This window comes from Polypterus senegalus, chromosome 8 (assembly GCF_016835505.1).
Source record: "Polypterus senegalus isolate Bchr_013 chromosome 8, ASM1683550v1, whole genome shotgun sequence".
Lineage (NCBI taxonomy): Eukaryota > Metazoa > Chordata > Cladistia > Polypteriformes > Polypteridae > Polypterus > Polypterus senegalus.
The window spans coordinates 93,274,730-93,346,818 of record NC_053161.1 but is presented as its reverse complement, the minus strand read 5'-3'; positions in this window follow the sequence as shown (position 1 = coordinate 93,346,818).

Sequence of the window (72,089 nt, the reverse complement as noted above, 5' to 3'; positions counted from 1 at the left end):
TTAAAATTGAATGGACTTTTACATACTGTACAATCCAATATTTCAATTAATAAACACACAACAAAAATATTTAGAAATTAGATCTTTATCACAAGTCCTCTACAGGTGACCTTTCAAAGTACAGTGCTATATATGAACACGCAACATCAGGGAAAAAAAAAAGCAAACCGGAAGAATTATTTTCTGAATTATTTCTCATGTTTGTGCATCAGAAACTAAATGAACAAGATTGGTCATTAAGGATCTGGTGACCTGCTGTTCAAAAACATATAATTTTAGAATTGCTGCTGAAAAACATGTCTTCTGGCTCTAGCTATAGTGCAGATTGGGAAACTTCAAAATGCACTGGATTTGCATTTTTCTTCACAGAATAGTATGTCATGTCATTTTCTAGCCCACTTAATACAGACTAGGCTCAAGTGATGTTAGGTTTGTAGAGCCTATCCCAGCCAGCATAGGGTGCAAGGCAGGAACAAACCATAGACAAGGTCAGCAGTTCATCGCCGGGCGAACACACATACACACCCACCCACACAAGGGCCAATTTAGTGTCGCCAATTCACCTAACCAGCATGGGCAGTGGGAGAAAACCAGAGCATCAAGAAGAAACCTACACAGACAGAAGAACATGCTGACTCCATGCAGGAAGGACCCGAGACACAAACCCTGGTCTTCTTACTGTAAGGCAACAGTATTTTCACTTGCCACCATGCCACCATTACAGAAAAACTGGAAATCACAAATTTAAATATAAACCGTACAAGGATGCAGAACATCCTCAACCCAGTGACACATTGTAACAATTAATAAAAATAAAACCCTCTCTGAAGGGATCACCATTTTTTCCAAAAACCATAATCTTCTGGGTTTTTTTTTACCATCAGCAGTTTTAACTGTTAAGCCAAGTTAAGGTTGACAAAACATTTTTCACACCACAATAGATGTGCTTCTTTCACAATTCAAAAGGTTGGCATAATTAACAAAGTTGTAAGTGAGTGAGGTCTCAAACTTCCACTTGGCAAATCAAAGTGAGACTGTGCTAGAGGCATTTCTTTTAGATATCAGCTTTACATAAATTCCTTACTACCACATCTAAAAACTGTGTATCCTACTTTAATTAATTCCATCTGTTTTCCTCTTTTGTAGTAGGTGCAGACAAATTTCCTGATACTACACCTTTCAGAAAATATAGCTCTTAGTCTTAGTAGTGGTCATATTATTACTTTGTGAAAATCTCATTTAGAAATACACCATCACAGTCAACTCATCTTTAATAACCTCTGACATCTCTTCAGTTATGATGGTGGCTGCAGTCCAGCTTCAGTTTCAATAACACATTCTCGGTTTCAATAAGCTTCTGTAATTTATCTCCTCTCTGATCAAACACAGTACAAACGTCTTTCAAAGAAGTGGCAAAAAGGTGATGCCTGTCCAAACCCATAATAGCCCAAATTAAAGGTAGTGCCAAATGGGACTCTGTGGGTTTCTGCATAAAAACGATCTCCTGCAAGCACAACGAAAGAATGACAATGCTGAGAGACCTATCTGCAAAAATAATTTACACACTTTATTTATACTTTTCACATCGATTTTCACTTTTGTAAAGTACAGTTGGACATTTTACATCACAACATTAAATTCAGTCTTATTAGGTATAAGGGCTAATGGCTTTCAGTATCTATACTAATAAAAGGCAAAGCCCTCACTCACTGACTGACTGACTGACTGACTGACTGACTGACTCACTCACTCACTCACTCACTCACTCACTCACTCACTCTCCAACTTCCCGTGTAGGTAGAAGGCTGAAATCTGACAGGCTTATTCCTTACAGCTTACTTACAAAAGTTAAGCAGGTTTCATTTCGAAATTCTACACGTAACGGTCATAACGGTCGACAACGTCCGCCATGTTGAACTTTCTAACGTCACTAATTTTCCAACTTCCTGTGTAGGTAGAAGGCTAGCCCCATCTTCACGAAATTTGGTAGGTGGCTTCCCTGCGCTAACCAAAACCGATGTACGTACTTATTTCGGTGGTATGACGCCACTGTCGACCGCCATATTTAATTTTCCAAACGTCACTAATTCTCCAACTTCCCGTGTAGGTAGAAGGCTGAAATTTGGCAGGCTCATTCCTTACAGCTTACTTACAAAAGTTAAGCAGGTTTCATTTCGAAATTCAACGCGTAACAGTTATAACGGTCAACAACGTCCCCCATGTTGAACTTTCTTAATTATAGCCCCATCTTCACGAAATTTGGTAGGCGGCTTCTCTGCGCTAACCGAAACCAATGTACGTACTTTTTTCAGTGGTATGACGCCACTGTCAGCCACTATATTGAATTTTCCAATGTCACTAATTCTCCAACTTCCCATGTAGGTAGAAGGCTGAAATTTGGTACTTAGTTCGGTGGTATGATGCCACTGTCGGCCGCCATATTAAACTTTTCAACAGTCTTTGTTACTTATGGGCCCATCTTCAAGAAATTTGGTACGCGGGTTCCCAACGATAACTGAATCCTACTTACGTACATATATACGTCACGTTGTTGGCTGCCTTCCTATATAAGGCCGTCCGTCGTTCCAGTCTCTACATTCCCTTCCTTGCTTCGCCACGGGATTCACGTCTCCCTGCTGATAACTACAGCCTTTTTATTTAATCCACGGCTTCTCCGCTGTTTTATTGTTCATTTATTACGATTATAGTTATTGTGTAGGTATTTTAGACTTACTGTACATTGTTCAGATACCCATTTACTTTATCATTACAACCGTACCCGCATCAACATGTCTATCGAGGTGATCACCATTGATCAAACAACTGTCACTTACCTAGTGGTTTCCATGCCCGGAGATGGCACCTACCTTTTCCATTCTCTTTGGTACATATTGCACGGCCATATCAGGCTCACTCTTGATATCCGGAGGAACATTGTGTCTTATGTATTGAATGACTGTGACAGGTTCAAGGTGTGGACTGATGACAGCACAGGAGATAATTATACTGCACAGGAGTACTATAAGAGTGAAATGCTTAAGCCCTTCACCTATGAATCTGCATGTGAGTTGATGGCTGCCGCTGAATTGTTCGGTTATCGCTTTCATTGGACAACCGCCAATGCCTCTTAAACATCTTAGATTCACAGGTGACAATTTCAGTAGTGGACACTTTGATGTTTATGAATGTTTAAACTCTCAAAAGCTGGATGTGAAGTTATCGATGAAACTGGTTGTATACTTACAATGCTTGACAGATGCTGAATGTCACTTCAACACAAGTCCTACAAATACTGTCATAATTGAAACAAACCATGAAACTCAAACCGATTATGACAGCAGCAATCCAAGCTGTGAGATTTGAGACAAGATTGATTTTCACATGGCCAACTGTACATTGCATGCTTAAGAGTAAGCTCAACACACAGCTTGGTCATATTACAACCGGAGGGCCGAACTCAAAATGTGGTATACAAAGAGATCCTTAACAAATAATTATTGGTATATTTTCCCTCAGTTTAAAAAGGTTTAATTTTCTTCTTAATAGAACTTTTAGGGCAGTACTTCACCGCTGCGAAGTGCGGGTATTTTGCTAGTCTATTTAAATAATTCACTAAGGCAAGACAACCATGGAAAGCACGCCGGAAGGGGCGTGGATTCAATGAGCCGCCAACAAGTTAGACACCTATGGCGCATGCAGGAAGGAGCCACGCCCACCAACTCCTGGCACCTCCGAGCCACGTTGACTGTTCATATAGGCATGTTTCTCGCGGAGGTGAATCGCCATATGCAGCGTGTAAAACGGTTTGCGAGGGGTATGCCATGGGATCCTTAAAACAATCCTTTACAACTGAGGTTAAAACACAATGAAATAAGCAGTCTTTAAAAACCGAGTTTTCGGTTACGACGCATGACCGCGTGCACTATAGCAAACTGTTTTACACGCTACATACAGCAATTCGCATTCGTGACAAACATGCATCTTCTTAGATGCTCCTGCAGGAACACGGAAAGTCTACGTGAGTCACAGGTGCATCTGGACTGTGCAAAGACGACAAAGAATCAAGTGATGAGTTGGAGGTAGGCACATGAGCGATGGTGGTTTTCCGTGCATTGTTATAATGTTGCTTTTCTTGCTGATTTATTACATTACCGATTTTTCAAATGTTAATTTTCTCCCTGTGCTTAAAAATCATTAAAAACCCGGCCTGATTATGCGGCGTATGGTACGCCGCGGGTTGGCTAGTTTAACAAAAAAGAAAAATAAATGAGATTAAAACTGGATTGAAAAGATATACCAATTTGTCATTGCTGTGGCCACTTCTCTCTTAATTTAAACTAAACCTCTTATGAGTTTTTACAGTTGCCAATTAATAATTAACCTAAACAATGAGAGAAATAAGGATTGTGCCTACACTGGTTAAACTCCACTTCTTTAAGATGTCAGTGGACCTTGCTTTCATAGCTCTTGTTAAACAGGTCTTTTTGATTCCCTGTTTCTGAATTCTCCTGACATATAACTGCAATGGTTATTTTAATATGTACTCCTCTCTTTCATTTGATTCCTTAAAAATGAATTATGTTTCTTTCATCCCCTTCTCTAACTCCTGCAGTTATTCATAAAGCAGCCAATTTCCAATAAACAGAGTACAAAGAGCAACTTTCTGGTTTTCATGAACTGCCTTTCTTTTTTAATTTTAGCAAAATTATGGCAATCAAGTCTGTTGAGACAATAAAGATTGATTTTCCTTTGCAAAGTAAAATGTGCTATGATCTCACATACAATAAAATGTGCATTTATATTTTAGACAAAATCAAATACTTGCAGTTTATTTCACATGCAAGCAAAGGTAAACACTGTGTAAAATTAAACAATAGACTCTTTGCAGGCATAAATTAGGTAATAAAAGAAAAGTAGTGTGTGCCTTTTAAATACAGAATTAATACCTCACATCTTGGTTCAATGGAAACAAGTCTGCCACATACAACCTTACTAAATGCAACTGGATAGTCATTCTGTCCTACCTGCTAAAGCTTTACATGCATATTTCTGATTTCCCTTCAAGCAAACATTCTCTGTGTATTGAATGGATCAGGAAATAATTTGGATCAAACTAAGATATAAATTTAAATAAATGTATAAACAAAATAATATTTATCCCATGTAACTTGCAGCTGTAAAATCTAAATGTAAAGCTAAATCAACATGTGCAAGATACCAGACAGTACAATACATAGTTCAAAATGTTTTCTGTTCAACATTTTCTTAAATCCCTTTATTGTGTTGATAAGAACTATTTAGGAATGCTTTGAAATCATCTTAAGTTTTATTTGTCCAGAACCTCCTGACACACCAGTACGACAAAAACCCCACATACAGTATATTATACCGTTCAATGCACAATGACATCTAGCCATCCTAGATCCATTCCCAGAAGGTTACAGATGACAATTTTCAACTAAGCATGTGGGGATCCCTTTTTAGACTATTTTAAGGTCAATGAATTATGAATATTGCTATTGTTGATCTTTTAGTAGAGATCTAGTCCTCTATGGACCCTTAGTAGAGGGTGAAAAAATGACAAATTTCTATTGTAATCGAGAATATTTAGACATTAAACATTTAAATGGAAGCACACATAATATTATACATATTTGACACAACTGTTCTGGTTCATTAAGTACCAAAATAGTCTTGCTGGACACTTCTTAGGAGTTGCTGGAGAGTCTTCGTGCAAAGTTCTGGGATCTGAAATACCATTTACAATATTAGTATACAGAGGAAGACCGAAATCCCTGCTTCTCCATCTGTTAAGGTCCATGGTCCTGAGTGCACCATAGCCAGTAGAGTTTTGGGCTCATGAAGCTGGGAAAAGCTGTGGCCGACTGAGTTGACACTGACCCCAGGTGAACAGTATAAAGCATGGCCAGTTGTACAACTGCAAAGGCTAAAGATGAGGCAGATTGTAGAGACATTACAGAGAAGAAATGGTGTCTCAAATCTGAGATTTGGGCCTGGAACACCATTGGCAGTGCCAATTAAATGAAATAAAACAGACAATAGGCCTACAGCTCCAGACAAAGTGTCTTGCCTTCCCATGTATAATGGACTGATTAACACACAGAAGTGCAGTGTTAAAACACCTTTTCTGCACTTCATGACAGCGTAGCTCTCAACATCCATGCTGTGCCATCTAATAATTAAGGGCACAACACACCTGCTGATGTGTCTTGCATCACCGATTCCATGTCTGTAATGGAAATGACCACCCCACCAGTTTGTAGAGTTTGTGTGCTGTTATAAGTGGTTGGAAGTGGGTGGAAGTTTGAAGGTAGGGCTATGTAAGGGCACTGACAAGTTGCCTCAGCCTGGGCATGAGTTACTATCACTATGAGCGGACATTTCATTATGTAAATTAGCAACTTCAAAGAATTCCAACTAGTGTGGCAACAGTCAGGTGTCAAAGAATTCACTGGACCTTATATATAAAAGATGGTGGCACAGTGGTAGCGCTGCTGCCTCGCAGTAAGGAGACCTGAGTTCACTTCCCGGGTCCTCCCTGTGCGGAGTTTGCATGTTCTCCCCGTGTCTGTGTGGGTTTCCTCAGGGTGCTCCAGTTTCCTCCCACAGTCCAAAGACATGCAGGTTAGGTGAATTGGTGATCCTAAATTGTCCCTAGTGTGTGCCTTGCGGTGGGCTGGTGCCCTGCCCAGGGTTTGTTTCCTGCCTCGCGTCCTGTGTTGGCTGGGATTTGCTCCAGTAGACCCCCGTGACCCTGTAGTTAGGATATAGCAGGTTGGATGAAGGATGGATATATAAAAAGAATTCTTGAAAATTGCATGCACAGAAGACACACACTTCCCCAAGAAAAATACTATGATTATTTAGATTATTAAAATATATGTCCAGAGAAGAGCAAGTCAATGAAATACCAAATAGGCTCTAGCAGAAAGAATTATAAAGAAAATTTCAAAACTGAACACATATTCTCCATATCTGATGAAGTTCCAAAAGGCTCTGTTCAAACGCATATCTGCCAAAATCTGTGCAATGTCTTTGAAGTATTGCTAAAATACTGAAGCTTAGTTTATCTGCTAAGGAGTAGAACCAAACTGGGCAGTGAAAAGGGTTAACTGGAACAAAATCACACCTAAAGTGACTAATAAAAAAAAACACTTCATAAAATGCTTAATCGATTAAATAAAGATCAAAAAAAATAGTCAAAATTTATGAACAAATTAGCCTTTAGGATGAAAAAGAGATGAAGTTGTCATAATGAAAAACAAAGTGAATCAAGCCAAATGTTTTCCTCTAGAAGAAAAGCATAAACCGAGTCATCAAAATGTGCTGTATGTATAGCTGGAAAATGCTTACCTCAAGAAAACACCTCAGTTTACACACAGACAAATCAGATCCAAAGAACAAATTGGTGTTGAAGTGAATGTCTTTCTCTGACAAGCCTCGCTCATTTAATTAATTAATTCATCGATTCACTAAAACCAGTTTGCTCTAAAAATTGCTGGCAGGCTCAGAGTTCCAAAAAATCTGTTCAGACTCAACTCAGATCCATTTGGCATGGCTCAGGCCTTCTGCTATGTTGCTACATGGTAACTAACACTTTGAGAGCTTAGCATTCTTGAACAAGGAGGGGTTGTTTGAGCTCAAAAAAATGAGAGTGATTGCCAGCATTAAAGGATGGTTTTATGTACAGTAAGTAATACTGACTCCTGAAAAAAAAATAAATGTGGTGATATGTGAAAAGCATTACAAAAATAAGTTAAACACAAATAATGTATTAGTTACAGAGTACGCAATGTGTGTAGCGCTCAGCCTGGAGACATGAACTACATACTGAGTGAAACAAAAATGATGATCAGGAATCTATTTTAAAACTCCATCAAAATAATTTCATGGGACTATCAGATAGTATAATTTATCACGCAGCTAAAACTGAGAACTATGGCCAGAGACATAAATGGTAGATGCAGCCAATGCAAAATGAACGTAATCAAAGAATGTGCAAAACAGTTTGACTACAAGCATGGCCTGATAATTCAACAGGGCAGCCTCAGACTCACCACATATTAGCCATTTAACAACACTGTTAGTAATGGAACATTGTCTTCACCTGTCAAGAGTGAGCATAAATACTTGTGATACTACAGAAACAAAGTTTTCTTTTTCAGTACATAGAGTACTTGCAGTATTCAGCTACCAAGTAGCAGTGCCTCCCACACTACTGATCTGAATGCCAGTCTCGCTTGCATGCTTATCCTATCTCATTCACTGCCATCTGTAAGACCAAGGCTGGTAACCCTTCTGTCTTACAAAAGACCAACAAGAAAAAAGTAAAAGAGTCTATTTCAGTCTACTAATGGGGTGTACAGAATAGCCCTGTCAACATTAAAAAAAAAAAAAAAAAATTCAAAATAGTGTATTTCCTGTAAACCTCTTATGTATTGTAGTGCAGATTTATTTATTATCTCAGACTAATAGTTTAATACATGTGTATTAGCCTGGATTACATCATGGCACCTCTCTTACAATATGCATTTTTTTTCTTTACCTCTTTTAAATTATTATCAGGGTGTTGTTCACTGTAAAAGGTAATACATACTGCTCAAAAAATTAAGAGAACACTTAATCATCACAGTCTCACAACAAGTCAGTTAAGTTTCATGGATATCAATCTGTCCAGTTAGGAAGCATGAGGGATTATGAATCAACTTTACCTGCTCTGGTGCAAATGAAATTGACAACATGTGCCCCGATAAGGCATCAGCAAGACATCCCCCGTTAAGGGAATTGTTTTGCAGGCGGTAGCCACAGACACAGACAGTTGCTCCCTCTTTATCCTTCCTGGCTGATTCTTCTCTAGTTTGGCTAGTGTCCTTGTCATTACTGGTAGCATGAGACAGTACCTGCAGCCAATTTGGGTTGCACAGGTAGTCATGCTCCTCCAGGATGGAACATCCATATTTGCCGTCATAAGGTTTGTTGTGTCCCCAAGCACAGTCTCAAGAGCATGGAGGAGATACCAGGAGTTGGTTTGTTACACGTTACATTAGGAGAGCTGGACAGGGCTGTAGAAGGGCATCCACCAGGCAGTAGGACTGGTATCTGCTCCTTTGTGTGAGGAGGAACAGGAGGAGCACTGCCAGAGCCCAACAAAATGACCTCTGTCTGGTTACTGGTGTGCATGTTTCTGACCAAATTGACTCCATGAGGTTGGCATGAGGGCCTGACATCCTCTAGGGCATCCTGTGCTCACAGCCATGCATCTTGATTGGTATTGGCCAGAGAATATGACAATTGGCAGCTCCGCCATTGTCAATCCATTCTCTTCACAGTTGACAGTAATTTCACACTGAGCATATGTGACAGACGTGAAAAAGTCTGGAGACACTGTGGTAAACATTATGCAGCCTGCAACATCATCCAGCATTACCAGTTTGGCGGTGGATCAGTGATGGTTGGGGGAGGCATATCCTTGGAGGGTTGCACAGATGCTCCATGTGCTAACCTGACTGCTGTTAGGTTTCAGGATGAAATTCTCAGAGCCATTGTCAGATCTTATGCTGGTGCAGTGGGCCCTGGGCTTCTCTTGGTACAGGACAATGCCATGCCTCATATGGCCGGAGTATATAGGCAGTTCCTGGATGATTAAGGCATTGATGCCATTGAATGGCCCACATGTTCTACAAACTGGAATCCAATTGAAAACCTGTAGAACATTATGTATCAGTTCATCCAAGTAGCACCACAGACTGTCCAAGAGCCCACTGATGCTCTGATCCAGATCTAGTACGAGATCCCCCAGGACACATATGCCATGTCATCAGGAACATGCCCAGACACTACTGAGTCACATTATGATTTGATGAATTTCTCATGAATTGGATCAGCTTGTGATTTCAATTTTTGACTAATTTCTGGTGTCATGATGAATCCAGTCCTTAGTGGATTGGTGATTTTGGTTTCCACTGACCATTACTACATAATATTGTTCTCACTTAATTACACAGTATTACACAGTAAAGATTTTGCACTTGAATATTTTGTTCAAAAGTGTGATTTAAGTGTTCCCTTAATTTTTTGAGCAGTATATATACATTTAATAACAGCCTTACATTTTTGTGTAAAAGCCTCACTACGCAAGACGCAAGATAATATAGACCCTAGATGTTATATTATATTTATATATATATTATATTTGAATACTAACCCTCACCTATTCTGTTTCTTTTCTCGGTACCCAAATGTGGCAATTGGTGCCACGGCCCACCTGCCAAGTTGTTTGCCTGCCTATGGTAAAGTTATCCCTGATGGAGGATCACAGGAATCATGGGAAAGAGGGTCCTTTCATCGGAGCAACGTTTCAGCCGTGGCATGGCCAAATGGGGAGGCAGCTAGATGGATGAGGTCTCCAGGACTCTAAAAATATCCAAACCTAATTATGTCATATCATCTACCGTACTTCTAAAAATTTTATTATTATGCTGTATTAAGGAATTGTTCTGTTCTGTATATTGTATTGTATTGACCCCCTACTTTTGACACCCACTGCACGCCCAACCTACCTGGAAAGGGGTCTCTCTTTGAACTGCCTTTCCCGAGGTTTCTTCCATTTTCCCTACAAGGTTTTTATTGGGAGTTTTTCCTTGTCTTCTCAGAGAGTCAAGGATGGGGGGCTGTCAAGAGGCAGGGCCTGTTAAAGCCCATTGCGGCACTTCCTGTGTGATTTTGGGCTATACAAAAATAAACTGTATTGTATTGTATTGTATGTTGTACTCTCTGATCAGGTTTTTAGGTCACCACCCGTCTGAGAAAACATGGACTTGTCTTTCCAATGACGTTTGCTTAAACTTTGATTTTAACACAATTTTTTAACTGATTGAAAATTATTTATTATTGGATGTATATCTGATACTGTGTACCTTATATTACATGGCTAAAATTAAAACTTGTCTAGTGGACTACAGTATTAACTTTTAATGGACTTTATTTAGGACGAAACATATTAACTTTGGAGTGATTAAAACTGTGAAGTGCTTTTAATTTTATTTGTTAAAAATCAATATGTCAAACAAAATATTTCATAACCTTACAAACCACAGCATATAAATGAACCTCTAATGTATTTTGCCATCAAATACGAATATAAGAACTATAAGGAAATCTGAACTGACAATGGTTATCTTTTTGGTGCACATTGACCTGTACAGTCATACACAGCATATCTGCATTGCATTTGTTCTGGATAGTATGAAGGAAAACAATTAGTATTAAACTTTCATCAGTATAATCTACATTATTTATTATTTTTGCAATAATAAGGGCAATAAAATTCTGAACAAGTTTTTAAAAAAGAAAATGTGTTAATCTTAGGATTGATTTTTATGTTGTGAATGAGAAATTATATAAATTGTGTACAGTACACTTGTATAATTTATTAAAAAAAATGGATCAAGGGAAAGTAAAAAGGTTAGTTTAGGATGAATGTGGCTGTTTTTGTAATATTAAATGAAAAAGAAGAAAGGACATTTGTTTGTGCTTATCCAGAGTTAGACTGCAAGAGAACAGAAGTTGGTTAGTTTACGCAACTTGGATGTGAAAAGAGTGTTACATAGCCAGTCATGACACCTGTTCAAGTTCTGGAAGGTGTGGTAAATCAATAAGTTTATATTCAGAACAATTTTTAGTTCTTTTTTGTGTATTTTCTGTCTTTTATGCCTTTGGATCACCCTACTTGAAAATTCATTTCATTTATTTAAACCGGACTACATTATAGTTTGCCTTATACTGCATTATGTGTGCTTGAGAATGTTAAATTAGATATGAAATTGTATTTTTTTAGATACTGTAAAAACAATCTGAGGCAACAATTGTGAAGAGTGCCACACCAAATATATCTGAATACAGCTCCACCACAGCTGTAATTCAATTTTCAGAGTTAGGCAGCATTATATGATCAAACTCAAACAGAACAGGTAACAGTTGAAGGCAAAAAACTATTTCCCTGCTGCATCTTTTTCTATACTGCAGTCATTATCATTCCTAAATAACAATAAACAGAAGAGGAGATGAGTAACATTTCTGTTTTACTTCTCATCCTATCGCTCCTGGTTTCCACAGCTTGGTAATCAGTCTGCAGTCAGCTCCAATTTACCTCACTGTGACCATCTTCTTCATCCAGTTAACACTCTCAGATGTATTTTCAGGATTCAAAAAGTATAATAAATGTTAAATTTCTAATTTTTCTCAAAATATTCCTATAGCATAAATTCTTTGTAATATTTTGGTCTAATTTGCACGACTCCAAAAATACATGACATTAAATCTCTGAACCAGCACATTCATGTTGACAAAAGAAAATACAGAAAAAAATATATTAGGTGCTCTTAACAAGAAATATTTTTACTCTTCATTTTTTACATTTACGACTTTCTCATTTAGCATCTCAATGTCTTAGTAATTAAACATTATGATAGAAAGCAATTAGAACAGTTACAGCACAGAACATTACTCATAGCATAACAAAGTTTACAAGTGTGAAAAGAAAACTCATTTCATTAGTTCATGTGGGTACGTGGATGGGCAGATTTAAGTTTCATTTCAGTTCATTGCATTACATACAGTATGTGAATATATAAAAAAGTAATTTCTTTTTGAGTATACTGTATATGATTAAATGCACAGTCATACATAATACCGAATATGTTTTATAAGCGACTCACATACAAGCAGTCAAAACTAACCATTTACAAATTAAATGCTAAACCTCTTTTCTGAGTAAGTCTACTTTCTCAAGTTTAACTGGATGTGTTGTACCACTTTTTGCAAATATGAACTTCACGCCTACCCATTTTGATCAGAGTGCAGGCTGTAGATCCATAATTCCATATTATAATTTAACACAGCAGAGTCCTAAATTTCATTGTTTTTCTTATTTTGTGTAATCTGATACTAATGTGCCACTGTTCTGCCTTTACAAAAATTCCAGAAAATACTCTCTAATGTATTTAAATGGCTAAGGCCGTTATTCAGCATTCTTCGCACAAGTGGCATCTGTGTAGTATTTGCCATTCAATTTAACATTTCAACTTTGCTGCTTAGAAAGAAATCAGCTTTTGGGTTACATAAACAAAAAACAAAGTATACTTGCTCTGAACATGATCTTGCAGAGCAAAATAAAGAGAATACTAAACCGTCATGTTACTGCAGCAGTGAATAGGACGAATGTTTTGTTTTTCTTTATGCCAAATTCCTGGAAACTCAGAATACTTGAGTAATATAATCGATTTCTTTTCACAGAACTCGAGCGCCTATCCTTTAGCACTGTTGGGGATCGTCTGGTCTCTAAACATACTACATTTTCATCATGCTGAATTCTGAATAACTTTCTTCTGTCAAGTAAACAAAGATAGAATGTTGCAGGCACTTATCTACATGGTATACGTTTCAACACAAGTAACAGCCATTTGCAAAAAAAAAATATTTTGTTTTTATGCAGGTTTAGAAAGGTCCTGGGAAGAAATATGAAGAGAAACACGATATACAACATCTGACTTTACAGAAATACCCATTTCCTGTATCACTCAATGAATATGTATAAGTGCTATTATATAGTAGAGGTCACTAAAAGCAGAAAAAAAGACTGGGAAATGGAAATCCTACTTAAAAGGGGAGATACTGTTGTGGAAAAAACTTTCCTCCATTTTTAAAGAAGGTAGTCACAGAGCCAAGATGAGAATGCAGAGTAGTTGTTTATTTGCACAGAATTATGCATGAATGTCTCTGTCCATGGAGAGAACAATCAATTAAACAGGTCATGTGCTTTTATACATTTTATGATTACATCACCTCATGTAGTACATCATGCCATCTGATTCTTAATATGTAGAAATGTATTATCTCCTCCAATGAACTAAGGTCACCAGTAATTTCTGTCTCATGTCAATCCTCCCATTATTCTTAACATTGCTTTGTTAAGAGGGGTGTTTTGTGGATTGTCCAATTGATCTTAGCACTACTTCATAGGAAGGCTATATGGGCTTTCCCAACAGTTTATCTCCACTTTCTGGAGGGGTGTTCATTACTCTTTTACCTCACTCATTCTAACCTTGAAAAATTACATTGGTTTCTTCTCAAAAATGAAGCAGAGAACTGTCACATTTTCAGCTTTAATTTATATTTAGTTAACCCTTGAGTTACATTCCATCTTTTTCCTTGTGTCTAATAATACATTCCATTATGGCTTCATATAGCCTACTGTGTATACAGGGTGGTCCAGATCTAATTATACAGATCCAGATCATCTGGATGACTTTGATTTATGTGGGGACGATTTCAGTTCAGCGCGAAGGCGATTCTTCATGTCGTCAGTTTGCGCACTTCTCAATGGTCTGGGATTTTTCGGGTGATTTTCTATGTAATAAACTTAATAAGTTATAGCGTAATGAAAATTTCATAATTAGATCTGGACCACCCTATACTTGTAATAAATTATAAAAGATTAGTATATATTAACTAAAAATTCCATAATACAAAGAGGGGTGAAAAGCTGGGTAAAAAAAAGGTAAAAGATTTGAAAAACCTTGGTTGGTGGTTGACTCCTAATTTGGGACATTGCTGGTGGCATTTTTCTCATTTTTTCTAAAGTGAGTAATACTTCAGTAGGGATCTTTTAGACTGAAGTACCATAATTTGTAGGACATCAAAATAATGTGTAATGTTCTCTTTTCCTCCTAACACAAAACATCTACACTATCAAAATGTGAGGTAGAAACAGGTGGGTGTCTATTGGCCTAATGCATGTTTATTTTTTAGCATTTAATTTTTGAATTGTTTTATGCATATAAGGTATATGTGACAATTTTAAAGTGTCCTGGTATGAGTGTGTATGGGTCGATTGTGTCCTGTGGGAGACTAGTGCCCCTTATAGGGCTGGTTCCCATTGTCAAGTGTTGTCAGATACCACTCCTGGCATAATATCTGCAGGCAACTTCTACTAAGTCACCAGTTGAGTTGATTGTGTGCTGCCTTCTTGGTGGACCTGGCAGCATTTAAGCTTAATTAATGCTTACCTTGAAATGACAGACGTAAGGGGAGAACCCAGTTTTGATTCCAGTGGTGTCAATAATGAGGATGGCCTTCACTGAGCACTAAAGACTGTAGAAGTGATTAAGAGTCAAGTCTGTTACCATTCAGTGTCAACGCCATTCCCACAGATAACAGATATTGTACCTCTCTGGAGTTAAAAGCTCCGACAATTAGTTTGCTTGTGTGTCTGGTCTTTGCCAGATCCTCAAAGGTGAGGGCTGGTTCATTAACCCAGATGGGCACTTACATTGAGTACATTGATGTACTGTAAAGCTCTTGTGTGCTTGGAACTCGTTTTAATGAGCCAAGTCAAAAATCCTGTGTTTGGTTGTAAGTGTGGGAAGTTTGGAAGAAGGAGCAGCCCTTTTATGGCAGGTGAAGACCTTTCTGGAATGAGCAAAACTTTTCTGGAAGAAGCAGACCTTATTTGTAACATTTTAGAAAAGAGTTTTACATATACACTTTATTCCTTTATGCTAAAACAGCTTTTTATGTTTCTTGGCAACTGAAAAAGGTACATTGTGTGTAAATGTATTTCCTTTGCTTATGTTTCTAAATATTTTGATAATTTGATTAATTAGAAAGTGTTAAAAGCTTTGCAGAATTGTAAGTCTTTAGTTTTAACCGCTCTGGGATGTTGCATGGCTATGCATGTTTTGCTAATAAGTGATAAGAATTGGGTTAAATTAAATGTGTAATGCATAAAAAGCTGTTTCTAAATTATATAAGCATGTCGCACTGTTGTTTCCTGTTTTTTATTTCAGAGATTTCAGAAACATGATTTTAGGGTACGAACTTCAGATAATGGAAAAGTTGCCATAGAAACACAACCATTCCTATTTATAAGATTACTAGCAGTGCTCCCCTTCTAAAAGCGTGTTGAAACCTAAGTAATCAATGCAGACCTCTTCATTAACGTTTGCCGTGCACCATGCAATGCGTATATCTCTGTTATATGCCGTTTGGTGTGGGATTCGTAAAAGCAGTGATAAATTGTGTGATGTACCATTTACTGGAATGACAAATGCAATGCCTTTTATTGCTAAAAATGTTTGTGATCTTTTTGGAATTACAGTGAAGTAGCCACTGGTGGATAAACCTAATTTTAACTATATAAGATCAGATCAGTAAAAAATCAGAGAAAAGAGGAGAGAAAAGTAAAGCCAAGAATTCTTTAAATTACGCAACTATTAAAGCAACTAAAAGACGAACACTGCCTGGACATTATCCGCTGATTTTCATATGCTTACAGATCTATAGGATAAACCAGGATGTATATTGGAATGCTACATTTCTTTTGCTTTCATTTATGGCACTAGTTGTTTAAATAAGGATTAAAGTTTCAGATTTATGAAACCTGCTTTGCTGTTTGCGTGCTTTCTCTATTCTGGTGCTGGCAGCTGGGATCTGAATTCCTTTCTCATCTAGGTTAATCAGCAAGCAAGGAAATCTACAATAGATTTCATATATTAGCCATATACAGAAAAAAGTGTGGGGTGTATAAAATTCACACGGTAGTGTAATAAAGAAGAAAGCACAGTTTAATATAACTGATATGGCATCATGGTATAGTATAAACAATGGGATGTATACCGTAAATGCTGTTAAAAGTTAGGATAAAAAAGAATTGCATTTCTTTTTAGTCATTTACTCAACCACTGGGGACATAAATTAGGTCTACAGGTATAGAAGACTCTCCAATAGAGCCGATACAGTAGCTTAATAAACATTAAAGGGTGTGCTGTATACAATTGATACAGTAGCATGAAATAGGATAAAGTGTCGTTTGTATATCCAAAATTATTTTAAAGTTCAGAGTATAAGCAAGAATCAGACATGTGGGTCCACATTAAAAAGAATCTGCACATTTGAAAGGAGGTTTACTGTCTCCCCAAAAGTCTTCTCGAAATAAAACAGTGGCTTTAAGAGATATACTAACTTCCAGATTAGATTAGCTAATCTAATCTATTTTATCTGTCTCTAGGAGGAAATTTGACTTTTTGCAGAAGCTCTTTAAGTAAATAAATACATAAATAAGTAAATAACTGCGGTGGGCTGGCACCCTGCCCGGGGTTTGTTTCCTGCCTTGCGCCCTGTGATGGCTGGGATTGGCTCCAGTAAACCCCCGTGACCCTGTAGTTAGGATAAAGCGGGTTGGATAATGGATGGATGGATAAGTAAATAACTTCAGAAACAAAAAGGAAAACAGTAAGATTTGGTTGTGGATTCTTCTGCAGCACATCTTCAATGACTTTGTGATGATTGATATTTGTTAAAAGGATCCTTATTTCATCATTCTCAGCTACCGATTTTTTTAGGGTGCAGTTAATAGTAAGCCTCCCAGTACCATATATCCATTTTTTTTTCTGAGTCTAATATTCAAAGTTAGAGAAAAGGAGAGGAGCCGAGTAGCATCAATTGCTGACATGTGATTAAGTTATAATGTTCAAATTACAGGTTATAACTAAGGAGTCTGTTAGTACAACACTGATTTCTACTAAACAATGCTGCTTTGTGCAAGGTCAGTTTGCAATGAAGATGTAATGCGTTCTTATTCATGCTACAGAAAGGTTAATAGATATACTGTTCTGTTGTTTAGTGTAAGCACTGAACATCTGAATTGCTATCATATCATTCAAGAACAAAGGAGTCTGAAATTAAATGTAAAGACTGCATATTATAAAATTTGCTTTTAATAAATAACTAAGCTGTACTAAAATATAATTACTGGTGACAATAAAACTAAATATACAGAGATACTGTATACTGTATATAGTATTTCTGCTCCTCATAGATATTACCAGAGTCTCAGTTACTAAAGCTACACTGTACCTGTGAGCTATTAAGAATACTGTATATCATTTTCTGACATATGTAACGAAATCAGCTACAATGTTAATGGACATCTTCTCTTTCTGATGCCTGCCTGGAGTGCTTTACTAGTTTTGCACTCATTTAACATTGAAGGTCATGCTACTCTCTGCTTTTACCATGTCACTGTGCTTCTAGTATTGCCGCCAGACCTAAAGCACCCCATTGCAGAAAAATGTATCACTGCGTTGGCAGTTTAAATTGTGTTGGCAGACATCTCTCCTTTCACGTCTCTTTCATGTTGACTAACCTTGACTTAGGACTCATGTTTTACAGTATATATTTAAATATTTTGGTTTCTGTACCACTTTTCTTACTCTATTAATGTCTGGCACAGTAAAGGGTTGCTAAATTACCAAAGATCATGGCAGTTTTTGCTACCATGTTTGTAACTTTTAAACTATGAACAAAATAGCTGCTGCACCTCAAGGTAGATAAGCTGCATTTATTTACACTATGCCTATCCTGGCATGAACCTAGCTACACTTTTAAATAGCTCAAGATGTCTGTGGGCTCAGTTCCATGTGCTAAGCATTCTATTTATCAGGATTTTTTAATTGAATTCAACAAGAGTTTTTTCTTTTTATACAATTGTTTGGCTCCTGGGGTTGAACCCGGCACAGACTGACACAGAGGCACATACAAAATAAACACAGGCTTTTATTTATATTCTTCAACTGTGGGACACATCTTCCCCATGCCACATGGCCCAACACAGTCCCAAAGCCCAAATACCACACAAAACACTCTCTTTGTCCACCACTCCTCCTTACCAAGCTTAGTTCTCCTCCTCCAGACTCCGGCTAATGAGTGGTGGTGGCTAGCCCCTTTTATAGCCCACCTGGAAGCGTTCCAGGTGCTTGACCACCTGGTCCTAATTGCATTTCCGGGTGGGGCTGAAGACTCGTCCAGCCGGGCTGTTGACTAGTTCCCCCTAGCAGCCATCCCAGCTCCCAACCAGACTGTGGAAGACTCCATCTCCCATGGAGCCAGGCGGGAGGCTGGGGAATCATAGTCGGCCTGGGAGGCTGCCACCAAGCGTCCCGGGGGAGGTATTGACCTGTCCATGGTTGCTCCCCTGGAACCTATGCAGTAGGGGCATCCCGGCCGGGCATGGGACCCAGCTGTCCATCACAATGTCTATAAACTGTAGCATAACAGTTTTTATTATCCAGATGTTCCAGGATGGTATGAAGAGCAAGGAATATGGCATCCTCTGTGGACTGGTTGTGACAGCTTTCTGGTATCTGGAACGTTCTGTTTAATGCGTTTCAGCACCAGTCTTTGAAAGAACTTCATCATGCTTGGACTGCCACCAGTCTGCAGTCATTGAGACATTCCATTTTTGTTTTCTTAGGCAAAGGGATATTATTAGCCTGAGTATTGCCTCTGCTACCCTGCTACAATAATCAGGGAACTTCACTCATCTTGGAGATCTTCAGCCTGTGGTCATCTTGCAACAATGAATTTTTATACTGCAGGGTCTACTCGTTCTTGTATATGAAATGTGATTCACACTGAGAAGCCTTTCTCAAAACATATATAGTCTGACTAAATACTTTTGGAAATACAGTACAACAAAACCCAAGGAAAAATAAAAAAACACCCATACTTGGCATTTACATAAGTATATGCTATAAATTCAGTTGTTATGCACCCCATGAAGAACAATGGTGGGAAGGGCAATAGAACCAAGAACTGTATTGAAAAAGTGTTTTAGCTAATCCAGAACAGAGCCACAGCAAATTGGGCAAAATAATGAATGTCCTGTGTACCTTTCATCATTGACATAGACAGTAGAAAGGGAACAACAGTGCTAAGCGCACATACGTAGCAGTGGTGATAATAGCATGGCTGTAATGAGCATGCACTGCATAGAGGATAAATAGGAAAATATTAAGAGAGTTTGGTTCTAATGGTAGATATTTACAGATTAAAAAGTAAAAAAAAAGTTTTGACAGGTTTTGTGTAATAAGCATATTTTTAAAATGATTTAATAAATCAAGCAGAGGAATTATTCAATTTCTATTATTTGCTAGTCATAAGAAAAAAAGTAGGTTGATTATTTTAAATGTCAGTATTAATTCATGTTTCCCTGCTTGTTTGAACACACTTTTCTAGCTAATATAAAATAGTTGTCAAATGCTGATTAGGTTTTTTAAACAATTTACTTTTTAAAAATATACTGCTAAGGTGTCATCTGCTGGTTTATTCCATGCTTTCTGCAAACAGACATTGCGGGGTTTAGTCTTTGTGGCTGGAATGACCCTTTTTTAGGTTAAACAAAGCCAAAGACATTAATTAATTATTTGGCTGACACATTTATTCAAGGCAGCGTACAATATGTGAGATAGAATTCATTACATTTCTTTTGTTTTTCCAATTGGATCACAGGCAGGTGAAGTAATTTGCTTATGGTCACACAATGTCAGTAGCAGGATTTCAAGCCACAACCTCAGAGCTTGAAGTCCAAAGCCTTACCCACTACACTACACTGCCTGTCTATATTTAACTAGAAGTTTTAGAGAAAAAGACATGAAAGGTGTAGTTTAGGAGTGAATACAATAATGAAGACAATGCAGAGGAATAGTCTAGCTGAACAGCAGTCAGCAAATGGGGCGAGTATAGGTCAGGTCAAGTCAGGTTATACCAGAGCAGATGTTATCGACTATGATCCACACACACTAGGCTGGCATTCAGAATAGTTGAGGGGAATTTAGCTTTGGTCAAATGCTTTGTACTAAGATACTATCACCAAATTTAGATGAAACTAATAAGTATAGTATTGGCACAAGGTCACACCCAAGTTTCAGTTCTCCATCATTGATTGTGTGAATGACAAATTGACCAAATTTAACAAATTCATAGCAAATCCACTTAATGTTTTATGTTTAAAACAAAATTAATTTCATAAAATTCCTTAAAATTCAAGCAGACAACAAGTAATCCTATTTTCCATATCAAATTCAACTCCTACACCATCCCATCATATCTACAGTTATTGAAATCAAATAGTCCATAATTTAATTGTCACACCAAGATACTGAAGCATTGTTAACAAAGGATAAAACTAATATATTCTTGCCAAATTCTAAACAGGCTAATATTGCGTATATCTTCATTACTGTCAGATAGTATAGTCTTTATCTGCAGTACGGAAGGAAGATTAAGATAACCTGGCAGGTATTTTCTGATTTACATATAATAAAAACTAAGTGTCATCTGCATTGCTGTTATGTTCTGAGCTACTGCTGAACAAGCAGATCCCTGTTTAATTGACGCTAATCAGCAGTAGTAAAACATAAATTTAAATTAAAATAACATCTCCTTTATAAAGCTAATGACGCCACTATGGGTTAATTTCTTTCCTTATCTCCCTAAACCCTCAAAATAAGTGCATTCATAACCAATTAGTAGAACTGAGAGACAGGGAGTGCCATGGTCTTCTTTGATTGAATCTATGTAGTACTGATTAATTTCATCCACAGTGTCTTTGCATTGTAACAAACATGTTTAAGTTTAATTTTTCTAAGGAAGGATTTATTAACATACATACTGTATACGAATACTCTGAAAAAGATACAAAATATTTGGAAGGAGATCCATTTTAATTATTTTAATCATATGGTTTGTGAAAGGTGAATAGAAGATGATTCTCTAGCATTTGGCTTAATACATTTTCTGCGTAACCTAGCACTTCTATGGTGTTGTGATGTGAGATTTTACATATAACTTGATAAATGTTTTGTATGTCTTTATTTGTAATTTAGGCAAAGCAATGTAATTTACAGTAGTGTTACTTTGGTGAGAGGCATTCATGTTTGCGCCCCCGTTTACGACTGTCTTTTTGTAATTTTAAGACAGGATTTGGGGGATGTGTCTTAAACCAGTTTGATGAGCATTTCTCTGCTAAAGTCTTTCAACACCTGCAAAAAAAAGCCAGGTTATGTTAACATATGGTTTGGGGGCAGGTGTTAAGATGTTCTATTTCCCCCATTGGTCTGAGGTATGGCTGTTTGGAATTGGCTTGTCTCAGAGGCCTTTAAGTACCATGATGTCCTATTGGCTGTAGGGGTTGGACAGAAAACCCATACATTTGTTTTCTCAACAGCATTCTCTCTCTTACTAACATCTGTAGAAGACCATCACATCATGAACTGACAAAAACAGCACAATGAAAAGCACAGCTTCAGCCATATTGACGAGGCTTAATGCCTGTTCTGAAGAAAGCTGAGCATAAATGATGCCTTAACTAGAGACATTAAGTAACTACAAGTCTGTGTGCCCCCTGAGCTACACATCACCATTTAATCAGGTTGTATGGATGCCAATATTCAAATGTACTTTGAATTTTGTTATTATTTACGAATATTATCAGTAATACATTATTGTATGTGTAACTGAAGTCCTGCTTGTCTTGAGGTCACTGAGGTTTTAGATATAGAAGGGAAGGTAGGGATAAGTTATATGCAATAATACCTTATAAACAGTGGTAAGTCTGTGAGATTAGGCATTCTAAAGCTACATATTAATAATACAATAGGGGAAAGTAGAGCAATATACTCTATATTACTCTACCAAGATAAAACATATGGTATTCGTCCAATAAACGTAATAAACTTTGCAATGATTTACAGTATATGGATTGGTAATATACAGGTATAGCACTTTTGGTTCGTGTCCGTCCTTTACTTTTCTTCTATATCTGCTTGTTTATTGATTTGGATAGCAAAGGCAAATAGGTTTTCTAACAAAATGCAGCCCAGCCTAGTTCCAGTTTCTGGAAAGAAATATTCAGAGTATATATTAATCACACAAACAGATGCTTCTGTGCTATAGTGTATGGTGCAATCCATATACATAAGTTGGGTCAAAACCCCAAATTGACTTTATAAAATAAAAAGATGTCCCCATTGACTCTGTCAGAGTCAAACTGCATCCAGTGATATTGAGAAGTTTTTGCTTTCTTTTACCAAATGACATTTGACTCAACCCAGCTGGGATACCCACAAAATGGAAGGATGAGGGAAGGCAGCTTCTTTAGGAAAATGCCCCTTTCCAAAATGCTAGATGGCAGCTCTTCTAGGTTGCAGCGGTGCCCCAGATTCCCACGGGGCATCATAGGACTTGGAGTTCTTTACCTTACCCCTGTTGGGTTCCGTGGGTGCCATCTGGGGCTGCTACAAGGATTGAGGAGCCTCACCTGGAAGTGCTTACAGACCATGTGGGCAGAGAAGCAGAAGCACTTCTGAGGTGGCCAACATAAAAGGAGCTGCCTGCTTCACACAGATGAGCTAGAGTCAGGCGGAGGTAGACAAAGCTTGTAAGGAGACGTGGAGGAGGCAGCAACCGAGAGATGACAAAGAGAAGATAAAGTATTTTCTAATTGTGCTTGTGGTGGGAAATGCTTTGAAGAAGAGTTTCCCATAATAAAAGAATATTGGCCCTTTTAACTTGTGCCCGTGCCTGTTGTGTTGGTTGTTTGGCGAGTTGGAGTGCCCCTAAAGTCCACACTTTGTAAAATTAAAACTCTTTCATTCTTTTTGCTATGACATTTACATAAATTCTAACAACACTTTGACATAAGACAATGTTTTCATAGGAGGCTTTGTTTTTTAGCTCATCAAATATGACTACCATTAAGGGAGTTTTTGTCTTTTTTAATAAAATTCTGCTGCTGGGCCTGTGGCTTTCCAACGGTGTAGATCATTTTGTCTTGGGGATCTGTCCAGCTTCTCTATACATGGTGCATTTCTGCTGTTGAATTCCTGTTATATCAAAAATGTCTTTGTTGAAAGCCTCACTTTTAATACATTCAGATGGGTATAAAATCTTAAAGTATACCTTATAGCAGTGTTTGTTAAATGAAAAGTTGCCACATGATGGTGTTGTGAAATTAGCTGATTTCATCCAAGGGTGAGTTCTGTAGCAAGTAATATACCACTCTTTATTTGGTCCGGTATTTATTGCAGTAGTATTCTGTGATCTGAGATGTAGCCTATAAACAACACCTGTGATATATGAGGTGCCATTCAAGACATAAATCATTCTTAACTGCATAAACTCTATACTTAAATGTGTGCACTCTATAGTGAAATGCTTACGCTACATATTGAGGTGTATACACTCTGTAGTGACACACATACACCATTTGTTGAAATGCATATGCTGTGTGGTGAAACATTTACAAGGTACACTTAAACACTTGTCGCTTGTACTATGTACTACATACTGAATTATTCTGAAATTCTCAAACATATAAATCATATCCTGAAATGCATGTAGTCCAAAGTAAAAGCCATGCAACCCACAATGAAACATTTAGAGACTATATCATTCATTTTGAATGCAAACTGAGTTTAATTACATTAAACAAATGTGTTTTCAAGGATATTATAAGTCAGTTCCTACCTTGCACGCAATACAGCAAGGACAGACTCTGCCCCACAAATGCCCCCTTGAGTGAGGAGACCAGTAATAATTAAATGGTTTGGAGAATGAAATTAAACAATAGAATAAAATTCTATTTTTTCATTGAATCTATCTGTGAAATAACAATAAACAGATTGTTGAGTGTTAAGAGGGGAGACAATATATGTTGTGGCAGTAGGGGGCGCTAGTGCTCCCTTGAACCCTCAGGTACCACGCTAGATACTGGATAAAAGTCCCAGACTTTTTATTAATGAATAATACTGTGCACAAAGCACCCTCCACACTACTCATAAATTACACAATAGTATTTTCTCCTCCTCGCCCAGACACTTCGCCCCTCTACCTCCCAGCTCAGCTCAGTGTCTGGACTGGCCCATAGTCCTTTTATAGCCCCTGACCCGGAGGTGTTCCTGCCCAATCAGACCACAGTCCCTTATTCCTTCCGGGTCAGGGTAAACAGTACTTTTCTTCAACCCGGTGGCACGTCGTTCCTTCCTGTCACGTGACCGTGACGTACTCCCGGGTTATAGGGCACACAAGAGCCCACGAGCCCCTACAGCGACTCCCGGTGGCCCCCAAGGTATCCAGCAGGGCTGTGTATAAACACTACATAGTCCATGAGGGCCTGCTGGAACTCGGGGCACGATCCTGCTGTCGGGAGAGCTCCTCCTGGCAGCCTGGGGGTGAGGGCCGGAGCACGAAGCCAGCAGTCCTCCACAATGTGCTAAGTTTTTTGGTACATCACAACATGTTAGCAATAGGAGTAACACTTGAGCATGCCTAAGATGCTGTTCCAAAAAAGCCTATAGACCAAAACACAAAATCACACTACTTCCTTGAAATTATTTCAACATCAGGGAGATTTCAAATTTTCAAAATCTACCTGAATAAAATAAATCTGCCCCAAGCAAGGATTTTTATTTGTCTCACACACACAGACCATAGCTGCAAGGTTTGTGTGTGTGTGCCACTCATTTCTGAACATAAGTTTTTCTAATAATTATCTGACCTTTATCAATTTACACCTTGGATGATATGTATCCATAAATGCTGAATCTCAGAACAGACGAGTAAACAAAGAACCCCATTAAGACCATTTTTTGGAATAGATATTTTGTTCTTGATCGGGCTGTACTTGTTTGTGCTAACCCCAAAAGAAACTGACCTAAGCTTTTCTAGTCTCATCTGATGCAAGAAATGAAGTATAAAGGTTGTACATAAAGATATAATAAGTAAGCTTTTCATTAATTTAAGTTTCTTAATTATTACAGCAAATAAGTGTCCCCGACTTAATGATTATCTGGAAAATGCAAAGTGCTTTTCCTAAAAGAATAATAAATTAATAAGCATTCCTAAGAGTTAATATATAACCATAAACAGTATGGCAGCTAATCTTGTGAGCCACTCTGCTCGCACAGAGGTCCCCCTGGAGTTTCAGAATTTCCCAAACAGACCCCGACAGTAGTATAAAAATAGATAATATAAAAAATGTTCCCAAGACAGCATCAAGCACCCCACAAACTGTGAAATTTTAAATCTGAGATTACTGACAGCAAAGATATGTACAAGAAAGGGAAGAGAGGAAGGAATGACACAGACAAGCGTGTGAGAGGAAATGTCTGCAGCGCTAGACAGGAACGTCAAATCAGAAATAACTGGTGTAGCGCAAGGATGTGACAATTTTCAGGTGCTGTACAGAATGACTGAATAGGGTGTGCGCATGTACTGTATAATGCTGTAGCAGTGTTGTATGCTAAATGTAGTTTTAATGTACATGGAAAACTGGTGTCTGCTTCTGACATAAGTTGAATCTAAATCAGTAACAGAGGTGCAAACGAGATTTCGTTTTAAGTTTAATATACCCCAGTGAAGAATTCCTACCAGTAACACTATTTTAAATGCTTAAGTTAAGTCTACTGGAAGTGTGAAGGATGTGTTTGGTTGAGCATTGAGAACAGTAACATCAGAAAATATTGAAAAGGGCAAGACAGGCCATAGAGCACAACTCTCAGCGATCAGCACAATGTCATTTGGTAACAGTCAAAATCTTCATTAAGATTAAATTATTCAGCTACACAACTCCAAAATGTTATGTAGTTTATTGAATTATTAAAAGAAAACTAGGACATGCTGAGAAATTTGCAAGCTTGTTTGTAAGAACGTATCGTTAATGGTTGAGCTCATTCGAAAAAAATAATTTTTTTAATGTTATTTAAGAAAAACTGCATTATTATTATTAAATAATTTGTTGACTGTTTCTTATCTGCTATACAACCCAGATTTCTGCAAGCAGTCACCATAAGCCCAGTGAGTAAGTTAAGTGACCATTTATACTGCTCTTTCAATAATCATCATATCCTCTTATCATAACCATTATAAAAAAGAATCTATTTCTGTCCACTTTTGTAAGCCCTTACATTGACAATGATAAAGCTCAGGAATCTACTTTCTATTTTGAATACTTATGATTGTTGTATTAACCATATGTTTGCTTTTCATTTTTATATTGTAAAATATGCACAAAAGCCGGTTTGCTTTTGCCGGTTTCTTGTTACTATATTTTGATTATGATCTTTGGATTAATGGATTTGGACTGGTTGACTATGCCATTGCCCTTTTAGGCAATTTCCCTTGCATTCCTTTTGATCGATGAGCATTCTTTTTGTTATTCTTTGTTTCATAAATAAATAAGTCTTATTTGTAAAGATTCTTGGTTGCCTTTTTGGTTACAAGGGGTTTTTGCTCAGCTTCTACCTCATGAGGGTCATTAAGTACTTTGTTTTGAACTTTGGGGTGGAGTGGTGGCTCTGAGGCTAAGGATCTGTGCTGGTATCCAGAAGGTTGCTGGTTCTAATCCCCGTTACTGCCAAAAGCGATCCTAGTCTGCTGGGCCTTTGAGCAAGACCCTTAACCTGTAATTGCTCCAGGGGCACTGTGGCTGACCCTGTGCTCTGACCCCAAGGGTATGTGAAAACTAACAAATTCCTAGGTGAAATAAAGAACAAAAAAAAAAAAAACTAGCCTAGGTTCTCCATTTTAGGGCCTAGCCAGGCTGAAGTTTACTGTCGTAGTTGAATGTAAGCCTGACTAATTTTCCTCTTGGGTTCCCATATGGTACTGTTTTTCTAATTTGGGTCCTCAGATTAAAACATTTAAGAACCCCTGTCTTATAGTATACATTAAATATATTACTTATTTTATATGTTCATTGATTTTAGCTCTAATTTAAAAGTCATTCTTATATAGTTACTAGGTCAGATTTTTATTAGCAATTTACTCACATTCACAATAAAAGTATCATGACTTAAACATTAGTTACTCTGTTTCTCATGTGGCCAATGCAAATATCACAAGTCTATTGGAAACTCCTAGTGCTGCTTAAAATTTTAACAATTTCCAGAATAAGAGGAGCAGAATAAGTAACAATGTCATCATAATGGCAAAAATTAACAGAGGGATTTTATTATTGATAAAAAAATAGTCAATTCTGTAATAACTGTGATGCACTTAAGAACAGAAAGAATATTGCCTTGAGTAAAGATTAGGAAACCTTATTGGGTTAGACATGTTATGATCCTTGAAATTATCCAGGTTGTCTTAGACACTGCAGTGAGTGACAGTTGGAGATGAGCTGTCTAAGATAGGGTTACGACACCTTTAAAATATTCCTTTACGAGGTTTCACATAACTTTAGCCATGAAGGTGTTGTTGCAATAATTTGATGCATATGCAAGCCTATATTATCCTTGTTTGAGTATTTGTTTAAGTAATTTTTCCCAACCATTACTTTTTTTATTTGTATGAAAATATGCTGTATAAATAAATGTTGTTGTTGTTGTTGTTATAACCCCACTAGAACTGTTTTCATACATAAAGTCGAAAAACTTGCCACCCCAACCCGTTTTCAGTCTAGAAATACCATCTATTCTTATATACTGTAGTTCTTATATTGTGAGGTAACAATGGAGCCTTTTGATTTTCCAATTTTAAAGTACAGTGGAACCTCAGTTCACAAACGTCTCGATACACGTACAACTCGGTTTACGACCAAAAAGTTTGCCAAACTTTTGCCTCGGTTCGCGACCACACACTCGGTATACGAACAAGCCAGTTTCCCTTTCGGTTTGTACATGTTCAGTCTCTCCCTGTGTATTTCCTGTGTAGCGAGCAAGAGAAGAGCGAGCGAGAGAGCGCGACACACACACACACACCCACACACACACAGGCAGCGTGAGAGAGACAGATGCACACACACAGGCAGCAAGAGAGCGCGACGCACAGGCAGTGCACGCACGCACACAAACACTCACACAGAGGCAGCACGAGATGCAGACAGACAGGCAGTGCGAGAGAGAGCTGGACGCATTAAGGTAGGAAGGCATTTAAAGAATGCACTGGGCTTGATTTTGTTTTCACTTGTTTCCTGCGAGTTTCGTAGCGTGCATTGTTGCAATGTTATTTTTCTTGGTGGTTTATTAAATTACGGATTTTTTCAAATGTTCATTTTTTTCCCTGTGCTTAAAACTCATTAAAAAAAGTGCTTTTAGCCAGTGGTTGGTAGTGCTATAGCGCAAACTATTGCAGTGTTAGTTTTCTCTGTTGTTCAAGGTTTTCTCAGTGTTATTCAATGTTTTTACATTTAGTTTACTATTACGCTGTGCATTCTATGGTTTAATTAACTATATTTGTGCTTAAAAACTAATATATATATATATATATATATTTACATACAGTTCGTATGGTCTGGAATGGATTAATTGTATATACATACAATCCTATGGGGGAAATTGCTTCGGTTCATGACCAAATCGGTTTACGACCAGAGTTTTGGAACGAATTATGGTCGTGAACCGAGTTTCTACTGTATAATGATTTATCTATGTTATTGTTATTTTTGTATTTTTAGAAAACTGTATTCAATGATGATAGAAGCAAGTGATTAGAAGTTTCAAATGCTGAAATTCTGCAATAGCAAATTAGAGAAATGTATAACTAGCTCTTATCCAGCATTTGCAGTGATCCTGCCTGAACTATATAATACAATGCCTTGTTTTGAACCATTATACGCTTATAACTATGGGTAAAATAAATCACAGAATGACCACCAGCTAACCACTTCACATCCCAGAGCTGAATGTGTGTTCCACGTTGATTAGCAAGTGCAAGCAGGAATTTTACTATACTCGGTAGAGTCATAGCATAAATATCTGTATTGTCACATATACAAATTTCCACTGCAAATTACTAATGAATATGAGAATTCTAAACAAAAACTTAAAAATAAAGGTGAAGTATTAATCTCACTTAAGTTTAATTGTAGTGACCTAAATATATTATTACTGGGCTTTGATAAATAAAAACATGAATAATATTTAGTAGGTTAGTTATAAATATACTAAACTGCATTAACCTTAAGATTATTCAAATTATATACCTAGGATTCCAACTAATTATAATGATAGCAAAGCAAGATATTTACCAGAAAATGAAACATTTAAAAATAAAATAAAACAAATTAGAACAATTTTTAATATTTTGAAAGATTTTTCCACCAGAATGGAAAGGTCTGTTGGCCAGTTAGGCATGACTGGGAGAGTTTTTCTTGTTATCAATAAAAATGACTATCAATTATGAATTATTAAAATTGTGATAAGAAAGCAAAAATAAAAGACAGCACAGAAGGAATGAATAAAAATAAAAACAACAGACAAAGAAAAAAGCAAATAAAAGCAAAAGTAGAATAACAGAAGCACACGTTACTTAATGTAATTACTAATAGAGCACTCAAAATCAAATACACTTTAATTATACAGTACCTCCCTTCATTTCAACAGAAGAATTTAACCTGCTTACATCTACGCTTCCATTCATGTTTTCTTTATTATATATTTTCTCATTTCCCCTTTATCAGTCATATCCAGGTTTGAAATAAATCTAGCAAAAATATTTCCAAAGCCTCCTCTGACTTTAAGTATGTCTCAAGCCAGTACTTTCAATTTAGCTGGAGAGATCAGACCAAAAGGAATATCTGACATTTACAGACACTGCTTATACTATTACTATTGTACGCATCTTTCATTAGAACCACTGCTGATGAAAATACAGAAAAAATATAGATCCAATTTTTCTCATATCGATTCTGTCTCTGGCACTACACAATACACTTTTGTACATGTGATAAGTTTTTTTGCAATAGTTCGTAAGTAAAAAAAATATATATATATATTGTTTGAAATTGTGTATTAACAGTGGTTATAGAGTATTGTTAAGAGGAAGTTTAGTAAGAAGAACCCCATGACACATTTCTTATTTAATATGAAGGAAAACAAGCAAAAATGCTGCTCAGCTTAGGTTTCATTTTGCAATACTGTGTGTAAAATGAATCCTTATCCTTAAATGTAACCTAATGATAATGAAGTACTGCTTCCTGAGCAAGTAATGGTATGAGTAACACAAAAATAAATAGATCAGGGTGGTGCACTCCATTCTGCAGAATAAATTAAGCTAAACATATTGAGGCATTAACAATGAGATGGTGATAAGAGCTCTTTGCAGAATTAGAGGACTTCATCTATGTCAGTCATTTATCCACTCTCCAGGACTTGGCCTTATTTTAGGAATATTAGGATGTTCATTATGTATTACTTGACCTATGCTTGCCAACTGACTGCATACCCTATTTGGGTGTACAGGTGTTACAAGCAGCAAAAGGAAAAGAAAATCCTTTTTTGATGGTACATTAGTAGTTAATAAATGAATAATAGAGGTTTAGAAACCTCTCTAGCAAAGACCTAGAATCCAAATCTGACAAATCAATTTTAAGCTAATGCAGCAAAATAAAGAGAACATTAAAATTCAGTTTTAGGAAAATTATCAAAACCAAGCTTTTTAAGTCTTTCTGTATTTACGTTTGTTGTTTTTATTCCTAGATTAATTCTTTTTTAAGTTTCAGGCTCTGCTTGTACTGCTTGTGGCTTAGTGGCTAAGGGAACTTGATGCCTATTGATAACCTACTGCAAATGTACAATTTATACAGAGTATACATTTATACAATTTTTCTGTATGGACGCTCAATACAGCACACTAGCCTAATAAATTTATAATGTTTAATTTATCTTTTTCAGCATTCTTTATATTGCAGATAAAATGATAACATGATCATGAATTGCTGATGTTCACATGTCTGTATTTTGATTTTATTTAATTATGTCACTCTGGCATTTTTTGGTGTTTTAATAGATGTGTGATGTATGTAATTTTCCAGGTATAAAGATTCAGTGACTGTTTAGCTTTTGTACTATGAACTAAAACATGTTCTTTAGTTGCCACATGAAAGTGTCAGTCTACATCATAATGTACAAGTAATAGTAAAATGCTGTAACGTACAAGTAAGTAATATGCTTTTGTCAGTCCAGAGAAGGGTTTGCAGTGTAAGGGTCCTCCCAAGAGTCCCTGGCCAATGGTGACATATGACGATGATCTGTACCTGCCTAAACCGATTGGTTTTCCAACAAAAACTCAAACATAACACGTTGCTTCTCTGCTCCTATTTTTGTAAATAATTCCAAAAACAATATCGCCTCTAACCATCTGCTTAGTGTCATCATGGTTGCATTCTCTCACAATCAGCTGTAGATCAGTCAGAAAAAAAAAGTTTTTCTCGATCCCTTTTTTTCTTGAAACTTGTATAGTATATGACAAATAAACAATGTATCATAGGAAAAAAGGAATTCTTTTCACCAAAAAAAGTAATTAAAAGAGCTGCAAGTAAACAGCATACATTTAATACATGTACTATGTGTAAGATACATTACATAATAATACAAAGCAAATAATCTCAAACATTTAAGAGTAGATGTACTGTACTTCATATCACTCAGCTGCACTTTAGTACTGAGTCTGATGGTGTTCTGAGTTAGGGTCAAGAGATAAGCTGAATCACTTTTTTTGTGTTCCAAGATTTGCGTGATTACTTCAAATAAGGCATTGGCATGAACACCTGGTATTGATTGTTGACCATGACTTAAAATCAGGAATCATACAGCATGTTTAAGAAATTACGCTTTTGTTTTAGCACTGATTCCAGTGTCCTGCAAATAAGAAGCACAAACTCATTATTATTAGCAATGTGGACTGGCTAAGAATAACAAATCAAGGTGGTTGGGAGAGGGTCATTCTGAAGTAATTAAGACACATGCCCTGCAATGTTTTAGGTACAAGTCCTAATAAGTTTTTTTTTTCAGGTAAACTGAACCAATTTAAAAATATATATAAATATATATAGATATAGGAGCATTCGACTCTTATCGGGAATCATCATCAGAAGAAAATGACTAAGGAGGGGAGGGGAGATTGATAAGATAGGGCCCAAAGGGTGATGGTCATAAAGTCTCTGATTTACACTTATAAAAGTTTGACCAGACGCACATTTAAATGGGACTCGGTGCAAGTAAAATTCAAGGCTAATACTAAAAGTGCCAGAGAACTGGCTGACACATAGCTATGCAATAAAAAAATAGGAGACTCTGAATCCCAGAATCAAACAAGGCTGCTCCTTTTATTAGAAGCCCGGGAGTAATTCTGGTGTCATGCCTGTCTGTCTGTCTGTCTCTACCATTGCAGCACTCATTACAATGCACAAATTAATTATTAAGCTTTAGCTACTGAATGGATAACAGCAATTTTAGCTTTTATTTTCACTTAGCATCAAGTCTTTTGTTCAGATCTTTTACTTTCTCCCTGATACCACAGTTGCAGTTTAAAATGCACGGACTGGAGGAATTGGGGGAGAGTGTTTTAGGAAGAAGCCCTGCGGGTGTAACCTTTGCAGTGCAGGATTTCGCCACTATTCACTACACACTTTTTAATGGGTTGTCCCCAGATGTGTATTCTCATTTGAGAATTACATCTGGCCCCGTGAGTCTACTATAAACTAATAGGAATTCCCTTAAATGTAATTATACAAGAAGAGCAGTTAAGTATAAATTATGCTTTTCTTATAAAAAGGTACATAAATAAAAATCAAATAAGCCATTCAAAAATTGCTTCCCTTTTAAAATGTAAAAGGAATGTGGGAATACAGTTGTTCTAAGAATGTCTGTAAAACTATATTAAATGCTGAACAGAAATACAATTTTTAGCAAATCTGTAAATTAACTTGTAAACCAAAGTCTAAACACATCATAAACTGTGAATCATCTCCCCAGTTACAACTGTCAATGAATCACAAAGAGGCAAGTTGGGACCACTTGCCTCAATGTTTACAAGCAATCAATACATAAAAAACAGAATGTTATCTCATTCAGTTATATTGTTGATCATTTGAAATGTTTAATCACAGTCACCTCATGGGTGGCACGGTGGTGCAATGGTAGTGCTGCTGCTTCACAGTAAGGAGACTTGGGTTCACTTCCTGGGTCCTTCCTGCGTGATGTTTGCACGTTCTCCCCATGTCTGTGTGGGTTTCCTCTGGGTGCTCTGATTTCCTCCCACAGTCCAAAGACATGCAGGTTAGGTGCATTGGTGATCCTGAATTGTGTGTGTGTGTGCCTTGTGGTGGGCTGGCTCCCTGCCCAAGGTTTGTTCCTGCTGTGCGCCGTGTGTTGGCTGGGATTGGCTCCAGCAGACACCCATGACCCTGTGTTAGGGTATAGCTGGTTGGGAAATGGCTGACTTACAATCACCTCATTTCTCCACCACTTTTCCTGCTGAGGATTGAGGTGGCAGTGGGGCAAACAGGTCAGCCCAGATATCCCTGCCCAAACTACAGATTCCAGCTTTTCTTGGGAAATTCCCAAGCATTCCTAAGCCAGCTAAGAGATATAATCCCTTCAGCATGCCTTGGATGAGTCACAGAGTCTCTGTCTAGTGGGATGTGCCTGAAACAGCTTTAGAGGGAGCCACCCAGGGGGGCATCCTTATGACGTGCCCAAACCAAATTAACACTAGAATTGCCAGAGCCAACGAAAAAACACGCAATTCCGTCCCACCTTTATTCCATTTGCACCTCTCCGTCAGCGTCTTTTGTCTTCTAAATGTGTCGATAAGCCCAAGCAGCAAGCAGCCTGCTATACCATCCCCCCACCGCCTCAGAATGGGCAAAAAGTTCTCCTAGTTCCCGCCTTGAATAATTTCTGGGAGTGAGCTATCCAGAATTGTAAGGGGAAATAATTTGATGTGTGTTTTGTGTCCACAACAATCTGTGTAAACACATCATTAAAACAGAAATGTTTTTCATGTTTTAGTAATAAATAACAAAATTTAGACATGAACTGTATAATATGTGAAGGCTGATGGCCAAATATCAAATAAACACTTTCACAAAAGGTGCAAGTACAATACAACAGCTTCCGTGGTGCAGCGGCAAGATCCGCTGAATTATAATCCGGAAGTCTTGAGTTCGAAACCAGCTCCCTGGCAAGTTTACCGTTTTGAGTAATGAGTTGCTATTATTGTTAATATTATACAATAAAAACATACATTTGTATTTGTGTCTGTAACAGCCAGCGTAAATGTATAGTACTTGTAAAAGTTTTTTTTTACTTTGATTCTCTCAGTCACGATCACAATACAACACCCAGCAATTCTGCGCTATATGCAATCATCAAAATGTTAACGGTTCCCACACACCCAAGGACTGTCCTTTCTATTTTTACGACATGTGTTCCTGTTGTAAAGTGCACATTTCTATCTGTGCTGTGGTTACTATTACACTGAAGGGGCTGGGGAAGCGACAGTCTTGGAACAGAAGCTTGTCGATGTTGCATCCTCTTTTGCTTTATCCATCACCTTTTCTTGTAAGAAGTGATAACGAATCTCCTCTGCAAGGTGAGCCATAAACGGTCTTCTTTTCTCAGTGGCCCCCATGCATGCCTTGTACAGTACACGTGCATTGATCGCCACCAAGTCAAGCATGTTATAGCACACAGCAACCGGCCTCCTGCATGCTCCTTCTCACACTGAATAAGCTCATGCCTTCTGGTGCACGATGTCAATGCAGCACGAGAAAAAAAAGAAAGAGACAAATATATGTGACATTTTGAAGAAATTATTTTCTGACCTGAATAGTACCAATCAGAAAACATTGTCGCACTAATGCAATATTATTTGAAAACGAACAGCGTCAGATCAGCTGTAAATGTATGGCATTTGTAAAAGTTAGGTTTTTTTCAGTTTTATTCTCTCAGTCACGTGCACGCTCTCCCTTTATCTCCCTGCTTGCTGTTTGTCTTTATCGGCACATTTACGGGACAAAAGACGCTGACGGAGAGGTGCGAAGGGATTTAAGGTGGGCCAAATTTACAAGTTTTTTCGTTGGCTCTGGTAATTCTAGTGTTAATTGGCTCCTTTCCTTTCAGAGGGAAGATGCTGAGAAAATATGTGTGTAAGGGAGGAAAGGTCTAGCAAGAAACTCATTGCAACCCATTATCATTAATCAAAGAATCAGTAAGTCAATGATCTGGATATTTTCACTGATGTGAACCAAATAATTTGAATCAGATTAATGAACCAGAATGTCTATCACTGTTACTGTATCCTAAGGATTTATTTTATCAATATGTGGTACCAAGTATAATTAAGAAGAAGATATATTTGCAAGAAATGTATAACATCCCTGAATGTGTTACTTGGAGAAAAATAGGTCAGCTATGAAATGAGAGTAATTCCAATTGTGTTTTGAAGAATTCAAGACATTATCATGCCAGAAACAAAAGTAGACATATTCATAGTGATTTTACATACAAGTAATCTATGCTGCTTATATAGACCTGCTGAGGCCAGTTTGGGCTACATCATGTTTTTCTTTCCTCTAAAACCACGAGTTCTAAGTCATTTGTGGTCATGTAGTGAGTCCTTGTTCTCCATTAGTTTCTCTCCATTGCTTCTTTGCAATTAGTTTCTCTCCATCTCCCCTCCATTATTGTGGGCTACATCAGTTTTCTCTTTTCTTCATAACCGCTGCTTCCAAGTCACTTTTAGTCAGGTATGTGACAACTTGCTCTCCATTACTTTCTGTTGGATACCATTTAGGCCATGTCTTCCTTGGCCTTCCCCTTATCCTCACACGTAGAACTTCCACTTTCATCATTCTCTTCCTGATGTACTCATCCTCTCTTCTCTGTATTTCAGAAGGTTTTGTGACATCTTATCTTATTCTGTCTTTCCCATGGACTCCATAGATCCAGTGCAATATCTGCATGTCAGTTGCATAAATCCTGTGGACTTCCATCGAATGTATTGTCCAAAAGTTTGTTTCATATATCAAGTCAACAGTTTTGTAAGCTGATTAATTTAATCTGAGAGGCATGTTTCTATTGTAATTAACTCCTTTCATTTCCTTGACTTATCCAATGCTTTCCTCTTTATTTATTTTTCTTTTTGTTTACTCATTTCACTTTCTTTCCCCCCTCAACGTGTTGCACTCTGGGACCCAAGTGAGTGAATGACGACGATCTAGTAAGTTGGTGTTTACCATCTTTAGAGGAGGTTCCTCTTCAACCCGTCCAGTAAAATTACAACAAATTAATTACATTATGCCTTTGTTGCACTTATCTTCATGTCTTTCTTGTTTAAGGTGTCATTTCACTTGTTCATATTTTTCTAATTCCTTTCCCTGATAACCACAATAACAGCCTCATATCCTGGACAATAAAGTATCTCTTCCTTTTCCTCTGCTATGATGGTGTTAAAAAACACTGCCAATAAAAATGGGTTCATTTGTGATTCCTAGTGCACTATAACACTGACACTGACCTCATCCGTTTCTTTACATTAATTTCTAATTTCTGTTTTCACATGTTTATAGAACCCTTACATGACTCTCATATACATTTCTGACATATTGTTTTTTAAGTCACCAATCCACTGTCTTGGCTGTTTATTATATGCTTTTTTTCTAGTCAATCAATAGCAGATATAGGTTTTTTCTTCTCTCTATACCTTTTTATTAGTTATCTTACTGTAATAATCTGATTAATTGTGAATTTCCTGCACACAATCCTAAACTGCATCTCATCCACCTGTAACTCTGCTTTAATTCTTTCCCACATCACATTTTATGCATATGTTATTTGGCAATTATACACAGTTCTGATTATCCCCCTTCTTCTTGTACATTGGAATTAAAACATTTGTCCTTCATAGTTCTATATCCTTTCAGGAATCTGTTAAAAGGTTCCATTAATAGTGTTATTCCCTCTCCACCAAGTGCCTTTCATGCCTCAACAATATACCATCTGGTCCCAATGTTTTGTGCCACTGCATAGTTTGCAATGTTTTGTAGGTCTCAGCAAAAGAGTTGAGCGTTTACGATAAGGCAGCTCTTCACATTTGTTTTTTTCCTTCAGTAGATGACAAAATTCCTGGTGCCTGCATCCCAAGTCAGAAGCCCTACCACATGCACTTCAGAACAGGTAATCCACCTGAAGCTAAGCATGCTTGGGCAAGGATAGCACTTAGATGGTAGGGCACATAGGAAGAGCTTGGGTTGCTGCTGAGAGTAGTGATGGTAAAGCCAATAGGGGGCGCTTACCCTGTGGTCTGTGTGTCTGTGCCAAGACAGGGACACTGTGCTGCAAAAATCACTGTGTTCTTTGGGTGAGATAGAAAACAAAGGTTCTGACAATCTGTGGCCATAAAACATCCCTTGGTATCATTCTAAAAGAGTAGGGCGTTTCCTGATGTCCTGGATGAATTGCCTATTATGGCCTGATCATTCTGAGCCCTAATTATCCCGTCTTCAATTGGCTAACTATCCCTCTGACCCCATTACCACCTAATAACTAATGTGTGGTTAGCGTACTGGCACAAAATGGCTGCTATCACATCATCCAGGTGGGTGCTGCAAATTTGTTATAGTTGAAGAGGCTTTTCCCTCACAATCTAAAGTGCTCTGAGTGTCGTGAAATGCACTGTATAAATGCAATGTCTTTTTCCCTTCAAGTTATCAATTGTCCTTCTCAGAACCACAATGTTCTCACCTTTCATACCACCCTTCACACACGTCTCTTGATCACTAGTCTGAAGTGTGAAATATACTAAAGATGCTCTTTTTGTGTTCTGGTATGGTCATCTTCTTGTACAGATTTTTAAATGCCATAGTTGGTCTTGTGGCGGGACACATTAAACAGAATATTCGGGATTGTCATGGCCAACTCAATTTTGAATAACATCACAACTAGTACACAATTGTGTTTTGAAGAATTCAAGACATTATCATGCCAGAAGCAAAATTAGACATATCCATAGTGATTTTATATACAAGTAATCTGTGCTGCTTGTATAGTCCTGTTGAGGCCAGTTTGGGCTACATCTTTTCTTTCCTCTAAAACCATGAGTTCTAAGTCATTTGTGGTCATGTAGTGAGTCCTTATTCTCCATTAGTTTTGCTCCACTGCTCCTTTGCAATTAGTTTCTCTCCATCTCTCCTCCATTATTGTGGGCTACATCATTTTTCTCTTTTCTCCACAACTGCCGGTTCCAAGTCACTTGTGATCAGGTATGTGAGAACTTGCTGTCCGTTAGTTTCAGTTGGATACCATTTTGGCCATATCTTCCTTGTCCTTCCCCTTATCCTCACACTTAGAACTTCCACTTTCATCATTTTCTTCCTGATGTACTCATCCTCTCTTCTCTGTATAAGGCAAAAATATTTCAGAAGATTTTGTGACATCTTATCTTATTCTGACTCCATAGATCCAGTGCAATATCTGCATGTCAGTTGCACAAATCCAGTGGACTTCCATTGGATGTATTGTCCAAAAGTTTGTTTGATACATCAAGTCAACACTAAGCTGTAAGCTAATTAATTTAATCTGAGAGGCATGTTTTTGTTGCAATTAACTCCTTTCATTTCCTTGATTTATCCAACACTTTCCTCTTTATTATTTTTTTTACTCATTTCACTTTCAGTACACAGAGAATACCATATACCATGCACTTCACACCATCCTGGCACATGTGTGTAATGTGAACTGTTAGGCCAGAGTCCTCTTTATAGCCTGAGGTTCAGTTGAACATTTAGCACTACTATAATTTTAAAGATGACCACCAAACCCCTTAATTTAGGTCCCAGGACCAAACTTCGCAACTGTATTTTAGACCTCAGCAAGTACACACTGGCATCATTACATTCTCCATGCAGAGGAGTGTACTGGGCTCCCTTCTGAACTCCTTGTTCAGATATGATTGTATGTGCAGATATAGCTGTGACTCAATCATAAAATTTTCAGTTGTCACCACCATCATAAGCCTGATCACCAACAATGATTAGACAGCGAGAGGGAAGAGGTGTACGTGCTGATTCAGAAGTGCCAGGACAATAAAGTATCTATCTATCTATCTATCTATCTATCTATCTATCTATCTATCTATCTATCTATCTATCTATCTATCTATCTATCTATCTATCTATCTATAATTGTTTCCTTAATATCTCCAAAACTAAAGAGCTGGACATAGATTTCAGGAAGCAGAAGGCTGACCACAATTTCATCTATATCCTACTTCAATATCTTTGCAATTACTGCCTTTCCACTTGGTTTCTTGCTTACATCTCACTTGTACCTTAATCATCTTTAAAGCTGCCTACTATGACCTTTCATTGATTTGATGTTCATGTCACCATCCTTGAATACTGTTTTCCTTTTATTTGCACTAACTTTTTTTGTCCCTCACATACTTTGGGTGAGAGTTGCTATTGCTCATCTTTTATAGGAGATGCCTTAAGCCTAATATTATATAACTTCTGTCTCTCTTTCTACTGGCTTCAAGCTGTCTTTGCTGCGGAAATAGTCCTTTTAAAAGGTGATCTGAGAATTCAATTAACCAGCAAGTGGTTCCAAGACATCTCTGATCCTTTGACAGGCATGTACCGGTGTCCCTAAAGACCAGAGGACCATATTTATGGACAAAGCACAGCTTCAGCCCCCTGCAGGGCCTGAGTAGACTGAAAGAGTAATTGCTGGCCTTCTGACCACTTTCTAGAACCTTTGCTTCTTTTAACCCCTCTCTCAAATGACTCCCTGAGTTCCAAACCAGGTAGTGATCCATAACATTTCTACAGGGCAGAAAACCTCTTGCAGTGTGGCATAACATCCATATATATAGCACAGTGTCACACAGCCACATTTAAAGCTTAGCAAAGATATGTTATCCAATTTATTTTTACTGTGTTTCTTAACAAAGGGTGAAATATAGGATGTGATATTGTCCTGGAAGTTTATTGCTGACACTAAAGCAATACAATTGGATTGCTGCCATGGAGAGTGATTGGTTTTTAAATATACCTTTAGGGTCCTTGACTTTTGGTAGCAAGCAATAGTAGACCAAAACTGGCTTAAAGCTCATAATTGCCTTTAGTGTTCTTCAAGTGAAGTAGTTAATCAATCATTGGTGTTGATATTTTTACAATCCCCATTTAAATGATCATGCACTAAAGCGTTGATTCTCAATAAAAAAACAGTGTTTATTTGCATTAAAATTAAGGTTTGTGGTAAAGCTACCTTTACAGAGTTTTCATGTAAAAGACCAATCTTTCTTGCACTTGCAGTGATCTTCTTTACTATGAATTTAAAATAAGCTTTTGAATGTTTTCAAATCCAAAAGTAAACAACTCAGTTTTAAAGGGATACTATTTCTCTGGGTTTCTTTACTTTTCCTTATACCCAAAACCATTCTGTAAAAAAATGTCAAGATCATTCACAATTCATGGAATAACATAATACCCTTCGGACTCTGATGTTTTCCTCCCCACATCCCTAAAGATATGCTGGCAAGAGAGACTGGCGACTCTAAATGCCCCCAGCGTGAGTACGGGGTTGTCCACAACTGGGCCTTGGTTCCAAATGAAACCTATTTGCTAACCTTCTGCCTTTCCCTGCACTTTATTTCTTGTTAAATCTAAAATTAAAGAACATTGAGTTATATTGAATATGTAATCATCTTTGGTAGCATTAACACATTTGCCTCTGTATTAATCCATAATACTTAACTATTTGGTTGAATGTTATCCACACCCAAATATTCTTATTTTGATACTGTGCAAATAAAAGAAAATGGCTGTGTTCCCAGCAGTTATTAAAACTGTTTATAAAGATTATGTACTGTATATGTTGGCTAACTGCACGTGTTGTTTATAAAATAAAAAAATATCTTAACGGTTTAATAAAATGGTTTGCTGATTTTAAATATATATTATACAGCCTAATTGAAGTGGTTCATAGTATTTAAAATGAACTATTCTGCATATTTCAAACATTTTTACATATATAACTATTGCAGTAACCAATATTAACAGAATAAGAAAATACAAGAAGAGATTGAGGTTTAAAGTTTATTTAGTGTAGCAATAAATGTGACAGCCTATTCTGCAAACTCTGTTGCCATCACACATCTAGCAGTTACTTATTGTCCTTAATAAATCATTTTTATATATCAACTGAAAAGGTTCTTCTAGAAAGATTCAGTAAACGCATGTGATATGATGAATGGTATCAATTTAGAAAAAGGTGTCAAGTTCACCAAGAAACTTTTACAACTAATGAACTTTACAAGGCATTGATTAGTCTACCAAATCAAAGTTTCAAAAAATCTTATTACAGCAGTGAAAATCTTTCAAAGTCTGAGGGCGATAACACTAAAAAACATATATTCAGCTTTGCCAAAGTGTTATCTTTGTATTGTCAACAATATTTAGAATTGCATAATATAACATGTTCAAGCTTGTTTAACCATTGTATGGTTACAGGGTGAAGCCTGTCCCTGCAGCATCGACAACAAGGCAACAATCAGTCTTCAACAAGACATTAGGTCAACAGAGTCCCCACTAACACTCACCCACATGTGGAACTAATTCAGTGTCATCAATTAGCCAAACAAACTTATCTTTAGAATATGTGAGGAAATCGAGAGAACCTGGAAAAAAAATCCACGCAGACACTGGCAGAAGAGGAAAACTCCACAAAGATGACATTTCTTCAGAATACAAATACACATTAATTATTATGAACAGGAGCAGCATGGTGACTGCTTCACTGATCCTATGTCCTGGATTTGAATCCTATGCCCAGTCACTGTCTATGTACAGTTTACATCCTTTCCTGTGTTTGTGCGAGTTTCCTCCAACATCCCAAATTATATGCCTAGTTGGTTTATCAGTGATTAAAATTTGCCACCATGTGGGATGTGTGTTTAGTTGAACTTGTGGTAGAGTGGCACTCCTTTAAGCATGTTTGGATATGCCATTTAGCACCTAAATAACTGGTTAATTTTTTGTTAAAAGTGAGCTTACTGAATTTTTAATGCAATAGATGTTATTACTGGAAGAAAATCTGTGTATATAAGAAGTAGTTTACCTTAAATCAATATGCTTTACCTTTAAAACTGGCTTCTTTTTACTAGCCTTAAAGTCTACTCTCTATTATTGGCCCTCAAGGCATTATAACAAAAAACTGACTATACTGGCCAGTTGTTATTGCTGTTGGTATTTATTATCATTTTGAAATTACATTGAATACTACTGTTTAAAGTAAAATAGGAAGATTTTTACTTAAAAGAACAAGGACAAAGGAAAATACACTTTACAACATTTAAAATGTAACTAATATTTTATGAACATACTGTACCTGGAAAATGACTACAGGGTTTAGAATGTAAAGCCACATATTGAGCACCAGTACAACTCATTAATGCCATATGAAAATTCTCCCTTTATTTTATTTCTCATAAGCAATTATATATGATCCATGAAATCAAGCTATAGTAATACAAGTGGAGGTAAACCTACTGTATGTGCATTTGTCTAAATTATATAACACTGCTGAAACAAATTCACTTAGGCAAGCTATCTGAGCTGTGCAACATCTCACAATCTCATCTGTGTCATAAGGAGATGACAGTCAAATTAGTCTTTGACATTCACGATAACACAAGTCTCCTGTTGCTCTTAAATCTTTTCATCCATTAATCATTAAGACACCTTGTATTATCCAATACACCTTATCAATATATGTTTACTGAGCCATGGCAGGAAGATGAAGTGTCATCCTCAACAACAAGAAACAATTTCTTTGTCACTGATCCTACATAATGCCTGCAACTCTTCTGATGTACCTGTAAATGAGCTCTGTGCTTAACTTGTTTAGAAAAGGAAATACACCATCAGCAACAAAAATATGGTTAAATAGGTCTGAACGAAAGTCAATGAATAATATGAAGATGTGAACCTGGTGACCTGCAGTATCTTTAACTTCTTTGACAAATAAGAATAAGTGAGAGAAAAAGCAGAATTCCAGGTACAGTCATTTGTACGTTTGAGTACATAAATCATTATCTATTAAAACAGAACACTAATAATCAAAGCATTGTTTTAAAACGGTAATAATATAAATATTTGAAAGTATAAAATGTAAGAGGCTTAGATAAATAATTTTCAAAACAAATGATAGACAGACAGACAGACCAATAGATAGATAGATTGATGCCCTGCGGTGGGCTGGCGCCCTGCCTAGGGTTTGTTTCCTGCCTTGCGCCCTGTGTTGGATGGGGTTCACTCCAGCAGACCCCTGTGACCCTGTAGTTAGGATATAGAGGATTGGATAGATAGATAGATAAATAGATAGATAGATAGAACTTACATGGTGTGACCAAAATACTGTATATGCAAATATCCTTAAGTTAACATCTCCAATGTGCACTTTAGTCGCATCTGAATTGTTCGATTTGTGATTTTAAAAAATGTATATACACTGCACATAAAACATACATAGCTGATAAGCAAGAGTGTTTCAGGATCTGAGCAGTTTGATTGAATAACTAGAAACCCCTTGATTAATGTCTGTAGTAGGTGCACTTAGTAGAAAATGAACGAACAGAAAAGAAATGAGTCAGGAGAATTTATTTATACTGAATGAATTGAAGGTGACAGGAGAACCAGTTTAAAGTAAAACAGTCTAGTTTAATTTATGAAGAGATTTCTCGTTTTGCTCCTATAAGACAGAAAGCAAGAGGAAGTTATGAAATAATGAATATTATACAGATTGAAACTGAGGTGTGTGAATTTGTGAATGCACCTTACTCTAATCAATTGATTTTTCTTCATCTTGTAAGAATTTACTTTGAAGGTTATTAAAAGAATTTTCTGCAACCTATTAGAGGTAAGGAGATGCAGCTCAACATCACACAGAGGTATGTGACTAAATTTCTATGCAATCCTAAAGTGTGCTAACATGAAGGTTCCTGCTGAGACCAATAAAAGAGAATCCCACTGTGAGCTGCAAAAGGAAAAGCCTGTCAAGAGCTGCAAAGAAGAAGCATGCATAGCTGAAGTGAAGCTTATGAAAATGAAAGGAAAGAAAAATCTAAAGGGATGAGGCACACTGCTAGAGTAAATTAAGACAGAAATTGCAGCCAGTATCGTGAGAACCACAAAAAATAAAATAGAAATTGAAAAAAACTACCACAAACGGACCAGGAAGTTAGGGTACTGCATCATTACTGTACTGCATCAGATTCAAAATGTGAGGTAGAAAAAATGGAAGGTAGGTAAAACTTAAAATGTTTCCCAATAGAACATACCAATAAGATGACTAATGACATGAAGAAACATAGCTAATGTGAAAGTCACTACACGAGTGCTTACCAAAATAAGCATACTATGCCTGTGTGGGACCTTTCTGTTTTGCTTGCATTTTTTTAGGTCATGGCTCATTTTCTAAAGATTTCTGAGTTAGGTTGGGTGCTGTGTTTTTTTTATGGACTGTCTTCAGAAAATTATTGCACTTTATGTTGTTTTTGTTTTTATTGGATTATGTTGCTGTTGTGTGTGTTTTGTTTAAATTCAAAAATGGCTACGCCAGCTGAATCACCCATATCAGTGCCAGTGATGGATGAATCAGAACTGTGTCAGAGTGAGTAATGGTATTCAAATTGCATAACTCAGAGAGACCACAGCTTTCATAGTTAAAGTGCAGATTTGGGGCCTCATTTATACAGTCTTGTTACTTTCTATGCTAAAATTTTGCTTACACTCAAAAGGCAAAAACGGCGTACCCACGGAAAAATAAAAATTCATACATATATAAAATTGTATATATACCACATGGCACACTGAGATCCTTTATAGATCACAAATCAACTTCAAACTATGCTTTTGTGCACGTGCCTTTCACCAGACCCCATTTTAGTAGGTTGAATTTACTATTGTTTTACTTGCACTTGTCTTAACAAGGTTATTGGCATTTAGCGGCGCGGTGAGTGCATGGAGTCAGCTGAGGTTGTTGGCACGTGATATAAAAGGTGGAGAGGGGCAAGTGAGCATTGAGAAAAAGAATCAGAAAAGAATAGAAACATAAGAAAGAAGCAGGTCAAGCACAAGGTCGAGAGAGAGGAGAGCAAAACAGTATGGTGTGAAATGTATATGAGTTTCTAATAGAGGAGAAAGAGACAGAGAGTGTGATTCAGCTACAAGGAGAGATCAATTTTATAGTAGCAGTGAAGACAGAAGAAGACAGAAGACCATACTGCATTCAAACCCCTAATAGGTTTGGCTTTGCCCATCCTCCCTCTGTATCACATATCGAAACATCTTTGAAAAGCCATTGTCCTTTGCTATGTTACACAGTACTGCTCAAGCTATCATAATGCAGCAAACATTTGTGGGACTGTGTAGCAGTATGGCACATAATGAACCCAAACACCACCATCTACCTTTTAATGAACCAGTTGTTTGTTCTATTGTTGGCAATGTGCAGGAATGCCTTTCATTTTATATTCTATCTTGTAGTGCTGTAAGACATACCTGGCATTGACAGCGCTAGCTTTTTTGCGAGGATCGCAATGATCTTTTGGCTCATGGTGATGACTGACTTATAAGCCAATTTAGACTTCTTAGAGCCATCCTCTTGTAGTTGGTTGCTGAGTTGTAGCCAACATTGCAGAGACCACTGTGCAGAAATGACATAATTCCTGTTCTGTGTCAAGGTTTATCAATTGTAGGATATTAGGCGACACTGTTCAGTGGACATCAGGGTCATGTTGCATGTGATCGTTGACTTTTTGTTAATGCTCTATTGCCAGTTATGTCATAGACATAGCATATCATTTTTATTGACAAAATAGACAGGCTGCACACTAAGGCAATTAACATATGCATTAAGCATTATTATCAACAGTGAAGACAGCTGTTTGGTGAGAAAATATCAGTTAGCTGCTCCCACACAATGCTTCTCAGGATAAAGTGGGTTTGGAAAATGAAAGGATGGATGTGTAATTAGTTCAAGAACTTCAGAAAATGACTGACATGTCATTGAAATGCACAATGAAATTAGATTTTTCTGGTTATGTCATTGTTCTATTGTTCTGCTGCCTGAAGCTGCTTAAATGCCAACAACAAAAAAGCCTGCCTAGGCCATATGGAAGGTCGAAGCTGGCTGGAATGTTAAGCCAATTTTCACAACATGTTTGTGTTACATATATCCCAACTTTTGTGTAAGAAATGGCACACACATGTTTCTCAGCATAAGTATATTTTAAGCACGAGGCCCCAGACCATATGTATAAGAACATCTAATAATCTAGAATCACAAAAAATTTCTAGGTTTGGGTATCGTATCTTGAAATGGTACAGAAATACAGACATGAGACAACATTTAATTAAAATTAATTTGACCCATTGGGGGTACTCTTAAGTGAAGGAAAGTGTTTTTTTTATCAGAATCCTACAATATTTACCTACATTCATTAATTTTACAAATGTGCTTTTTCCAGTAGAAGGTCGTGTGAAGTTCAGAGAGAGAATCTCTGCTGTACTGACTGTAGACTGAAACCCACCATGAACAACACAGATCCTCTAAGCAAGAATTAGATTTTTTCCAATTTAAAATAATATTGAATGTCAGTTACCCACTGTGTTATAAAACATGGGTTGGGATTTTTCAAGTTAAGCAAGATAAGTCTACGTGCTAGTTAGCATGGTATCAACTATAACAATCAGTTTGTCTTTATCCAGTTTAAGCCCTTCTGGGAGTACATCAGATATAGCTGTCAATGTGTTAATAATGATTGTGACACCAAGGCTTTCTGGTAAATAAAGATTTTTGTCCAAAATTATGTTCATTTATTGCATTCCAAAAACATGTGGCCCAGTGAGGCCTGAAGTAGATCGCAACATTTGCAACTTGAATCTTGTCCTGGATACATTCTGAATATTTTTTATTTAAACTTCTCTGCTTTAAAGTGTGTTCTGCATTGGTTCCATATTCTAAATGACTGGTGGATGACTGGATTATTGGTATATTGATGAAAGCTGGTATTTACTGGGCCACAATGCAGTGCTAATAAAGAAATGCAGCAAAATTTAATTTCCATTGATGACCAAGCTGTTGTAAATTCATTAATTTTCTGCTGATTTCCGGGTCTTTATAGTTTGTACATTTGCTGCCCAGTAATAAAATTATGTTTAAAGGTCTTTGTAGATTCACCTTTTGAATTTGTGGACATCTTGAATTCCAGACAAATTAGGTTATTATTGAATCTAGTTTCTTAAAGAACAATTTATTAATGTATATGGAGGTGCTTTGAAATATAAATAGAAGCTTAGGGAAGATGTTCATCTTGGTAATATTGATTCTCCCTGCTAAAGCGAGATGAAAGGTAGACTGTTTGTTAATATCTTTTTTGATTTTTCTCATGCTGTTACCAGAAAAAGATCATTATATTTGCTTGTGTTGCTTATCCCTAAATTATTAAACTGTTTTGATGTAATGAACGGACACATGTCCAGTCTACGTATGGAGTGCTAGAGAGTTCATTAAAAATGCACACTTTTATTCACATTAATCTTGAGTTGAGATGAATTTTGACATGCTGCTAATGTGTTAAGGACTAATGGTAAAGACATTTGTGGGTGTGGTAAATAAAGTACCATATGATCTGTGTATAGTGATATTTTTTGTTCAAGTCTTTCTCTGATAATCCCCTTTGTCCCCAATTTATTTTGAAAATGAATAACCAATGGCTTAATGGGTATTGCAAAAAGCAAGGGCAATAGAGGGCACCATTGTCAAGTACTAGTACAATTCATGTTGTTAATACAAACTGAGGCTTCAGGACTGTTATAAATTCATTTTACCCATGCAGATATAATAGGGCAAACCTCAATTTGTGCAATGCGGTGTACTTTTTCTGCATCCAGTGATAGTAAGACCTCTGGTATTTTAGATTTTGTGGGTTAGTATATTGCATTAAACAGAGAATGAAGGTTTGCAGCCTTTAATGAATCTGGTTTTTCTTGTGGTGTTATAGAAAGAAGCAGTTTCAGAAGTGAAATTGGTTTGTATAATGCACACTGAAGTAAGTCCTTAGTTTTCTTTGGAAAATTGGTAATTAATGCTTGGTGAGGTAGTGTTTTTGTTTTATAGGTTTCAGGTAAAATGTTATGTTCTCTTGCTTTTATGAATGTTGTTAATAATAATGGACCTAGTTTAGTTGTTTTTCTTAATTTAAGGGGTAGCCATCAAGCTCTGCTATTTTCCCACTTTGGAGTGAGTGTATAGCATTAAGTAGTTCTGACAGAATCAGAGGTTTGTCAGATTTTCTGCTCTAAGATTACTGAGCTGTGATGTTTGTATTAAATCAAAAAACTCCTTACATTGAACCTGATCTTCTTTAAACTGAGAGAAATATAAGGAGTGATAGCACTCTTTTAGTGTGTAAAATATGATTTTTTATCTTCAGGTGTGCTGTAATTGTTATTGTGTTACAAAACGTTTTGCTTGTGGATTTGTTGAGTTAAAATCTTATTAGCTTTCTTCTCATGTTCATAACACTGATGTCATGATTTAACAGTAGAATTACAGAAGCCTATGAAAAAACCTGTAATCCCAGCCCACCTTTGAATTCCTTCGCACCTCTCCATTAGTGCCTTTTGTGTTGTAAATGTGTTGATCAGCAAATGCTATCCTATTCTCCCGCCCACCGCTGCAGCTCAATTTGCTCAGTGTTTATCTTGGAGTGAAGTGCCTGGAGTTGCAGAGGGTAAATAATACATCATCATTTGGAATATATACATAAATTTGTGTGTTCCGGGTCTACAACAATCTATGTAAACACATTGTTAAAACAGAAATGTTTTCATGTTTTAGTAATAGTTGACAAAATGTAGGCATGAAGTGTATAATGTGTGAAGCCTGAAGTCCAAATATCAAAGAAACAAAAGGTACAAGTATAACAAAATAAGTGCGCTTTTATCTATACTAATAAAAGGCAAAGCCCTCACTGACAGACTGACTGACTCACTCATCACTAATTCTCCAACTTCCCGTATAGGTAGAAGGCTGAAATTTGGCAGGCTCATTCCTTACAGCTTACTTACAAAAGTTGGCCAGGTTTCATTTCAAAATTCTACGCGTAATGGTCATAACTGGAACCTATTTTTTCATCCATATACTGTAATGGACTACAGCTCGATGGCCGTGGAAGGCGGAGTTGCGTCTCGCATTGTCACACCTCCCACGTAATTGAGGCCTGCCCATATACGGTAAATATTCGCGGGTGAAGGACTGTGCTTAACATATTCATAAGTAAAAATATCTGAATCACAAACTGATGTTAATTATATTTTGTCCATGAATACTTATTAAATAATTCCAAATAGTTTGTCCGCTTCCTGTCATAGCTTTTCCGATGGTTGTGCTGCTTCCAGGCATGTATTTTCGTATTAAAGCATTTAACCAATCACCAACACAGAATAAATGTCGATTAACCTGTTGATTCAACCAATCAGATTTTAAGTTGGTGTCAGAACGGCCCTCTAGCAGGCGTACGGCATCATCACCGTATTCAGACCCATTGATTGGATAGAACCTGCAGGTTCGACTTTCAGCATTAGCTTCAATGGCGATAGAAAGCGGCTTTTTGATGGAACTGAGGCGCACGGATAATCCATATGACAGAGTGATTGAACTGTTTTTGAGGAAAGAGAGGAGGATGGATTTTGTTTACAAATAATCCGAATTTTTGGTGAGTAAAATGTTGCGGTTTTCCTAAATAATATTGCAAGTTTATGAGTTATTATTGATGTTTTTTATGTGTGTCGCGGCTGTGGCTGCAATAGAAAGGAACTTGTTCACCCCTGGTTTGTCTATTCAATAAAGACATTTATTGTCGCTACAGGAGTTATTTATCTGCGATGCAGTGGCTCTTTATACTGTATTTCTGCATATTAAGATGGTTTTTATAACCATAAATTAGTTTTTGAGGGGCAGGTTGATTCAGACGGAGCAGTACTGAAGGCCTAGGTGTGAGATGCATGGTCCGCCAATGGACCAGATGATACGTAAATTTAATGAACATTACAACCTGAAAATAAATAAAACTATAGAGAGGCCCATGATTAAATGAACGGTAAAAAAGTAAGAGCGAAGCGACGGTGACTTATTGAGGCAAGCAGGCGAGAGCACAATAGCATGGGGCTCAATGTAGTGCGCGTTATGTCGATCTAAAATGCGCGCTCAGATTCGAAAAAATATATCTTTTCAAGTTCTATTTGGATATAAGTAGGTTCTATTTAGTCAACAGAAATATCTTTGGTAGGAATGTAAGTTGAATTTAGTCTTTACATTTCTATGGTGAAGAAAAATGTAAGCAATGATGACTAAATTTAACTTACATTCCTACCAAAGATATTTCTGTCGACTAAATAAAAATTACTTATATTTAAAATTTAAATAGAACAGATATGATAGTTCATGATGCCCACGCAGCACTACGTGCATGTAAGAGCGGAAGTCATCCGTTTTAACAAGGAGCGTATTGCACTGATACGAAATAGCCTGCCCATTTAATTATTTAGGAATGGATAGATAAATTAAGATTTTGTACAAATAATGTTTTTCCTCTTACTTCTTCGATGGATTCTGGCACGCCCAGCAACAGCTGCTCACACCCTAAAGGATATATATATATATACTAGCAGAATACCCGTGCTTCGCAGCGGAGAAGTAGTGTGTTAAAGAAGGAAAGAGAAAGAAAAGGAAACATTTTGAAAATAACGTAACATGATTGGCAATGTAATTGTTTTGTCACTGTTATGAGTGTTGCTGTGATATATATATATATATATATAGCAAAATACCCGCGCTTCGCAGCGATGTCATGTGTTAAAGAAGTTATGAAAAGAAAAGGAAACATTTTAAAAATAATGTAACACGATTGTCAAAGTAATTGTTTTGTGTATTTGGCGGCTGCGTCACGAAGTTGTTTTCGGTAGCTGCATCAGAAAATGTACCACGACGTCTGACACGCCTCCTTTTTACTGTTTTCTCACAGCTTGGATTGCTGCTGTCATATATATATACACACACACACACACACACACACACATACATACATACATACATACACATATACAGTATATATATACATATATACACATACATATCTTCATATCTACATATCAACATACATATCTACATATACACATATATATATATATATACATACATACCTATCTACATCATATATACACACACATACATACATACACACACACAAATTATATATATGTGTGTGTATGTATGTATGTATGTGTGTGTGTGTGTATATATATACACATACATATACTTGTGTGTATGTTTGTATGTGTCTATATGTGTGTGTATAGGTTTGGTCACTGAGTGCAAGGGAAAAATAATAAATTATAGTCTATAAGTTATTAAACAGTAAAACATTAACGTTTTAAGAAGTACAGGTACATTGAACTTACATTTTCTATGTGAACGTTCAAATTTGTGCCTCTGGTAATGTGCCTTACCGGAAATTAAAGAAAATTATTTTTGTGTCCTCTGCAGTGATAAGAGAGAAAGGCTTTGGTTTGGGATAAAAGGAAAAAGGTGTAAAGAAAGGAAAGTTGCCTTTTTCTTTTATATAGTATAGAGATGTGTTCGCTGGCGTTATAATCGCCTTTTGGGAACAGTCGGTGGGTCTTGTGTAGACTGGTGAGGCGTCCCGCCATTAATCGGCTGTGATGGCACTGTCAGTCCTCCACTTGTGTGCGTGTCTTCATAATCCGAGCTGAGGACCTCATAATCGATATCGTGCAAAGAAAGTGTGAATCACCTTAATATTATTTTGCCGTGGTGTAGAAAAGGGGTCCCGTGTTTGCACTTGTCTGGGCTATAGCGCAGGGGGAGGAAGAAAAAAATTAAAAGTGCTCACTTTGACTTAAGGCAGAAGCGCAGTCAGCGTCTCAAAGGCCGGCACAGCTATGCACGCTCTGGCTGCTCGACTTTTGCTGGGCAGGAGACCCCAGTTTTGCAGACACGTTCATGATATCAAAAGTCTCAGCGCTCTTTGAGGTCATTCATATATATATATAGCAAAATACCCGCGCCTCGCAGCGGAGAAGTAGTGTGTTAAAGAAGTAATGAAAAAGAAAAGGAAACATTTTAATAATAGCGTAACATGATTGACATTGTCATGAGTGTTGCTGTCATATATATGCCTGCCTAAATAAGTCACCCTCGCTTTGCTCTTACTTTTTACCGTTCATTTAATCATGGCTAGTGGCGGAAAAATTATAAAATGGAAGGAGGATGGCTTTACCAAAACAATTATTGATGGCGAATCGATTATTCATAAAGCTTGAATTGGTGATGTTTTTCTGTGTTAACCTCATATTTTTCATACTTCTTCTCAAACTAAGGTGGTGCGAGGGTAAAATGAATCGGGATGCGCTGATCAATGTAATCGGTGTACCAGGAAATCATGCATTGACAAAAGCTCCCTTTGCTTGTAATGCAAAGTGTGATTAAATGCATTATTTTTAGCGTTATGGAGCACATGCATCAAGCTTCTCAGCTGTGCTTGTGCTAAGAAAAGGAAAGATTTTAAAAATAACGTAACACGATTGTCAATGTGACCTTTTGTAAGTAGTGCCTGGAGGATTCAGTGTGGAGAAACTCTAGAGACAGCGTGTGTATTAACTTGTGGATTTTTCTGTGAGTATTTGGTGGCAGTCTGGCGGTTGCTTGGAAGACAGCGTTAACCGCGGAGCTCAGCTCAGAGCGAAATGAGATGAATAAGGGGGGAGATGATGACGTGACTCCCCCAACTGCCTTAACTGTCAATCCCCCACTAACACAGTCTCTCGGAATTTGCATAAGCACACCCCTTCACCTACAATTTTAACCTAGTTACAAAGTGATCAAAACTCTCGTTAATATCCTGCGTCCTCTCATTAAACTTGTATCCCGCATTACCTGTGGGCATGTGAAACGCATGCGTAGCCTGTCTATGAACTTAATTTAAAGTTTAGGTTTACACCTTGCTTTCTTTCCGAGGTAGCAGCACTCATGAATATGGTAGTATATGTCACTCGCTCGCTTCTTATTGTTTCGCTGCCTTCTCAATTATATAATGCATGTTTTCTTAAGCGCTTTTTGGAGGTCTTCCTGGTTTTCTACGCACTGCGTTGACAGTCAGTTCACGTGATTATGTGGGAGGCGTGATGATGTCACACGAAACTCCGCCCCCCCACGTCTTTCCAGCTCAACTCTATTACAGTTAATGGAGAAAATACCTTCCAGTTATGACCATTAGGCGTAGAATTTCGAAATGAAACCTGCCCAACTTTTGTAAGTAAGCTGTAAGGAATGAGCCTGCCAAATTTCAGCCTTCCACCCACACGGGAACTTGGGGAATTAGTGATGAGTGAGTGAGTGAGTGAGGGCTTTGCCTTTTATTAGTATATATATATATATATATATATATATATATATATATATATATATATATATATATATATATATATATATATATATATATATGTGTGTGTGTGTGTGTGTGTATGTATGTGTGAATATATGTAAATATGTATATATGTGGATGTATGTGTATATATATGTATATATGTATGTGTATATATATATATATGTGTATATGTAGATATGTTTATATGTATATGTGTATATGTATATATATATGTTTATATGTGTGTGTGTGTGTATACAGTGGTGTGAAAAACTATTTGCCCCCTTCCTGATTTCTTATTCTTTTGCATGTTTGTGACACAAAATGTTTCTGATCATTAAACACATTTAACCATTAGTCAAATATAACACAAGTTAACACAAAATGCAGTTTTTAAATGATGGTTTTAATTATTTAGGGAGAAAAAAAATCCAAACCTACATGGCCCTGTGTGAAAAGTAATTGCCCCTTGTTAAAAATAACCTAACTGTGGTGTATCACACCTGAGTTCAATTTCCGTAGCCACCCCCAGGCCTGATTACTGCCACACCTGTTTCAATCAAGAAATCACTTGGAGCTGCCTGATAAAGAGAAGTAGACCAAAAGCACCTCAAAAGCTGGACATCATGCCAAGATCCAAAGAAATTCAGGAACAAATGAGAACAGAAGTAATTGAGATCTATCAGTCTGGTAAAGGTTATAAAGCCATTTCTAAAGCTTTGGGACTCCAGCGAACCACAGTGAGAGCAATTATCCACAAATGGCAAAAACATGGAACAGTGGTGAACCTTCCCAGGAGTGGCCGGCCGACCAAAATTACCCCAAGAGCGCAGAGACGACACAAAAGACCCCAGGACAACGTCTAAAGAACTGCAGGCCTCACTTGCCTCAATTAAGGTCAGTGTTCACGACTCCACCATAAGAAAGAGACTGGGCAAAAATGGCCTGCATGGCAGATTTCCAAGACGCAAACCACTGTTAAGCAAAAAGAACATTAGGGCTTGTCTCAATTTTGCTAAGAAACATCTCCATGATTGCCAAGACTTTTGGGAAAATACCTTGTGGACTGATGAGACAAAAGTTGAACTTTTTGGAAGGCAAATGTCCTGTTACATCTGGCGTAAAAGGAACACAGCATTTCAGAAAAAACATCATACCAACAGTAAAATATGGTGGTGGTAGTGTGATGGTCTGGGGTTGTTTTGCTGCTTCAGGACCTGGAAGGCTTGCTGTGATAGATGGAACCATGAATTCTACTGTCTACCAAAAAAATGCTGAAGGAGAATGTCCGGCCATCTGTTCGTCAACTCAAGCTGAAGCGATCTTGGGTGCTGCAACAGGACAATGACCCAAAACACACCAGCAAATCCACCTCTGAATGTCTGAAGAAAAACAAAATGATGACTTTGGAGTGGCCTAGTCAAAGTCCTGACCTGAATCCAATTGAGATGCTATGGCATGACCTTAAAAAGGCGGTTCATGCTAGAAAACCCTCAAATAAAGCTGAATTACAACAATTCTGCAAAGATGAGTGGGCCAAAATTCCTCCAGAGCGCTGTAAAGACTCATTGCAAGTTTTCGCAAACGCTTGATTGCAGTTATTGCTGCTAAGGGTGGCCAAACCAGTTATTAGGTTCAGGGGGCAATTACTTTTTCACACAGGGCCATGTAGGTTTGGATTTTTTCTCCTAAATAATAAAAACCATCATTTAAAAACTGCATTTTGTGTTTACTTGTGTTATATTTGACTAATGGTTAAATGTGTTTGATGATCAGAAACATTTTGTGTGACAAACATGCAAAAGAATAAGAAATCAGGAAGGGGGCAAATAGTTTTTCACACCACTGTATATATATATGTGTGTATGTATATATATGTGAATGTATGTGTGTGTGTATATACTCTATATGTATGTGCATATATATATACAGTGCATCCGGAAAGTATTCACAGCGCATCACTTTTTTCACATTTTGTTATGTTACAGCCTTATTCCAAAATGGATTAAATTAATTTTTTTCCTCAGAATTCTACACACAACACCCCATAATGACAACATGAAAAGGCTGTAATTGCTGCCTAAGGTGCATCGACAAAGTATTGAGCAAAGGCTGTGAATACTTATGTACATGTGCTTTCTCAATTTTTTTATATTTAATAAATTTGCAAAAATCTCAAGTAAACTTTTTTCACATTGTCATTATTGGGCGTTTTGTGTAGAATTCTGAGGGAAAAAAATGAATTTAATCCACTTTGGAATAAGGCTGTAACATAACAAAATGTGGAAAAAGTGATGTGCTGTGAATACTTTCCGGATGCACTATATATATATGTATATGTATATATGTACATATGTATGTATATGTATATGTGTATATGTATATATATGTTTATATGCGTGCGTGTGTGTGTGTGTATATATACAGTATATATATATATATATAAATATATATGACAGCAACACTCATAACAGTGACAAAACAATTACATTGACAATCATGTTACGTTATTTTCAAAATGTTTCCTTTTCTTTTTCATTACTTCTTTAACACACTACTTCTCAGCTGCGAAGCAACCAAAGAAAAAGAAAGCAGGTAAAGGTAGGCTATTGATATGACAGCTTGCATGGTGCAGCTGTTAGAACTGCTGACTCCGAATCAAGAGGTCACTGTTTCGATACCGGCTGCCTCCAAAATTTACTGTTTTGAGTACTGAGCTTCTCTTAATGTTAATAATATACAATAAAAACATACATTTGATTTGCATCTGTTACAGCCGATGTAAATGTATAGTACTTGTAAAAGTTAGAGTTTTTTTTTCAGTTATTTTTTTCATTATTATTATTCTAACTTACATGCTCAGTACTGTGCTAAATGTGTGCTTTATGCAAATGAAGAGCCTGGCAGAAGTGATTGATGGGCCATGCGGATAGCACTTTTAACCAATAAGCTGGACTGTTGAACATGGGATGGTGCCCTGGGTAGGAAAAGTGAGACGTCATCACAATATGAAATTGAAAAAGAAAGTTTGGCAAACTTAATAAAGATGCAAAGCTCTGTATTTAGCAAGCGCTGTATTTTGCTGTTAACAACCTACTCTCGTATTTCCATACCAACTCTCATCTTGGTTATCTGTTCTGATCTATCAACCTCCTGGTGTGAAGAATTGAGTGCTGTAACAAAAAACTTTTTCACTTGAATGATTAGCGTGCGTATCCCTAAAAATGAAGATAGGTGGAAATTGAGTGCCTCGAATCACCAACACATAAATGATATTCCTGGTTGGATTTTATATGGGTATTGAGTGCTGTGAAGCACCACATAAATGACAACCAGGGAGGGTCATGTAGTTCCATGAGCAGGATGGAGACTTACCAAACAGTGAAAGGCAATATTAAAGCTGCACAGCTCTTCAAAAATTTCAGCCTAGAGGAGGTTTGAGTTGTGCACTAAAAGCTGCACAGCAGTTTAAAAAGTCCAGCGAGGCAGCCAGAAAAAAAGTGTATAGCTGCAGCTTAGAGGAAACATGGCTCATTACCCATTTCAATTAATTTCAAAGATTTCTGGTAAAAGTTTTCTCATGACCATCAAAAAAAGCGTACTAGGAAAAAGGCAGGAACTGATCTAATGCAGAAATGTTTTACTCATGAACAATTGTGTATGTTCAAGAGCTCCACTGACCTAATAATACTATTATTACTTATTATGTGAATTATGCCTTTAACCAAGGTGTTTTAAAATATTTGATATACATTTCATTTGCTTTTCCAGTTTGAGCACAAGCAGGTGAAGTGACTTGCCCATTGTCACACAGTGTCAGCAGAAAGATTGGAATCCAAAACCTCAGGGTTTGAATTCCAAAGCCTTAGCCACTACAACATGCTGCCTGTTGGTGATATTCGTTCTTCATTTAAAAAAAAACAAAACTTTCTCATAATGTATAAAGAAAATCACATAATTAAATACTTAATACTTCTGACACACCTGCTTTACCAACAGCACTATAATCAATGTCATTTGTTTTACGAAATTTCTCACATCATCTCATATCACATCATATACCATATATATGAACACACAGATTTTGAGCTTTGCATATTAATGTCCTTTATACAAATCAACACCGTTGGAACAACCTTTGCCAGCTTTTGCACGCTTTCATTATTTAACAGGGGTAAGACTATAGTCTATATCCCAACCTAGAATTTTGACCCTGGGAGTACCACTGTTTTTTGTTTTCTTCTTTTCACTACAGTTTGAATGACAGTTGCACCTACTAGCTCACAGCAAGTGAAGCACCAGAGCAAAATGAAGGTTACTTGCCTGTGTAACACTGGGTACTGCTTCTAGTTATATATATTAAGTGTATAAAGGCAACAATAATGACATTATAAACCTATAAATATATATTGTATTTGTTTATTATTTTGAGCAAAGGAAAGTGACATGGGCCAGCTGTGTTGCTTCAACTTAAGACCTTCAGCTTTACTTTCATCTCCTTGACAACACTGGTTAAAGGCAGACCTATTAATTAAATATAAATATAGAGACTGAAGCAATGTCATTTTAGTGTTCAGGTTGTGAATTTTCTTCCAATGCTATTTTATTCAAGTATAAAGATTATATTCTCTGCAATGGCATTAAAATTCAAAGGTCAATATAATTAGTGAATGCTAACTGAGAGTCTCATGCAATTTAAAAAAAGCTTCACACTTGCCGTAATGAAAAAATTTCTATCATCGGTTTAATATCACAAATTAATTTCATAAGGAGGCGATATATCACTCTACACAGATCAGCTCATTTACCAAATATTTCATTCTTAAAGTGAACCCTCTTTATGATTACAGTATAAGTTACTTACAGCATCGCTGAGTGGTGTCCATAGACAGGATCTGGCTAACATTTCCTTTTGCTCTTTTGGGGGTTGTGTGGGTTAAATTTGTATACCTTGGGGTCTTTTTAGATTCATGGCAATAATGGATGATTAATTTCATGCTCATTACACTGGAACTGCTTCATTGAGTCTGGTCATGGCAGAAGGTTTAAAGATACAGTAATTGTAAGTGTTTTCTTCACTAAAAAAGGCATGCATTGTACTACTTTTTATTCATACCAGTCTCTAGTGATTTCCATGACTGTTATCAGACTATTCTCACCTCTTGACATAAACAAGGCACACTCTCTTATGACTTGATTTATCATCCCAGGAGAATCCTGAGGCTACAAGAGGTTAAAAAACTTTAGACAGATAAAGGAAGAATATTTCATTCTTAAGACTAGAATAAATTTTCCAAAAGCCCTATATCATTAATTCAGAGGCACAAAACTTCTTAGGTATAGAAAAAGTTATGTATTTAGTTACAGAAAAAATGAAATAAACATCAAACAGTAATGAAAATAATGAATATTGCTTTTTCTCCGTAGTGAGTATATAGAACACAAAAATAAAATAACTGCATTCAAAAGGAAGCTATTTTATAAAATTAGCTATTAACTGTTACCATATTTGTACTTTGATTGTTCTACACAGATAAAGAAGAATCTTTTTCTTGTATAATAAATTAAAAGTTCCTCATTTAAACAATCTTATAATGTAGATAATGCTGCCATTATAAATGTCTGCTGCTCTACTGAAATATTCTGAATATTACTATTAAAAAAATGCGAAAAAGAAGGAATACTAGTCATATGTATTAATGTATTCATTGAGAAGGACTATTAAAAATTTTTCTCCCATGTAGGTTTTTATTATTTTACAGGAGTAAATATCCCAGTTCAGATGCATTAAATTGTCAGATACAAGTACAATGTAATTTAAGAAAGTTTTCATTTACAAAGCACAGCAGAAAAGTAGGAGTCTCTCTTGACTCTTTATGGATAAAGTATTTATAGAAGAAAGAGCTATCAGCATTTTCCAAGACCAATTCTTTATTGCTGTTTGTGCAATAAAGTGTATTCCCTTTTATTATTGAAACAGTAATGCATTGCCACACAGGTTTCAAGAGGAAAATGTAGATGGCTTCTATTTCTTATTGGCTATTCACTTGAATTTTATTACATATTGTAGCTGTAAACATAAACAGATAATTGCTTTTACCTGGTCGAGACTTCTTTTTCCCCAGTGGATATAATTTAACGTTAGGTTATCACAGGCCCAATCTGATGTCTGATGGGAGCAGATATGTATGAAATGTAGTATCTGAGAAGCAAACTTGCCAGGTTTGATTTGTGCAGGTGATGTATTGATTCTGTCCCTGTTCCAACTGTTAAGCAAGTTCAGACTCTCCACATTTAAAAAAATCACAAAGTACTTCTGTTTACCAGTAGCCACACACTGCACAGTATTTCATAAACATGACAGCTAAAATGTTTCATCTGGCTGGCTTCTGAAAGATCAGACAAAGACAAAATGTTAAAGTCTGTATTTATGGCTTGACTTAATGAACAGTATTTTAAATATTCAACTAATATGATGTGGGAAAATTAATTTTAATCATGATGCTGTAGTGCCTAATCAAAATGATCATTGTGTGACAGAAGTTAAAAAGAAATATATATACAGTACATTTGATGGGGTAAGGTATACATTTTTCCAGTTGATTTCAAATTAAAAGCTATTCTCACATAATTTTCATGGGTAGTGGGATATAGTTTACAGAAGCAGTATATATTAATACTTTTACAAAGAAACATATCTAAGTTGATCACATCTTTGTAAATTTAATTCCGTGTCCTTTAGTTAGGCCAACACACCTATATTTTGCCAACTGAGTACTGATAATAAAGAACAGCTATTTTGTCATGATTTTGCTGACCAGAAAAAGATTAATGTTTCTGTGACAGAGGAACATACATGTAGAAGGTCAGAAGCAAAAATGTTAAAGAAGTCAAGGCAGCTAAGCTGAGGTAGAACTAGGCTCAAAATCAAAACCAAAAACCTGCAAAAGTATTAGTAAGCCACAGTTTGGAGCCCCAAATTTGAAGGAATCTGTTCGTCATCCCTAAAATGTATACTGCAAAAACTACATTTTTTTGTTAGTTTATATTGTGCGTCTTTTTTTTTTTTCCAAAAAAAAAACCACATTCTTTTGCTTTTCCTTCAAGTTATTTTCATTCATGCATCCTTACATATTGTGATAATGTGCCAGATGGTTCATTGTTAGTACATAAAGTTGTTTTGTATTTTTTACTCAAAAAAAAAAAAACAACAAACTTTTCCAATCTGTTCATTTATTCTTGAAACTTATCAAGGGTCACAGTTGATCCAAGTTGCCCCAGATGCAAAGCATAAAAATTCTATGCCTGCTAATTGGCTGCTATGTGACTGCTATGGTGTCATATGATATCAGTCCATTGTTGTTTTTCCTGTTCAGACTCTCATTTGTTGCCGGACTTGACACAAAACTTATTATCAAGTTTGATGACCACATAGCTATAGTGGGTCTAATTATCAAGATGAATTTGAAGACCAACAAGGAGGAAGTAAAACTTTTCATGTATCCCCCTTAGCATCAGCAGAAGAAAGGAGCTGATTTTAGACGTCAAAAGACTTCATTAAATGGGCTGCTGTGGAAAGAGTAAGTAGCTTTAAATTCATAGCTGTCCGCATCCATGATGATCTCTCCCAGCACCGCAACAACATGTATCCTGTGAATGAGGTTTTAGAGCTACTTCACTTTTTGAGAAATCTGACAAAACTAAACCTGACCCTCTCCTTCACAACTAACACGATCATCACTGTGTATTAGTAGCTCTGACTACCTGCATCACAGCATGGTATGACAAATGCTTTGTGGTAGACAGCAAGGCCCTGGAAAGGAGTGTTACAACAGTCCAATTAATCATTCTCATAAGTACAGGACAATAATGACAACAGATGCCTGAAGCAAAACTGTTTCATCTTAAGTGACCCCACACATCCCAGTAGCAACTGGCATCCATTAATATATCACTGCATTCAGTGCATACTATTAATCTCTGAAGCAGTTCCTTCACTCAAGCCACTTAATAATCATCAAGATTCTATTATGTAAGCACCTGCACTACCAGTCAGTTTACCCTACCAATTCACTTTTACAGTTTTTATTTTTCTGTTTGACATTGTTCACATGTTTATATCTAATATTTTTTTGTATTTATGTTGTCATTTGGAACATTTACATATTTATTACTTAGCTACTTAGCTACATTCTACTTTGTTTCTGTGCGTTTGTGTGACTGTGGTAAGCTTTGTTGATAGTCTAATTTGAGAAAGAACATACTACTTCTTATGAAATTTTTTGGACCACTTGCACTTTTTAGTCTTTGGAGCCGATTAGCTTTTGGGTGAATTTTAAATATTCAGTTTGTATACTGTAAAGTTTAAAATTTTTAGAGTCAATACCAAGAACAGCTAAACCACTGCTCAAAAGTTCATAAACTTTCATAGAAGTACATATTTAGGACTTTCATAGAAATGTTTAAATTTGGAATATTTGGATTATCTTGCAGATAATCTGGTAAATCCACAACATATACTTAACTCATGTTGTAAATATGGAAAAAGTCATGTGTTTTATTGTTGTTAAGCTATTCTGCACCAGCGGATCTAGGGATAATTGTATTGTAAGATACATTGACAATAGAATAAATTGCATTGAACATAACATAACATAACAATATAATAAATCTGACAAACGAGTGGAGATCATTCAGTTAATCAAGCCTGTTTGTTTAGTTAATAGCCAAGCTGTCCCAATATCACATTCAGATTTGTCTTAAAATTGTCAAGGTTTCTACTTCAACTACATGCCTCAGTAGTTTGTTCCAGAGTCCCACAACTCATTGTGTAAAGGAGTGCATCCTAGCTTCAGTCTTAATTGCACTTCCCTTTATTTTCCACTGATGCCCTCATGTACAGGATTCACCCTTAAGCCGAAAGAATGTTGCGATATGTATTTTATCAATGGCTTTGAGGTATTGAATTGTATATTGAATGTGCATGTATACATCAATGACATGTGGAGTGATGTCATTAAAACACAATGCAAGCTGCACCAGAATAACAGACAGAAACCAAAACAAAAGACTAAAACAAAAAAAAGAAGTTGAAAGTGTTGGAAATGCTGCAAAAAACACTCACAAATCAAACAAAGTATTGGGCAATCAGCCCTTTTAACATGATCTGCTAACACACCAGATACTGGACAGAACTCCTGACTTTGTTGACACATAGGACCAGTGTACAACATACCCTGTGGTAACTGGGGGTGCTGTTAGTGATTTGGTGTTGACAGAACACTGTCAACTGTGGAGCTTCGGTAAATTCTACCTTAATTAGATGAATCACATCATACATAGATCCGCACTCTGCAAACAAAATACATACCACCTTCTACTTCTGCCTAGCATCATGCAGAACAGACTCTTTTTTGTAACACATAACACATTTGGAGGCTGTGTGTGAACAAGTGGTACATAGTCTTTGCCACTGACACAATTATAAAATCACAGACACAGTGATTTTTTTACTCTGCCAGCTAGAATACTGTAGCTAGTAAGTGTGCTACTAATACAGTGCTATTTCCTCTGAAACTTTATGAAATGAAAAAGTGAACAAAATGAAAAATCAAGCCCATCATTCCTGTCTCAGATTAAGCCTTTGTGTTTCTTTTAAGTATGATAGATTTTTATGATCCATAAACTCAACAGCAGGTCAGCTGGCATCCTCCAGAAATTAATATCTCCACTCCAGCAGTACCCTAATAGCTTACACACCACAGTTCGTAGTTATTTGAAAATTAATGAACACAGAAAGCTAAATGATGTTATCAGTTTGCACCAGACAAAAAGTTACCACAAAATTGCACCTGTGAGAACTTTTGATGTGTTCGCCTTTAGTTCAGATAGCAGAGTAGGTTCTGCATGTTGGAGGACTGAGGTGATTAGCCACTAGAGTCCAGACAAACCACTGTTCAAAGACTCTTAGAACAAATGTTATGTAAGATGCGACAGCAGTAGTTAAAAAAACCACAAATCCTTTGCACCTGCTTTACTGTTGCAGGGAAATGCCAGCTTATTGTGACCCAGGAAAATAGGAAGCCATTGACCAGTCTGGTAGCTTTTATAAACTAAAAAAAGGCACTTATGATCCAGCTAAAATGGAAAGACAATAAAGACGACTGGTGAAACTTGCATTTTTCAAGTTTTAAAAGCAGATTTTATTTGAGGAACCGTGTATTCAGGTCAAGTAAATAAACATGAAGGCTTTTAATGTATAATTCAGAGAGTTTGCTAACCTATTGGATATGAACAATTATTCATAGTGTCTGATAGCCCTATAAGCAAAGAAAGGAAGAAAAATAAATATAGAAATGAACATAAATATCCAGAACAAAAATAAATCCACATATGTTATAAATGACATACTTTACATGTTCTGTCTGATCATACTGTACCTCTTCATACTCCAAGTCTCATCCTCATTCATATAAATCCTTTATTTATAATTGTTTTCAATAACATAAGCCTTCTCTCATTTAAATATTGCATTCTCACACTTGTCCCTGTAGGCAATGCAGTATGTTAGGATTGAAGAGGAGATACATTTCTATTGTGGAATGGTGAAAGTATGCAGTGACATAATAAAGCAACTATCTAATATGTGGATGAAAACTGTGGAACTCACAAAGTTTTTATATTTTGGAAGTGCTTTATATTTAAATTTTCTTTTGTGCTGTTCTGATGGTCATGTTTCCACTCTCTCATCACGCTATATAAAAAGTAGATAAAAGACAGCACCCAACGTCAAAGCAGTGCTACTGTTCCTCTGTGGTTTCCTTTTCTTTTTTTAGATTCACATCCCTAATGCAGCTTTATCAAATACACTGAAATTAACTGCATATCTTTTATAAATTTAAGGCATCTGATTGTAATCAGCCTATAACAATATAATGGGGCACGGAATGGCCAAACTATCCCAAATTCCATAGCTGGTTTAGCGTTGTTACTCTCAGTGTACGACTCAGAATATTTTAACCCACTGTATCTGAGTGTGGATTCACAGCTGTACAGCAGCTCATCGGAAAGTGAATTATCAGGGTACAGCTTCTAGAACACGCTGCCTCAGCCATGTGCACAGTCTATTTGAACTTCTCCCATATGGCAAATGCTTCACAGCCTTTCCTGTACAGACCTTGCGGTTCAGAAACAGTTTGATCCCAAGAGCTAGAACACACTCAATAGTCCATCAAGTGCTTCCCGTACAACTGTTTGTATTTATAAGTATAATTACCTCACTGTTAACTTGCATTACAGTTGTAATATTGCACAACCTGAGCCACTTATGTTTTCATGTTGTATATTTTCATGGTTCTTTATTGTATTTTTATTATTACTGTTGTTGTTTTATCATTTTATAGGAAAATAAGTGTATGGAGTATTTGCAAATTAAATCTCATTGTACCATACAATAACAATAACGGAATTCAATTCAATTCAATACAAGAGAGTGCCTTGTATTTACAGATGATGACGAATGGCTTCAAATTCGATTTAGATTTCCAAGAGCTATCTTCCTGGAGCTCTTGATATCATTTATAAAATAAAATGCATTAAAATATGTACAGTATATTACATCATACAGATACATTTTTAGCTTCATTTAAATAATGTATACTGTTAATAATTAAATGTGTGGGCACAGTGGTGCAGCGGTAGCAATGAGCTGGTGCCCCGTCCAAGGATTGTTCCAGCCTCGCTCTGTATGCTTGCTTGAATTGGCATGCCCCTGAATGGATAGATGGATGGAATAGTTAAACATGTATTACAAAGATATTTGAATGTTCCTTAAATGTTTTAAAAATTAGCATTCTAAGCTTACAGATTGCTTGACATTTATTAAAGAGCTTATTGTGTGGCAATTGGTTACTTGGAGAAAAAAAAAAAGGACAGGAATTCGGGGTGAGTACATTTGAAAGAGACAGTACTGCTGCAATAAATTATTTCATTGAGGGTCATGCATGGTGCAGCAAGCATCTTGCAGGAGGCAGGAACAATATATGGACAGGGCGCCAGTTCATCACTATCACTTCACCACCATGCCCCCATGTTTAATACATGCTTTAATTAATTTCATCATGAAAATGATATCAAGTGTACATCTTAGTATTTAAATTATTTAGAGAGTTGTAATATCATGAATGTAATGTATTCTGTGCCCTGTTGGTGTAAGAGAAAGCCCATTTAAGAAGCACATAGTGATTCACACACATAGAGCCCATTGAAGAACACATAGACTATGAAGCATTTAATGTGCTACTTTAGATACGATGGGATCTGAGAAACTCTAGTAAATTAAACATTGATTTTAAGATTAAGTTTACTACGTTCTGCTTTAATGAAAAATAAACTATGAGATTAAAGTGGACATTTTAAACATTTTTTTCACTTTTTCCCTATTTTTATTTTCTCTTTGCCCTAATACGCTTCTGTATGACACTCAGACAGTGGGCTGTGACTCACCTTTTCACGGCGACTTTGATATTTAACCACTTCTTTTTTATTTTGGGCACTGTGAGACTTTCTGAACTTGAACTTCTGAGTTTCTCCGCCACTCTGTATTACTCAATCCTTTTGTTGTTTATACCACTGCTTAAGCCAACCAATACTACGTTTTTTCTTGCCTCCACTTTGCATTAGCTGAAATTCTTTTTTCACATGCTTTTGCCATTGTCTTTTAACCAAACACTGAATGGGGAAGGTGATAATTATATTGATTTTCATATTAAAATATGCAAAATTCTGGGAGGAGTAGGAGTGGGACACGCTTTCACGCTGACCAGGATTTATGGAGCAGCATTGTGTGGAAGTTGGCTTACGCATTGTTTTGTGCATCTGAATTTTTTTTCCCGTATCCCATGTTTTAGTGTGAATTCTATATACTGCGTTATCCATGAAAACCCAGGTGATCAGAGTCTGAAACTGCACTGAGCACCAAATATATTGTGTAGAACAGTTTGCTTTCACTGCTGTTCGGCCTGTGGTGTCTCACCTGGGACATAAGAGATCATTATTAAATCCATGTCAGTACAGTTGAGAGGAGACATCCTTAATAGATGGTTTGTGCATAGTGTAGTCTTGGGGGATCCTGCACTATATGTGCAAGGGTCTACCTTGGTGTCTGAAGCTCCAACTGCCCAGTAGGCATACTATTAATGACAATCCTGTCCAGGTGAAAGCTCTATATATTACTACAGTTTGGAATATATGACACCAAATTGCAAAAAAAACTAAGGCTTACAGTCAGTGTGAAAAGAAATGCATTTTCCACAATATTAAACCATTCTCTATTTATTAGAGTGCATTAAATTCCCAAAAAATATTGACTGTAATAGTTAACTGCTTGAGTCATTTACTACTTTTAAACTTTCATAATATGCTTTAATATTTTATAAATATTTTTGATTTCTTGGCCATTTCTATCAAAACAATTTTACAGCATTATTATCCTCTATTGTTTAATGTTTATTACCAAGGTAAGAAACTGGCTTACAGTATTAAGTTTGACAAGGTACATTGTTGCACCTAAATTGACATTTCAAACAATCCATCTACGAAAGAGCTGTTTTACTTTTCTTGTAAATGTTGGGTGAAAAATATTTAAAATTCTTCAAGCAAATGCACACTACTAAGAAATGATCATTTAAAGATTGGAATTCTAGCCCTTGCTAGGTAAATCTGACATCAGGTTTCTGATCATTCTGGAACCATTAAGGTGTTTTTTCCAGGATTGTCATTTACAGTCAGCCTCTCACATCATAAATTAAGGACTATAAGTAAGTAGGCACATAATATTGCATGAATTAAAAAAAGTTTTAGAAAAGAATCTGCTTACCTTAGGATTTTATATAAAGGCATTTTTATTCCTTTGAAAGTGCAGACGATTTTGCACTCTTTTTACTCTTCAAAGAAGAGATTTTGTGTGCCTCTCCTTGCAGTCCCTGCTTTATGATTCAGAGGATAATTTTAAATCTGATTGCTTCAAAGTAAATGACTATCCTGGAAAGGTAGTGCTGATGTGGTTCCAGGAATAAATAATACCCAGGAATGCAAAATCCACTGCCTCTATTACAAGGTTAAAGGCGCAGCAGCAGGTAAGAAGAAATTAATGTTTTATGAAAGTATTCTAACTGTGTTGTGCTATATTTTTTCCTTTTATAATTGTGTATGGTGTATAGGCTATATGCATAAACCCCTAAACTGACTGCATTATCTATTTCAATAAAAGTAAATTACATTTTCCCTTTTAAATATGAATAATCTCTCTAACCTTTTAAACATGCAAGTCATATGTTTCTCATGTTAGAGTAGCGGTGTAAGATGTTTTTTTAAAACTAAATCATTTATTTCCTCTCTATATATTCCACCAGAATGGAATCTATGGAGTACTAGTTCTTAAACCTTCTACCAAAATTCACTTGGCAATACTTTATTTATCAGTCAGTTATGTAAGGCAAAGCAGCACAGTTTTGATATAAACCATGAACTTTAATGTGACAAAGTAAAAAAGGTAAATAAAAAATAAATAAATGAAACAGTTTTGAAATTAAATTTTTAATATTTGTCTGGGGTATTGATAGCTTGGGTTGTGGAATGAAGGCTGTTAATATTGCTGTAAGCAGCTATAGTTGTAAAAACAGATTACAATATCAATACTCTTGCCACTATCTGGAAAATTTAATTACACTCTGAAATCCTGCCCCAAGTACAAATTTTAAGAAAAAAAATATCTGTTTCAACAACTTTAAATGCATTATTCTGCATTTGGACATATATTTACAGTACTATAATTATTAAAAGGTGTAAAATAACATATTTGATGATTTCAGTTAAGTTGCAGCAGCCTTGTAATATGTAAAGACTATCACACTACAGCATAAACTCTAGCTGGCAGAGAATGTGAATATACAGGTTTAGAAGGAGGACCCCCAAAACACTAACTGTGAAACAGGGAATTTAGAAAAGGTAAATGACCTGACAGAGTAACATAAACTGTAAAAAATAACTAAAGATTGTATACACTTTATATAGAAGATGAGTACATGCTTTCAACTACACCACCCTAATCATGGAGCTGAAAAAGTGGCACCGTGTTGCACATTGATTGACATGCAAGCAAAACTTTCACTGTATTCTGTACATGTTATTAAAGACTCTATAAACCTATAACACACACTGTATGAGGATGAGTATTTAGCAGCATAGCTGATAACAGCTCCAAATTGTGAATGCTAATTTCAAATAAGGAAGACAAAAGGTTTTAAGTATGGTTGTTATACCCACTGTGGTTCCAGAGACTGGCAACATGTTGAACGTTGTTTAGGACATCTTTTTCCTCTTCATCTTTTACCACTTCTATGTGGGGTCAACATGCTTGATGAACCTCCTTGCCATTCGAGCCCTTTTGCTATACTGAACACATACAACATAATTCCACTTGTATTCTGTACATGACAGTAAGACTCTATAAACCTATAAAAATGTATTAATGGATTCAATAACTAAATAGGAAAATGTTTAAAGTAGAATGAAAATCATTTATTAGTACAGTCAAGCAAAACACTTGCAAATGTCAAATTTTCCATCATAATAATTGAATCTAATGTATATGTTTAGGTTCTACAAGACACATGTTAACTTACACTTCAACCACACCTATTCGTTATTATGGCTTATTACCGGAATTCACATTTTGAAAACCCGAAAGACTCAATCTAAGAAAGAAATTAACATGTTTAGTCAACTATCACACAAGAATAGTATTTTATAGATAAAGATACAAGTAAAGACCTAAACATTTATCTTATCTGCTATATATAGCTATATATAGCAAATATAATTCTATTATAGCATTAACTATTTTTAATGTGTTTTAATACAAAATGCAACACAAATAGTCTTACACATTAATTTTGGCTAGTTTATGGCTATGTCGGATCGCTAGTTCAGCTAGAAACAATTCCGTTTGTCCCTGTTAGTACCTGGGGATGCTTAGGTGTGTTTGTGTAGTTACCTCTTCATTTCTGTGAGCATTTTTACATTCATTTTGTCTTTTGGTTTGTGTTTTGGAGCTTGTGGGGTTGCCAACTTATATTATCATATGTGATAAAAGCATGGAAAAGAACTGCCAGAGTTGGAAAATCACATTTCAATTATGAAAGAGTAAATAAAATAAAGAAGAGAAAGAAAACAGTAAAAAAAAATTTTTTTATCATTTTTATGAAAATTAATCTCCCCTGCAGAGTACATTGTTAACACACTTCCTGCAGGTTTAACAAGCAGTAATCTTTTTTTGGATATTTGACTGAAAGCTTTGTACATCATTGCAATGTCATATTTGCTCATTCTGTCTTGGAAAAAATTGTGCACACTTTCTTAGGTTATTTTGAGAATTGGTGATTAGCAGCAAATTTCAGATCTTGCCACAGAATCCAATTTGGTATTGCTGGTGTAGTGTGGAGTCATTGTCCCATTCCAACACAAACCTCTACACCAATATCAATCTTCTGGTAGAAACACTCTTGAACTTGACTGGATGTCCACAGGCTGATACATCTGAATCAGAGACTACAGGACATGCTACACTTGCTACAGCAGAACCTGTTTAGGATTTTTATCTATGCCTGTACCACCAGAGAACACCTCTATGGGTCTATGGCTTGTTACCAAAACACAACCATTTGGGCTTGAGGTCTTAATTTTATAATACTTTTTGTGCATAATTCCAGAGTGACTGGCTACTTGCCTTTCAGCAATTTTTGTTAACCCACTTTGGAGTTGGATATTGAATTATATGTAAGCATCTTTAACAAGTCTAACACCATATATTCGTCACAGAAGGCCACACTTCTTGTCAAAAAAGTAAAGAAAAAAAAAATAGCCTCAACTCAAATACAAGATGACCTGAAAGTGCAGTAAAACCTCAATTATCCATCCATCTCCATTAACTGTCAGGGCAAAAAAAAAAAGGAAACAAAACCATTGCCCACATCAACATCTACCTATTACTACTTCAACACGATATGCTGCGAGTTATGCACATTGGAACAACACTCTCTTGTGCTAGCACGTAGTGCTCTTCCCCAGCACCACGTCATGCCTCATTTTGAAATCACAGTGTCAATTACAGTACATACCTTCAGCTTTAATAGTGTTTCGAAGCTTGATTATTATAATTAAACTACTATACATTGTTATTTCCGATACACAGATTGACAAAAGTTCTTCAAGTATTGCTTCAATTTATGGAGTAGGAAGAACAACATAAATATAAAGAGTGATGAAATTGAAAAACGTGTAGAAAATGTAAACCACTGATGGTAATGTTATTCTGCATTAATGTTAATGTTCTTCTGCATTATAATTGTCTTCTTAAATTCTGTTACATTATATTTTGTATAATATGTAATATTTAGTATAATATGACATGAAGGCAACTTGTGATGCGCTGTGTGATAGTTGTGATAGGACTGGCTGAAGGGTTTCTGTTCTGAGGGGGCAGACACGCCCCTTAGGAGATGAGTGACAGGAGGTTAGGAGAAAAAGGACATTTTGAGTAGGGAGTCAGCAGACAATAAGCAGGAGTGTTTGCGATATAGAAATAGACAACATGAGTGCCAGGAGATAGTTACTGGTAGGGTAGGCTTTCTTTTATTGTTTTGGAGATGAGCTCTGTAACCCAGATAACAGAGTATAAGACATGGCACCGTTTCTTATGGAACAAAGACTCCAAGTAAAACATGGAAACCTCCTGTACCTCTGAGTTGTATTTGCTTATTATGTTGGTCATTACAATATTATATAAATTAATTAATTTTGTTAATATTATATTATATTTTGTTAATATATATTTTTTGTAAATAAATACGAATATTCGCTAAACTAATCTACTGTATATC